The sequence below is a fragment of the Gopherus evgoodei genome, chromosome 11 (genome assembly GCF_007399415.2).
Source record: "Gopherus evgoodei ecotype Sinaloan lineage chromosome 11, rGopEvg1_v1.p, whole genome shotgun sequence".
Classification (NCBI taxonomy): domain Eukaryota; kingdom Metazoa; phylum Chordata; order Testudines; family Testudinidae; genus Gopherus; species Gopherus evgoodei.
In genome coordinates this window covers 6,619,092-6,687,990 of record NC_044332.1, presented here as the reverse complement: position 1 = coordinate 6,687,990, position 68,899 = coordinate 6,619,092, and the positions used below count along the sequence as shown (strand labels likewise).

Here is a 68,899-nt window from a genome sequence, read left to right as displayed (position 1 = left end):
TCAAGGTGTACTTGTACCATGGATTTATATAGAGGCAATATGATATTTTCTGTCTTATTATCTATCTCTTTCTTTAAAAAGCAAAGATTTCAGAGTAGCAGCCGTGTTAGTCTGTATCTGCAAAAAGAACATAAGCTTTTGTGGGCTATATCCGATGAAGTGGACTGTAGCCCACGAAAGCTTATGCTCAGATAAATTTGTTAGTCTCTAAGGTGCCACAAGTACTCCTGGTTTTTTTTTAAAAAAGCAAACAGAATGTTGGGAATCATTGACTGCCACTGCACATTGAGTGGATGTTTTCAGGGAACTATCCACAATGACTCCAAGATCTTTCCTTGAGTGTTAACAGCTAATTTAGACTCCTTCATTTTTTATGTGTAGTTAAGATTGTTTTCCAATGTGCATTACTTTGCATTTATCAACATTAAATTTCATCTGCCTTTTTTGTTGCCCAGTCACCCAGTTTTATGAGATCCCTTTGTAATTCTTCGCAGTCTGCCTGGGACTTAACTATCTTGAATAGTTTTGTATCATCTGCAAATTTTGCCACCTCACTGTTTACCCATTTTTCCAGATCATTTATGAATATGTTGAACAATAATAGTCCCAGTACCAACCCCTCAGGGATACCACTATTTATCTCTCTCCATTCTGACAACTGATAATTTATTCCTACCCTTTGTTTTCCATCTTTAAACCAGTTACTGATCCATGAGAGGACTTTCCTCTTACCCCATGATGGCTTACTTTTCAAAAGTCAATTTAAATTAAATACTTTTTTTTAAATGTATATTTTTTTAGAAATCTAGACCTGTTATGTGTTTTGGTGTAACTTGCATTATTCTTATGTTAAATTTGCATAATCCTAACAAAACATTTACTTTATTCATATCTTTTTTTTATTTATCTCATTGGTCCTGACACCCCACCCCTGTAAATTCGAACACCCCCCCTAATTTCAATTCCTGGGGAAACCACTGGGCCTGGGTTCCCGCCAAGTCCCCCAACTCCTGATCAGACACAGGAGAAGTTGACCCAGACTGTGAGGAAGATCACTGAGGTGAGCAAATCTGCCAATAAGTGCAGGACCCACCAAGGCAGAGGAGGAACTTTGTTACAATAGCTAGAAAGTTAAAAATCACATGAAATAATACTGACAGGTATAGTGCAGGAGGTGGGTGTATGTGCCCTGCCTTCCAGAGAGAACCAGTCAAAACAATAAAGAGAAGGGGAGCAAGAGAGAGAGCAGTTGCACATGTGTGTAGTTGTGATGTTTATGACACATGTACATTGTAACTGAACAACCTAGTCGGACAATTTAATAGTTTATTTTGTTAAGATAAATATTTTGGATTTCTTGAAATTCCACAGCTGAAATACAAATAACATTATTTAGAGAAGTTAAACTTCAATATAGATTTGAGAGAAGAATAAAAAAACATGTAAATAATTCAATTTCTAAAAATGTTTAGATGCTTGTATTTGAAATATTGTTAAAATGTAAATTAAAATATTCTTCTATTGACACCTTGTTACAATAATATTTTCTAAATTAGAATAATCTTTTTTCTTTCATATTTTACATTGAGATTTCAGAGGGGTAGAAAATTCTGACAGGAGTGAATGACCCCATCCACCGCAATCTGCTATTGGCCTAGAGAGTCTTTGAGGTGTCTTCTTTCTTCAGAGAACAGACACCTCTATTCCCCTCCCAAGAACCAGTTATGCCCAGAGACAATCCCGAGTGGTCAGTCCTCCCTTCACACGAATGCTGACTACTGCCAAGCCACCAATGACGCTGGTTTCATGGGAGGCTAACCAGAGCCAGCAGTTTGGAGACTCTTCAGGCGAGCCGTTTCTTCCCCGCATGCAGGCCTGGAACCCTGGGGCTCTGTCCCACCTATCCCACTTCACCTCCTGGGCCTCTGATATGTAGCTTACCCCACTGATGTTAGCCAGCTGACCCTGTATTGCCATATGGGGATTCACACTTGGGGTATGCCTCCCGCTTGACACTGCACTAGTGCACAAATGGCAAACTGCTGCCATTACCTCGGCAGTCCGCGAGATGGCACTAGAGTCTTCTCATGTTTGTTCCTATTAATGAAACCGCTTGGAGAAAGCTCTAGCACAGGGGTCAGCAACCTTTCAGAAGTGCTGTGCCAAATCTTCAGTTATTCACTCTAATTTAAGGTTTTACGTGCCAGTAATACATTTTAACCTTTTTAGAAGGTCTCTTTCTAGAAGTCTATAATATAGAACTAAACTATTGTTGTATGTAAAGTAAATAAGGTTTTTAAAATGTTTAAGAAGTTTCATTTAAAATTAAATAAAAAGCAGAGCCACCCGGACCAGTGACCAGGACCCAGGCAGTGTGAGTGCCACTGAAAATCAGCTCGCGTGCCGCCTTTGGCACCCATGCCATAGGTTGCCTACCCTGATTTAAAATTTGCTTTAAAAATATTTCATTAGTGAGTTGGTGACGATTATAAAATCACATCTCTAAAATATCCTTGCATAGATTTTTAGATACACAATCATCTTTAGCCTTAAATGCTTGGATCTTCAGACATATGGTTTTTTAAATAAATTCTTCAAAAGGCCACCCTTATCTAAAATACAGTTTTTAATTACTATAGTAAAAGAACTTACTTCCAAAATCTTTCTGTCAATCCATTTCTCCCTTCACCGCCCCACCTTTCCCCCCACTCACTCCCAAAGAGAGCCCTTAGATAGCTGGCCAAAGAGTTTCCCTTTCTTTCTTCTGACTATCTAATAAACTAGTTTTAAGCAAAATCAGTACCTTAGTAAGATATAAAATCATTTGTTAGGCCTAAAATCTTTGGAAACATTTTTTTTAAAGTTGGTAGAATTTCATAAATGTGTATTGTTATGGAGATCACACACAGTAAATTAGTGTTCCCTTTTTCTAAAAACAATGAACATTGTTATGAACACACTAAACCTCTGTGACTGATTAATTTAAAATAATGTCTGTTTCAGTGAGTTAAATATGTAGTAATCTGGAATGATTACTTTATGAAGGCTTAAGAGAACATTTAAAATATAAAATCAGTTGGAAATACTGGTTAAGAAAATGTAAAACAAAGAAGAGCTGCATCATGTATTCCATAATATTGAATGTTGTATTCAGCAAGACATCTGGCTCACCCTTACTACAAAGTTTTTGCAAATAAATGTCTGACAAACTTCAGGGCATATCAAAAAACTTGTAACGGACCTTTTTTATTCTCAAGTGTAGTGCTTTTAATTAGGTACCTTCTGCACGTCCATTCTGCGTGAGGGGGAGGGTACAGGGGTCTCTGCAGGGAACTGTGACTCTCTGCCAGCATGAGGCAGGCCAGGCGTCTTATTATTCTTTCTGCCTTGTCCCTCCACCCCCCAGCCTCCTGCCAAGCTGCAAACTTAGTCTGCTGTGGGGCATAGGAGCACCAGTTTAATAATATTGCATAGGGGCCCATAAATCCTAAGGATGGCCCTGGGGGCGCCAAAAAGCAGTGCCCCGGCTCGTCAGGGAGGAGCCGCCTTCCAGAGGCACTGGAGAGCGAGAGTGTCGGCTTGCGGGGGCGGTGAGCTCCAGCCATGGAGGAGCCGGCGCGGAGCAGGGGTGCAGGAGCCCTGCAAAGGTGGCGGCATCGTTAGCGGGGAACAACTTCACCCCCCCTTCCTCTCTTGCCCAGGCTGCAGCCTGGCGCCACCCCCTCTGGGGGCTCCTGCAGGCTGCAGCAGATGCATGTGGGCACCAGCCCCTATGCGCCTCCCAGCTCCCCACTTGCTGCACTCGGGCTCTGCGGCTCCCAGGCATGTGAGCCACCACCGGGGCACGGTTCCCTGAGCCTGCTCCAGGAGGGGCAGCGGTGGCGGCGGCTCACACTCCCAGGCACAGCAGAGCCTGAGCGTGGTGAGGCAGGAGCTGGGGGAGTGCACGGGGGCCTCTGCCTGCATGCATCTGCTGCAGGAGCCCCCAGGAGGGAGGACGCCAGGCCGCAGCCTGGGCAGGAGGGGCGGGGGTGCGGCTGCTCCCCGCTAGTGGTGCTGCCTCCGCCTTTGCAGGACTGCTGCCCCCTGCGCCACGCAGCCTCCTCCATGGCTGGGTCTCGCTGCCCCAGCAAGCAGGACGCTCTGGCTCTCCGGTGCTTCCAGAAGGCGGCTCCTCCCTGCTGAGCTGGTGCAGTGGCCCAAGCCTGGCAAAGCCAGTGAGTGGACTCGGGGTGGGGGTTGCCAGGGTGGGATGGGGAGGGCTCATGTGGGGGCTGTGCACCCTCCACGGGCGTTCAGGGGGTGTGGAGGGGGGAACCTGGTCTGGGGAGCAGCCCTTGGGCACGGCTGGCCCTGGGCAGGCTGGCCCTTGGGGTTTATAAAGGCTCGTTGGGATTTGCCCCTCAATGAACCGATGTTACGGGGGTGGGGGGTGCAAGGTGGAAGTTTTGCCTAGTGCACAAAATATCCTTGCACCAGCCCTGCTGTTTGGGCCACTCCATCCCCAGTGGCAGAGACCCAGCAATGAAGGTGCCAGAAGCTTTTGGTGAGGAGGGATCAGAAGAGGCAGGTACCAGCTTTAAACCCCAGAGGGAAGCTCCCTCCCCTAATGCAGCCTCAACTCCCATGCCAGGAAACAGAGACTTATTGGGACTGTTTGAAGACAGGATACTGGACTATATGGACCATTGATCTGATCACTCTGGCCATTCTGATGTTCTTATAACTAACCGAGCTGTATCTGGCCCCCACTGTAACCCACTAGACCCCAGTCCCCTCCTAGAGCTGGGATAGAACCCAGGAGTTCTGGCCGGGTCTCTCCCTACAGAGTTAGTAACAAAGTAAGAATATACATTCACATTTTAACCTGTGTCCCTAAAGTGATTTTCCACAAGATGTCAGACCACGGTAGTATTAGAGCTCTGTGGGTCTAATACTGATTGAATTTTCTTTCTTTTATAAAGGAATTAGATACAGGGCTCCTGCCAGCTAATTGCTAACTTACCTGCCAAAACACTAGAGTTCTCAGGTGATGAAGTAGCCCCTGGAATCAAGGTTAAATTACCCTCCCCACCACCACTACCATTTGAAATGGTGCCCCTAAGTGCACTGTACCCTACCGTGCTTCCCCATAAGAGCTGCATTAACAGGCAACTTTGCAAGTGACTCCCCAGGCCTCTCTGTGTCCTTCGCCACATGTATCCTGTCCCGATTCTGGCATTTGCTCGAGAAAAAGAGCTCACCCCTGCTCCCACCTGAGGGATGTGTTGGGTTGAGAGCAGGTGGTCGAAGCAGGCAGTAGGGACAGAATCTGAGACTTGACGCTCCTAGAGTGACCTCTTACCTTTATAGACCTGCCCTTCACCTGCCCTTAAAATAGACCCATTTTAAACCCTTCACCACACAAGACAAAGCCCGTAGGATTCCTCATTAACTATTTATTTCTCCTCCCCTGGCTCCCTACAGCCACCAGCCACCTTCGAGCTTTCCCTCTTCTCTCCCAGGCTCTGCTCACTTGATTGCAGCAGCTCAGCGGATGGTCCAGCTTTGCTCTTTCACGTCCATTCTGCACTTCTTTGGGTGGCTGCATTTGCAACTGAGCAGCCTGATGGAAATCCCTGAGTACTCTGTCTTGGCAGGCAGGCCAAGCAGCCAGGGGAGGTTACCCTGAACAGTCAGCAGTGGAGGCTTGGCCGATAGGGTAGGGTTACCATAATTTGTACTTTCAAAAAAGAGGACACTCCATGGGTGGGGGAGTGGTTTTAATCCTTCAGACGCCTCGCAGGTAGGAATGGGGGCGGTACTGTGGCAAGAGGTGGGGGGAGAAGACCACCCCATTTTGTACCCGAGCCACAAGCTGTTCCCCAGAGGGACCCGGTATTCCACCATAGAGCAGGAGGCCCTGGGAGTGAAATGGGCAGTTGAGGCGCTGAGGTACTATCTGTTAGGGAACCCCTTCTCCTTGGTAACAGACCACACACTCCTCAGGTGGATTAACAGCATGAAGGACTCAAACACACGGATCATGCGGTGGTACATGTCCCTCCACCTCTATTCCTTCCGAGTGTTACACCGGCCAGGAAAGGCTCATGCGAATGCAGATTTCTTTTCCCGAGTTGGGTGGGGGTGAAGAGGAGGAGACGACCAAGGGTCAGCCGGCCCAGGCGGCTGTTTTAAGGGGGAGGGTGTGTGACGGGGCAGAGTGGCCCCGCACTGGTATAGCAGGGGTTAACCCTTCCTTCCTGGCAGAGGAAGCCCCGCCCCAGAAGGTCTGCTGGCCATGCTCCAACTAGAGCTCAGATATAAAAGCCTGCAAATCAGCTCAGTCTGGGCTGACCACCGGAGGGGAAGGACGCATGCTGCTAGCTCCTGCAGAGAGAGGGCCTGTGAGCCAGGATCCAGGCGTCACCCCTGCCGAGGCACCACCGGAGACCCTAACAGAGGACAACCCAGGGGAGGAACAGACCGGAGGACCCCTCGCCGCAAATCACTGCCATTCCCAGGGGAAAAGTAGAGATAAACGGCATTAAAGCTGTATTACCACTAAACATGTTGTGGGCGGATCCCCGCCGAGCGAGCGACAAGTAGAGCTTGCCGCTACCAGGGTCCTAGCTTGGGGCTCAGAGGAGAGGGTGGGCTCGAGTCCCACTATCCCCTCACCCTGAGGTATGAAGGATTATGTAGACTCTGGCCATAAGGTCATGCTATTCCACCCGCAAGAGGGGATTATATGAATGTTGGCCACTAGGCTGTTCTACCCTGCTGCAAAGGGGGATTATATGGACTCTGGCTGCTAGGCCGTGCCACCCCACCAATAAGAGGGGTTATATAGACTCTGCCCACCAGGTCGTGCTACTGCGCCTACTGGGGGGAGAGAACAGCGTACGACCGAGTGACAGTAACAGATGGCCTGTAGAGACGCAAACACCAGACTACAGAGAGGCGAGGCCCCGGCCCCCTTCTGGCATCTACCACAAAGTGGCGCTGCGGTGCCAGGCCCGCTGCAGACTCCTAGACTTTAAGGTCAGAGGGGACCATTTATAATCATCTAGTCCAGGGGTCGGCAACCTTTCAGAAGCAGTGTACCGCGTCTTCATTTATTCATTCTCATTTAAGATTTCGCGTGTCGGTCATACGTTTTAACATACTTTACCAGGTCTCTCTCTAAGTGTCTATATATTATATAACTAAACTAGTGTTGTATTGTAAAATAAACAGGGTTTTCAAAACATTTAAGAAGCTTCATTTAAAATGAAATTAAAATGTTGATCTTACGCTGCTGGCCCGCTCAGCCCGCTGCTGGTCTGGGGTTCTGTTCACCTAGGCCGGCAGTGGGCTGAGCGGGGCCTGCGTCTGGGACCACGGCTGGCAAGGGTCCGTCAGCCAGAACCCCAGACCAGCGGTGGGCTGTGTGGGGCTGGCAGCCAGGACCCAGAGGGCTGGAGTCAGGGCTAGGGGCTGGGAATGTGAGGGGGTGTAGGTGTCAGGGCAGAGGGGGCGCTGGGTATGGGTGGGGGTACCAGAGTCAGGGCTAGGGTTGCAGGTGGGGGGGGATGAAGGTGTCAAGCAGAGGGCTGGGTATGTATGAGGAAAGTACAGGGCTCAGGGCAGGGGCCTGGGAGGGGGTGCGGGGCTTGGGGGGTGGGTTGGGGGTCAGGGGAGAGGGCTGAGTGACTGCCCCTCCTGAAAACTCTCAACATCGCTGCTCCTCATCCCCTGACTACCCCCTCCTGGGACCCCACCCCCTATCTAAGCCTCCCTGTTCCTTGTCCCCAGACTGGACTCTACCTCCTACCTGTCCCCTGACTGCCCTGACCCTTATCCAGACCCCCAACCCCAGCCAGACCCCCGGAACTCCCATGCCTATCCAAGCACTCCCTGTCCCGACAGGACCCCCAGAACTCCCGACCCATCCAACTCCCCCACTCCCTTCCTGCCCCCAACCCCTCTCCACACCCCTGCCTCCTGACAGGACCCGCAGAACTTCCCAACTCATACAAACTCCACAGCTCCTTGTCCCCTGACCACCGCCTTAAGAGACCCCCCACACTAACTGCCCCCCCAGGACCCTCCTTGTTCCTGGTCCCCTGGCTGCCCTGACCCCTATTCACCCCCTGCCCCCTCACAAACCCCAGGACTCCCATGTCCCATCCAACCCCCCCTGCCTCTAGGCCCTCCCCGGGATCCCACCCCCACATCCAACCCACCCTGCTCCCTGTCCCCTAACTGCCCCCACCCCTTATCCAACCCCCCTAGCCCTGGGCCCTTTACCTTGAGGCTCCATGCAGAGCCAGACATGCTGCCCTGCGACAGAGCACAGCCCCGGCCCTCAGAGCGCTGCATGCAGCAGCAGCATGGCTCCAGTTGAGCGGGGAGTGTGTCTGCCTCCCCGGGGAGCCAAACGCTGCCCCACAGGAGCGCGCAGCCCCAGCCCCCAGAGCGCTGCGTGCGGCAGCAGGGCTCCAGGGGAGGGGAGAAGGCACGGGCAGAGGCCGGCAGCTTGCTGCGCTCGGCCCGGGAGCGCGGACCCCACAGCTTACCGTGCCGGGAGAGTGGGGCCATTTGCCCACCCTGTACGCATGGCTATGCTTCTGCTCCCTGCCCCTGTGGGGGAAGTGGAGGGCAGACAACAGCGCGCTGGGCTGGGCAGGATTTTAATGGCATGCTGGAGTCCTGAGGTAGGTTGCCGACCCCTGATCTAGTCTGACCTCTTGCACAATACAGGCCACAGAAACTCACCAACCCACTCTTGTAATAAATCCCTGATCTATGTCTGAACTACTGAAGTCCTCAAATAATGGTTTCAAGACTTTAAGGTGCAGAGAATCCTCCAGCAAGTGAACCGTGCCCTATACTGCGGAGGAAGGTGAAAAGCCCAAATACGGCGATCAGCTAAACCCTGAGCATGTGGGCAAGACTCACCTCAACCCAGTAAGAGCAGGACCGGGCAGAGCAGGTCTGTAAGAGGGAAAGGAGAGTGCTTTGCCCTGCGCTGCAGAGCCTGAGGCTTAGCCAAACTGATTACAGAACAAGTCCTACCTCAGAGGGACCGTGTATTGGCCCCGAAAGAACCAGACTTCAGCGGTGATAAAGCCTAGCTGGGCTATGCACCAGAATGAGAACTAGGTAGGAAGTTGAAAGCAGCAAGGAAAGCCTAGAAGGGAAGTTGAGAAGAGAGGTAGGATGCGCCCAGGGAAACCTGCAGCAAAGAGAAAAGAGCAGACCTAGCTGTTGAGTACAGAGCCCTGAGCTGCTACTAGCTTCAGGGTGGGACCGGGTTCCTCTACTGGCCCAAAAGATGGGGGCATAAATGCACCCAGAGAGGTTACCAAGCCCAGCAAGGAGGCTGCAGGCTGAGCTAGAGCCCCAGCGAGAGCAGAAGAATTTTTTTCTCTGGGAAGAACTCTTTGGACTTTTAGTGTGTGACAAATTGAGCCCCAGAAGCGTGGACTAAAGGTAGTGAGCCGGCCAGAGGGCCAAATTACCAGGCAGAGAGACTGCCATGGTGCTGGAGTGACCATCGATGGAGGACCAGAGTAGATTCATTGATTATTGGCATAGTGAGCAGGACTGAATTCCCCCTGTCATCCATGAGGGCTCATGGAAGTCTTGGTAACTGAAGGAAGGTCCCACCCCACAAATGGGATTTCCCATTTGAGTTCCAGGGACTGGTTAAGCAGCCAAAGCAGGGCTCGGGGTTTCTCCAGCAGCTCCTAGAAACTCACCAGAAGCAGAAGGAAGTGCAGGCAGAGCTACAGATGCAGCTGATAATCTTGAGGGAGCAGCAGCAAGACCTGTCAGAGATCCTGCAAAGGGAAATCAACCTGCTACACCCATGGACAAAAAGAGCAGCCTCGGATCTAGTGGCCAGGATCTAGTAGTGAGTGAACTCTGGTACAAACCTGCTTCCATTATGGAAATAGCCTGGTATTGGAGAGTGGGTGGGGAGACCAGGGAGATGGGAGGGGTTACTGAGGCTGGGGTGGGGAAGAAGCTGTGGGGCTGGGAGGGGAAGGACATGGCCCAGCTTGTGGGAGGGATCTTGCTGGCTGTGTCTGGAGCACTATGTAGCCTCTTCTATGGGAAGTTCCCCTGAGTCAGTGGGGCCTGAATCTCTCCTGCTCCTTTGTTCTCTTTGGGCTTCACAGGAGATGTCTGGTGAACTGCCTTTGGACTATGTGCCCAGCACCACTCCGAAATTATTCGCTACCTTCAAAGAAACAGGGCACAGCTCAGCCTGTTAGGTAGGCTGGAGACTCACACTTCACTCACACACACAACACTGAGGTGCTTTGGGAAGCATAGTAACAAAGAAGAGATTTAAGTGATACTAAGCAAGAGAAAGAGACAAATTTCAAACAGACAAACAAAACACACTTTGTAGTGACTCAAACTGAATCTTAAGAGTCACAATAGTGGCCTTAGCAGTTTCCAGACTAACATCCTCACTTTCTTAACAGACCTTATTTGATGTCCCTGTATGGTACAAAACTTCTCTGTCGAATCTGCTGATTTGATTGCTTAGCCTTTCGGTTTCAGACCCTCTGTTCTTCTGGGGTGCCTGGACCCTGACTGTAACATCTCTCTTCCAGTCTCTGGCCCAGCCTCTTCCACAGATGTATGCTGCAGCCAGACCAGCTGAGAGAGCAGTGGGGAGAGATGATCTCATCCTGAAAAACCAAGCAACATGGGTCCCATTGAGGCTGAGATGGAAGATCCCATGTATCTCCTGGAGGTAAGAACCGTTCACTCTTCTGGGCACTTGGGGCTGTTGCAACAAAGAGGGGGCTCCTGTTCCAAAGCCTAGTTGCCATCATGACTTTGTTTTTTTCTTCTCAGAGGATGTGTCCGGGATCCTGGAGACTGTTTCCTGCAGGAGGTTTGAGTGGGGAGAGATCACTCAGAGTCATGACCCATGGGTCATTAACCCAGGTCTGCAGGGTTCATGGGAGCAGCCACACTCCAGCAGGCCACCTGGAAGCCTACGAAAAACTGCTTACCTAGGACTTTCGAAGTCCAGACCCAGTTTGAGGTTCCATCCCTGAGGTCTGTTGGCAGAGTCCCAGAGCAGCTAATCGGCCCCCAGGACCTCCTTAAACCAACAGCAGGAACAAGAAACTGTCTGAACACCCGAGCTCCCCTGTCTTCTAGAGCATGAGACTCGCTGTGATTAATCCGATTTGAGGGTCTGAACACAATTTGGTCTTTTGCTTCTGCTCTTCCAGTAGCCTGACCCAGCTGACTCTCGACTCTTGTCTTCTGAGTCGAGACTCTGCCTCTGAGCACTAGGCCTGACTGCCCATGACCCGGCCATGACACTGACTTTTCTACAATTCCTCCAATGCCCTTTTCTGCTCCCAGCAAGACACACCAATCCCCTGGCTCCCAAAGTTCTAGTTGCTGCTATTCAAGGGCTCAGGGGTAGTGCTTGTATTGCCCCCTCCCACACCACAGCTGCTTTTCCTATGGGAATTTCCCTAGCGCAGAGGAGAAATCCGCTCTTCTCTTAGAATCAGTCCTGGCAGCAATTCAGGAAGTCGTAGAAGGGACGGTTTGCTAAGCTTCCTCTGCAATGCCACTGTCAGAGCCATTACTGGTGGGTGCCAAGTGAGTGTGCAGGCAGCTCCTTGAGAGACTCGTGGGGCAGGGTAGTGGTGTTTCACGGTGACCTCTGAAAGCCATGCAAAGAGTGCAGCATTGAAAAGACTCTCCTGCTGTAAGAAAGGGTTTCTGTTCTCCTACATAGTCAGCCAGTGAGGCCAGTTTGCAGCATGTGGAAGAGCTGTTTGGTGCTGAGCTGGAGGATTCAACATATAGCTGGCAGCAGCTGCAGATCCTGGAGTCCCCATGGAAGGGTTACTGTGCATCCAGATTTTCCGGGACATGTCCAGCTTTTTGGTTTTTAAATAGCCATCTGGGAGGAATTTGTAAAAATCTAAAAAAAGTCCAGAATTTCCCTCCCAACACTCCGGGGGCTGCAGAAAACTGTCGCGGGTCCCGGGCCCCTGGAGCTTCTTCTGCTTCTGCTCTTCAGCGGCAGTTCAGTGGCAGGGGGTCCTTCTGCCCTGGGACTCACCGCCAAAGACCCCGGGCCCCCTGAATCCTCTGGCCAGCCCTGCCCAATGCAAAGCGTGACTCAGCTGACATGGCGGCCAGGCCGGATTGAGCCGCTGACATCCGGGCCTCCAGTAGCCACAACCCCTCCCCTGCTCTCCTCCTCCCCTCTCTCCCTCCCCTGCAGCCAAAGTCCATTTAATCCCCCTTTGCAGGTGGGGTAGCGCGGCCTACCGGCCAGAGTCTATATAATCCCCCTTTGCCAGCGGTGTAGCACGGTCTAATGGCCAGAGTCCATATAATCCTGCACGGTTCAGGGTGAGAGGGTAGGAGGACTCAGGCCCACCCTCTCCACCGAGCCCCAAGCCAGGGCCCTGGTAGCAGCAAGCTCTACTTGCTGCTGGCTCGGCGGGGATCCGCCCGCAACACGCCGAGTGGTAATACAGCTTTAACACCGTTTATCTCTACTTTCCCCTGGGAATGGCAGTGCTTCTGCAGCGAGGGGTCCTCCAGTCTGTTCCTCCCCTGGGTTGTCCTCCGTCAGGGTCTCCGGTGGTGCCTCGGCAGGGCTGACGCCCAGATCCTGGCTCACAGGCCCTCTCTGTGCAGGAGCTAGCAGCGTGCATCCTTCCCCTCCAGCGGTCAGACCAGACTGAGCTGATCTGCAGGCTTTTATATCTGAGCTCTAGTTGGAGCATGCCCAGCAGAACTTCCAGGGCGGGGATTCCTCTGCCAGGAAGGAACGGTTAACCCCTGCTATACCAGTGCGAGGCCGCTCTGCCCCATCACACATCCTCCCCCTTAAGGCAGCTGCCTGGGCCGGCTGACCCTGGGTCATCTCCTCCCCTTCCCCCCCACTCAACTCGGGAAAAGAAATCTGCATTCGCATGAGCCTTTCCTGGCTGGTGTAACACTCGGACGGAATAGGGTTGGAGGGACATGTTGCTCAGGTACAAAATGGGGTGGTGTTCTCCCCCCCTCCTCTTGCGACAGTACGGCCCCCAATCCTGCCTCCGTGGCATCCATCTGGAGGATAAAGGGCCTTGTGAAGTCAGGTTCGATCAGTACTGGATCCCACATCAGCCGTTCTCGCAGGGCGCACCATATAGCCCAGGTAGGTCACTTCTTCCTGGTCCAGGTGACATTTGGCTGGGTTTGCAGTGAGCCCTGCTTTGCCCAGCGCCTGCAGCACCTTCGTGAGATGCTGGAGGTATTCCTTCCAGTTGGCACTGTAGACGATGATGTCCATCAGTATCTCCCACAGCAAGTCGACCCGTGCGAAGATCTGCAAGAGTTCATTGGCGATAACTGGAGCCGTGGCGGACCGTAGTGGTACCGCCTCTGGATACTGTGTTGCATAATCAACCAGACCAGGATATTCTTGTGGCCAGAGCTACTCTTCTCCAAAGGCCCCACTAAGTCCAAGCCTATCCGTTCAAAGGGTGTCCCTCCTCCTCATCCCATGAGGGGGCCGTGCTCCCCCTGGCACCTCTGACCTATCCAGCCCCCTTCCCTGTCCCCTGACTGCCCCCTGCCACCCCATCTAACCCCTCCTCTCATTCCTGATGGCCCCCCAGGACCCCTGCCCCATCCTGCCATGCCTTCTCTCTGTCCCTGACTGCCCCCCACCGCCTCATCCAACCCCTGCTCCTTCCCGACAGCCCCCCCGGGACCCTTGCCACCATTCAATCCCCCTGTTCCCTGCCCTCTGACCACCTCGACCCCATCCAACCCCCCATAACCCACCGAACTCCCCTGCCCTCTTCCAGCACCCCCTCCCTTCTGCCTGCCCCCTTACCACACTGCCTGGGGCTGGGGCCGGGTCGGCTCAGCTGGGACTGGGACCGGCAAACTCCCTGGGCCAGGCCGGGCCGGGTCTGCTCGGCCGGGACCGGTGCCACGGGGCCAACTCTCCGGGCTGCGCTGGGCTGAGTCCGCTCGGCTGGGAATGGGACTGGCGCCGCGGGGCCTGAGCTGGGCTGGAGCCACAGCCAGGGGTGCTTGGCTAGGACCGGGCTGGGGCTAAGCCAGGGCTAGGGGGAGCCGCTCAGCTGGAGCCAGACAGGGCCATGTCGTGCCTCCCTGGAGCCCTCCTCACGGCCCCCAGCCCCAGTTTACCTACCTGCTGCTTGTTTCAGGATTCCCGCGAATCAGAAGTTCGCGGGAAGCATGGGAGAGGGAGGGGGAGGAAGGCGGAGCGTTCAGGGGAGGAGGGGGAGGTGAGATTCAGTGGGGCCGGGGTGGACAGCTGCCAGAGCGTTTGTTAAATGTAAAAGCTTTTTTAGAACCGGTTGTCTTGGAACAACCAGTTCTGAAAGGGTTTCTAAATTTAATAACTGGTTCCTGCGAATCAGCTCCAGCTCATCACTGCCATCTGCCCAAAGAAGACAATGGCTCTTACCTCAATGAGGGAGCGGGGTCTTCCCTCTCAGCCTCTTTGAGAACGAGCACTGCTTGGTTTCCTAGGACAAGGTGACCTGTCCCCACTGCTCCCTGAAGTGGTCCAGCTTCTGCCTGCCCCCATCTGGGAGGCTGTCACACACCCCAGGGCCTAGAAGACAGGTGGAGAGGAGGTTCCTATTCATGTCACCCTCTGAGAGCCCATAGAAGGGCCAAAGGACGAATAAAGGGCAAGAGGTGAAGCAGGCCCTGAGCCTCTGTCCCATCCTCCCCTCCTCAAATGTGGAGCTTCCTGAGCTTCACTTGGGCAGACAGTCTGTAGCTCCGGCACAAAGGTCCTTCTGCGCCATATGGGGCAGGGAGATCTCTGCCTGGGAGCACGGGGAATGGGATGGGGGTCAGAGCAAGGAAAGAGGGGAGGGGTATGGGAGTGAGAGGAAGAACTCATGCCCCAGATGAAGGAAGTTTGGGGTGAGAGGGAAGGACCCTGGTCCACAGAGAGGGGAGAGACTTCTGTCAGTGACAGGGGCCTCCATTTCCCCTTCCACTAGCCCCCCATTTACAGTGAGACAGAGCAGTACCTGCAGCAGGGAGCGGGAGTTGCTGAACGTGGGAGGGGAACCTTTAAGGGCATCAGAAGAGGCTCAGCCCTTGCAGCACCTCAGGCACCTGGTGCAATTGCCGGATGCTGCGGAGCTGACCCATCAGCTTGGCGGTGACATCCTCCCCCTGCAGGGGAAGGAGAACATGTCAGAGACTGAGACACTGCCCAGGAATCAGGGAGGATTAAGGGCCCCTGGAACCAGCACCATTTCCACCCAGCAGCTGCTCATGTCTGAGCGGTGGTTTCACCCTCCTGATCCCCAGGATGGAGGCTTCTTGTCCTCTCTAGTGACCTCCAGTGCCAGCCCCCCTCCTTGTAGGGTTAGCTCCTGCCACCTCCCCCTCAGTGCCCCTGACAGCTGTTCCACCTCCAACCCACCTGGGGACACCACTCAAGTTGGTAGAACCCTCTCCTCCACCCCCACCTGCATCCCCGCCCGGGTAGGGCAGGAGGGATTCTGACAGCAGTGAAGTGGCATGCGGGGAGGTTGAGACCTTTCCCCAATCACCCCAGTGACAAATGCTGAAGCCACAGGATGGCAGCCCTGTGAATGGGGCAGGTCAGCAGCCCCTGCTGACTGAATCCTCCCATTCTCTCTGGAGTGGGTCCAGCCCTGCCAGCAGCAGGACAAGCTTCCTCCACCCTCAGAACTGCCTGGCCAGTCGTCATCACCCATCAGTCCTTGGCCTCCCAGGCTGCCAGTCATGGGAGCAACTCTAGGCGGTGGCTCGGGTGACATGGACACTGGGTCATGGGGAAATGGGTTCAGCTCTGTGGGGCAGGAAAGGTTCACAGAGGGCACTTAGAGGACTCTCCTGCCCTTCCTAGGAGTGAGAGCAAAGCATCACATCCTAAGAACACAAGTCCATGAAATTCAGAAGTCCCCACTAAGCTCCTTGCTCCCAGGCCAGCAAATGGTGATTGGATGGGAATGAGGCCTGGGCCCTGCCCCAATCTCCTAGGTCGAATGCTGCTGCTTACCTTGTACCCCAGCAGTTGCTCGGCTTCCCCCAGGTTGGCGTATGTGAGGAGAAGCCCAGCCTGGCTAATACACAGCAGGGGGTGGTGGATTGCTGCCACTGCTGTCTCAAGGAAGTCTTTTCTCTGCCCCGCAGAGAAGAATTTTCCAAAGACCTAAGACCAACAGGACACGAGGCTGTAGCACACTGCCCAGAGCCAGCCTCCAAGTCCTGGAGAATGGCCTGAGCGTCTGGTGCCCCAAAGGGAGGGTAAGAGAGCTGCTGTAGCCAAGGCAGTTCATTCCTCAGGAGGCTCTCAGGGTCCCATGGCTCAGGGAAGCCCCTTTATTAAAAGGTGGCCGATGCTTAGGGAACATAGCCTGCAGTGGCTCTTTCTGGAGGGCAATTGATCGCAGGGGCCATGATGGGTTGGAAATAGATCTCTAATGTGGGTGAGCAGGGCCTACTCTGCTGTGCAGCACACAGAGATGATAGGGGACCCTGTATTGCTTCCAGCAGAGAGATCTCCTGCTCCTCAGTGGCTAGAGGAGTGTGTGGGTAGGGGAGAGGGTTGGAGCTGACAGACCAAAGGTCTATTCCCCCCAAATTAGTGATTTCTCTAGTAGCTGGGTATGGCCTCGGCAGCTCCTTGGTTTCTGCCAAAGGGAATCCAATCTGCAACCTGAACAGGATAAGGAGACTCATGTCCCAGTCCCCATCACAGACACTCCTAGGAAACTTTTCTTCTGCTGCAGCAATTCATCTTGTGGGAGGCAGGACAAGCTCACACAGTCTCTCTCACATGGCGTCTATAGAGCAGCATTGTGTAGATGCACTTGTAGATCCAGAAGCCATTCCAAGGCCTCCTCTGTGATGTTGTGGAAATCACTCATTTCACCTTTGACTCCAATCTGGGGGCACTGGGTTATGGTGTGTTCCAAGATTTGGACGTTCTCAGCACAGTTGTGAAACGGGGGCGGGGGGGGGTTTTGATTTTCTACTTGTGCAGCAAGTAGTCGCAAGTTGGGTCAGTGACAATGTGCTTCTTTACACAGTGGCTGAGATCCAGATACTCTGCCCTTCCCTGGCCAGGTCTGGAGACATGAGGAGGGTGCATGTGGTGCATATTGGCTCTGGAGCTCACTGGGTCCACTACCCAGTTCCCAGGTTGGGGCATTCTGCTTCCTGACTGGCAATGGAACTGGGCAAACCCCGTCTCCGTTCTCTGCTTCTACAGGGTGCAGGGAATTAAACAAGGGTCTGACCAAGCAATAATGACTGACTGACCCAGTGGTCTCCTCTCAGACACTTGGGGATCAGCCAGGGGGACAAGGAGCAGAGAGACACCCAGAGCCATAATCCTCTATTAACTCACCCACCCGGGGATTCTCCTTATGCCACGTAGCAATGGCTCCGTGTAAGACACTCAAATGACAGCAACTAGTGAGGTACCAATGTGGGGTCTTTAGCACCAGCCTGTCCCACTGGGTGCTGGATGAGGAACTCTGAGCTGGAAATAAGGAGTGGGCTCTTTTCCTGTCTCCAGGAGGCATCCACTGCAGGGACCCCAGCCAGCCCCATTCCCAGACCTGTGTCATATCCTGCCACAGTGTCCTTACCTCCCCCACCCTGGCTGTGTTTTTATAGCCCAGGAGCCTGCTGTCCTGGTGCCAGTCACAGCACCACAGATCTTCTGCCTCGTGTATTGTCAGCCCTGAAAGAGAGAGGGAGACACTCTGATCATTCTGGTTGCAGTTTCTGTGTCCTTCTAATCCCATTGGTGGCTGCCCAGCGGAGTGGAGAAGAAGAGAGGCAGAGAGAGACTTGTTCTCCAGCAGGGGTCAGGCTGAGAGAAATTGTCTGGGGTCCCATTAGCCACCTGTGGTCACTCTCAGTCCCCTCTTGGGTTCCGTGTCCCAGTGGGTTCCTTACCCCTCTGTTCGAGCAGCCGCTGGTACAGCCGGTAAGTCCCCTCCCTGGCCTGCCGGCTGATGTCCTGGTCTGGGTCACTCACAAAGAGAGCCAGCTGGGCCACGTGGTGACCCAGGCTAGGGAACTCTGCTGAGATCTAATGGAAGGGAGAGGAGAGGAGACTCCATCAGCATTTTCCTGTCAGCTCCCTGTCCCCTCTGGGCCAGAAGGCTCCTTCCCCTTAGCCCCTCTGCAGGAGATGTTGGGGGAGAGGAGCCTGAGACAGACCCTTCATTTGCTCTGCTGCCAAGGAGCCAGGAGCTGCTTTGGGATACCAAGCAGGGGCTGGAGCATGCTCCCTGTCAAGGTTCCTTCCCCACTCTGAACTCTAGGGTACAGATGTGGGGACCTGCATGAGAACCTCTAAGCTGAATTACCAGCTTAGATCTGGTTTTTCTGCCACCACCCAAATCATTTCAGAGTAATTTGGGAAACTCTGTCAACCTCCCTGCTAGAATATCTCCCTCCCAAATACTAGAACCCTTCCCTGAGAAGCCTTGAGAGACTTCTCCACCAATTTCCTGGTGAACACTGATCCAAACCCTTGGATCTTCAAACAAGGAGAAATTAACCATTCCCCCTCCTTTCCCCCCACCAATTCCTGGTGAATGCAGAGCCAACCTCTTTGGATCTTAAAACAAGGAAAAATCAATCAGGTTCTTCAAAAGAAGGCTTTTCAAGAAAGAAAGAAAGGGAAAAATCATTTCTGTAAAATCAGGATGGAAAATAACTTTACAGGTTAATCAGATTCAAGGAGCCCAGAGGAACCCCCTCTAGCCTTAGGTTCAAAGTTACAGCAAACAGAGGTAAATCCTCTTAGCAAAAAGGAACATTTACAAGTTGAGAAAACAAAGATAAACCTAACACGCCTTGCCTGGCTTGTATTTACAAGTTTGAAATGTGAGAGACTGGTTCAGAAAGATTTGGAGAGCCTGGGTTGATGTCTGGTCCTTCTTATTCCCAAGAGCGAACAACCCCCAAAACAAAGAGCTCAAACAAAAGACTTCCCCCTACCAAGATTTGAAAGTATCCTGTCCCCTTATTGGTCCTTTGGGTCAGGTGTCAGCCAGGTTACCAGAGCTTCTTAACCCTTTACAGGTAAAAGGATTTTGGTGTCTGTGGCCAGGAGGGATTTGATAGTATTGTACACAGGAGGGCTGTTCCCTTCCCTTTATAATTATGACAATCCCCTTCAAGGCCCAGGGACAACACTTGACCAGGAGAAGAAGAACTTGATTCAAGCCTATCTCATTCCCTGCTCTGACTCTGCCTTCCCAAGAGGAACACTCCGAACCCACAGCCCCTGCAGCAGCAGATCCTACAGCCCGTGGAGCCAGCCCGCCTATGCCTAGAGTCAGAAAGCTGGGGTCAGAGGTCACTTACGTCAAACTTGGGGAGGGTGACTGCGTATCTCAGCAGGGCCGTGCTGCTCTTAATGGCCCTGGCTCTCTCCTGGGGCACCCTGGACACAATCCAGAGGTTGACATGCTGTGGGGAAAGGAGGCAGGTCAGGATCAATGGGCAGGTGGTGCTTTGCAAATAAGCCCCAGCCCCCGCCCCAGCCCCAGGGGCCGGAGACATTATGCCCAGGGAGAACAGCTGAGTCATTGATCACAGAGCTTTAGAAGGGGATTCTTTCCCCCAGGACGCAGCTTGTATCCTGCAGGTCACAACTTGTCAGGGTCTCTCTAGATTGGGACATGGTTCGGTATCGGGGCTGGTCCCATCCTCCCAAAATTCCTGATTTCTGAATAGTTCACCAGAAAGGAGACTGAATCCTCCCACTTCCCTGCCACTAAAATCCTTGGTGGGATGTCAGGAGTCAGTGAGAGCACAATCCCCCCAGGAATTTCAGAGCATATCAGAGAGAAGGGCTGATTCCCTGGGGTCCTTCTGTTTCTCTAGGAAGGAGCGTGTGCCTCTTCTCTGAGAACCATCTCTGGAATCTCATGGGGTGTGTGTGTTGGGGGGGGGCGGGAGAAGGGGGGTTTTCATATTCTTACTCCCCAAAACAACCAGGGGCCCTGTGGTTAGTTCTCAACAGAACCAGGCAGAGCTCTGGCTTGAAGTCTCAGCTCCTTCCTCTGTCCCTCAAGAAAGCAGGACCTGACACTGCATTGCACTGACCTCCCCAGCCAAGGATGCCCCACTGGGATCCCAGTTAGGAGGAGAGAATAGAAAATGGATCTGCCAGTCTCTCCTTACCAGCCCCCAAAGAGTTAAGGTAAAATTGGTTCCCACCCCTCCTTATGGGACTCACCTCCAAGATGAAGTGGAGCCTGTCTGCATCTGGGGACTCTGCCAGCAGGTTCCCCAGCATGGCATCCAGGACCTCTGGTATGACTTTGTGCAGAGCCTGAAAAGCATGGGTCAGAGTTAGGGAAACTGGGCCTACACCTGCCACAGGATGGGAAGAGGGGTCTCTGGGAAGCACTGGTGAGACGCTAGGTCAGGCTGAAGGGCTGGTTTCATGGTGCTGGCAAGAGAGAGGAGCTGGTATTAGACTGCGCAGTACGGGGTGGGACTGTCACCAACACGGACACGAAACCACAGGGATATAGGCACAGGCTGACGAGAATGGAAAGTGAGGCACTGAGCTAGGGAATGACAAGGCCAAGGCGTCACAGACAGACAGTGGCAGAACAGGAATAACGTCTGTTCCCTGGAGCCTGCTGCCCCTCCTGTATCTGAGCTCGGGAGTGAGCCCCTCCCCAAGGCCCCTGGAATGTTAGTGGAGTGAAAAGACGAGCCCAGCCAGGAGAGAGTGAACCTTCCCGCCCCACCAGCTCTGCCAGAGGAGCCACTCCTGGGAGGTGACCGACCTGGGAGTGGGAGGGACAGTGACTCCCAGCCTTGGGCCTGAGCAGCACTGGGGTTAGGGGAACCAGCGGGAGCTGTGGGGGGGGGGGGAAGAGGGGGCTGTCTCGGTACCTGAGGTTGCCAACTGCAGCCAGGCAGCTGGCGAGGATGGCACTGGGTGGAGAGTCTTTCGGAAGCTCCTCAATGAGCTCCTGTGAGACATGAAGGAGATAAAGGAACATGAGATATTCGGGCCCTACTGACACCTCCCAGTGAGGAGATTACACAGCCAGTGCCCCACATGGCCAGCAGGATCCCCCACTACCTCCTGCTCTGCCCATTTCTTCCTGCCCATCAGACTTGTCCCCCTTCCAGGATTCCTGCCCAGCTCAGTCCCAATCCCCTTCTTTCCTCCTTCCTGTCAAACCTGCCCCCATTCAGCACCAACCCACTACCGAGCTGGGACCATGGGATTCCTTGTCTCCCAGTCACAGCTGCCCTCCAGCCCCACAATTCCCTCACTGCCCAATCTCACAACTTCTCCCTTCTCTTCTCCCCAGCCTTCAGCCCCAGCAATCCCTGCCCTCTGCTGCCAACCTCCAACACCAACCAGCCCCCACCCATTAGCCCGGCGATACCCCTGCCAATCCCATGTCTCTCTCCTCCCTCCAGCTGCCGGATGACATGTCCCACTCACCACAATCCTCTCCACCACAGCCGCCTTGCAGCAGTGCAGCTCCAGCGTGTCCTGCCCTCTGTCCTGTGCAGCAAGACACGCGGGGTAGATGGCCCGCAGGAACCTGAGCTGCTGTCTCTCATCCTGTACCCACCAGGAGTGGGGGATAGCGAGAGAGAACCTGTTAGCTAGGGACCTTCTTGCCCCACCCACACCAGCTCCAGGGCTCAGGCCTCAGTGGGGGATTGTGTGGAGCCGCCTAATCTCCAAATCCCCCACGACTCCTACACAAGCAGGATTGGGAACTGGAACAGTGCCTGTGGGGGGAGGAGATCTCGGCTGTTGTGGGACAAACATTCCCATCTTGGGGGTCTCACATCAGGGATGTAAATAAAAGGGCCCCCTTAGGGATGGTGGATCATCAGGGACAACCCCCTCTGGCAGGGGGTGGGGATGCTGAGAAGGGACAGGACAATCTTGGTACCAGCCCAGGTGGGGAACATTTGTACCTGTTCTCTGCACTGGAGCTGCTCTCTGATGACCTTGAGAGCAGCTTCCTCTGTGGTCATGGCCAGCCATTCCTCTTCCACTGAATCCGTGGGGGTCCCTGCACCAGGAACAGAAGGGAACAGGGTGATGTCTGCTGCCCCTTGGGGGAAGGACAGGGGCGCGGTGGGGAGAGCAGGATTAAAGACCTCCCTTCCCACTGCAGGCACCCAGGGCAGATCAGGCCCCACACCTCCCTCTCAGGGATGCCTTCAGCCCCCAACAGCTTCAGAAGCCCATAGCAGAGATCCCTCCACCCTCCAATGTCCAGGACTCCGTGGGAGGTGCCGACTCCCCCAGCCCCGGAGCATCAAGGGACAAAGTTGCAGCAGCTCTTGATGCCCCCACCCCCAGTTCCCCTTGCTGCAGGGGCAGCTGTGTGACTGCTGCTGGTGTCAGTGGGGTTCACGTGGCTCAGGCCAGACACCTGGGCTGAGGACCCGCCCACCCCCGCCATATCACTGGGAGAGTGTCTGGGCCCAGGGTGTTAATATCCCCGTCCACACCCCTCCCTGAGCCCAGCCTGGCTCCTCACCTGGAACAAAGCAGCAGCGTCCATCGGCCTCGCTGCTGCTAGAGCCCCAGGCACTGCTGCTGTCCTGTGCTGAACGGCTGGGGCTGGGGCTGGGATCTTCCAGCTCCTGATCTGAGGGGGCTGAAAGATCCTCAGTGCCCGGGCAGGGCGATGCCCCCTGCTGGGAATGAGGGCTGGGCTCCTGGGGCTGCGGATGCCCACATAACAGGCCCCAGAGCCTCCCTGCCCGGCACCCCTCCTGGGCTGGGTCTTGTCTGCCAAACCTCTTCCTGAGCCAGCTCCACCTGGTCTTGGTCGGGGCCTCTCCCAGCTCGGTGCCTGCGCCGGGAGCTGGCTTTCTTCTCCAGAAGGCTGGGAACTTCCGCCTTCTGGCCTGGATGGAAGCTGCTTCCCCGCCAGCAGGGATGGAGAGGTGGCTCTGCCCATTGGGAAGATGGCCGCTGTTTTCCGAAGGCTCTGGGGCCACCTGCAGAGCCTTCCTCCTGAACCTTCGCAGGAGCATGGCCATCCTGGAAACGAGTGGGGAGCAGGTGTGAGACTGGGGTCACTCATGGGCCTTTTTGGTCCCTCCTCAGCCCTGCTCCAACCAGAGCAGCCCCTTCTCCCCCCATAGGAGTGCAGGGAGTGCAAACTACACACACTGGCAGGAGTTCATTGCATGATCTGCTCCCCCTCAACGTTCTCCCTCAACATCCCTGCTGCTGCTGCAATATCCAGGAAGTCTCATCCTTTTAGAGCAATAGGGCCAGCCCCAATGCCCATCGGTTACCCTGGACAAGCAGCCCCCTCCTGTCATCCCAGGCCAAAGTTCCCCACCCAGGCTAGAGAAAGAACAGAACCCAGGAGTCGGGACTTCTCCTGGGAGCCATTCCTCACGTCAAAGTCACAAAGACCCTAGGCACAGGAAGCCCAGGGCCCTCCTCATTCCCCATTGATTTTCATGCTCTGCAGCTCACAGGGTCTGGCCCAGCTCAGAGACTTCCAGCCTGGGGAACAGTGTCCCACAAGGGAAGGGCTGGGAGCCCCATTGCTGGGACCTTTCCAAACACACTGGAGATGGCTCTGGAGAAGCCTCTGCCCAGTCGGAGAGTGAGGGGCTCTTGGGGGCTGTTTGCAAATGAAATCCCCCTTTGGAGATGTTCTCTCCTCTTCTTTCTGCCTCTCTCCAGACAGACAGGGGAAGCCACCGAGGAACTCTAATGTCACTCACTTGCTCTAGGTGATGGTATGATGGATGGTGGATGTTCAGGGTCAGCAGATGTCCCTCACCCTCCTCCTCACTCTCCACTGCACACTCCCTCCCACAACTGGCAATTGCAACCAGGCCCTAATCTCCAGTCTACCTGCCTTTGAGAGGCAGTGTCACTCCTGGCTCCATTGCTGCTTATTGGTCTGTGGGACTAGGCAAGTTGCTCCCCCTCTCTATGGCTCTCTGGGCCTCACATCCGCGAATGGGCTTTAAAAATGACAATAGTTAAAGTTTGGCCCCAACCCTTTCTTGTTTCTCTCCACCAGCCATTTTAGCAAAGTTTAGAATTCTTGACACCTGGAAACATCCTTTTCTCCTTCGCAGATAGCTTGAGCCTCCCTCCTCCCCCAGGCTCACTGCTGCCAGGAGTTAGAGAATCGACCCTATTCCCATCGGACCTACCCAAGGAGTCCCACAGCAAAGCGGGGACAGCGTCAGAAAGAAAAGCCAACAGTCCTGACTCCTGTTCTTACTAACAGACAACAACCCCCACAGAGGCAGGGACAGAGCTCAGGAAATAAGGGGTGAACATTCTCATGGAAACCGTTTTCTGTCAGAAAATCCATTCAAACTAAACCACTTTCATTCTTGAAATCATAACATGTAGGATGAAAATTCTTTGCAAACATTTGTCTGCAAAACAAGAGCATCTCCTGTTTGTCACAGAGCATTAAACTGTCTCGTCGTACACACAGAGGAGACACTGTGATCTAGAAAATTAGATAAAATGCTTCAGTCTGAGCTAAGTAGTTGCTGCTCTTAAGAATTTCAAAAGAATAAAATACAAATAAAATAGAATATTACAGTCACACCTGGTAATAACGTGCCCCGCCATAACATGAAATCGCATATAACACGATCACAGGTTGGTTCCCCTTTAAGGTATAATACAGTATGCTTCTGTCCCAATGGTCCCCAACACCATGGCAGGGGAGAGAAGCTGCAGCCCCACACCTGCCGGGGACGGAGAAATCCGGGGCTGCGGGCGCCGGTGCTCTCTGTCCCGGCAGGTGGGGGCCACGGCTTCTCTCCAGCTTGAAGAGGAGCTGCGGCTCCTCACCTGCCGGGGACAGAGAGCACCAGCGGCCGTAGCCCCCGAGTTCTCTGTTCCCGGCAGGCAGGGAGCTACAGCTCCTCTCCCCTGCTGGGCACTAGGGGCACTAGGCGGCGCACATCAATACACCGCGTTGGGGACCACTGACAAACCTCGCTATACCGTGACCCCGCATTGAGCGCAATGGACATTTTTGGACCCCAAACATCACGTTATAGCGGGGTTTCAATGTATGTCATAATCTGATATGACTCAATGTGATAGGACACCTCCTACTCTGCACTGCTACTAGTGACACTATTCAATGGATCCCCATCATCCACCCATCGCGAGGTAGGTGGGAGAGGATTGTTATTCATACTTGACAGAAGGAGAAACTAAGGCTGAGAAAGGAGCAGTGACTTGTCTTAGCTGATGCAGCCAGTCAGTAGCAGAGTTGATCTCAAATGAGCTACAGAGCAACAATTGTTCATAGGATTTATTCAGCAAGTATTTTAGAAGAATTGGAATGTTAGAGAGGATCATGAACTGCTCCGAGACAATGAATGGAGAGCAGCATCAACATTGGTGAAAGATATAACTGGTTGTGACTTATTTGCTTGGTCATAAAAGAGAACAACAAAGACCAGAGTTTCCTTCCTGTCAATAGCCCCCTCCTCAGCCATCAAGGTTGAGACTTTGAGGGGTGGGAGGCTAAGGGTTCTCATCAAATAGCCCAAAGAATGGTGCAGGTCACCACCGAGGGGATCACTCTCGGAGCACTATTCCAGTCTCACCTCTCTGTGAGGGCCTCCCACAATCCCCCCGGCCCCCATTGCACACACAGAGCTCCTGGGGGTGGGAGTAGAGCAGAGGAAAAGGAGAAAGGAAGCAAGAAGAGAAAGGTAGGAGGGACAGAGGCAAAGGGAAACCAAAAAGGAGAAATCCCAATGTCCCCAGTGATTCTAAGGGACAAAGTCCTAGCTCAGAAATAAAATGCTGCTCCCACAATCTAGTGTTTTCCTTTCCTAAAAATCAGCTGGCACCTGATGGATCAGACTGACAAGGTTCCAAACCTTTTAGAGGCTCTCACCTTCTATACAGGGACGTCTGTTTTCTGGCAAAATCAATAAACGAAAAGGAGACAACTCCGAAGAGGGTCTTCCTTGTGCTCGAGTAGGTGAAAGTGAATTCTCTCAGTCCTCAAGGAGAGACCTTGAGATGGAGACGTGCTGAAGCAAAGCCACAGGGATCTCCAAGGTTGCCCCTGTCCTGCACCCCTGTCCTGCCTGGCTGATGTCAAGATCTCTCTGTGAGATCATCGTCTCCCCACCACCTTTGTCCAATAGGCTGAGGTCCTGCCAAAGGCCCTTGTGATGTCACTGCCACACCCACCCCTCCCCTGCAGTGCTTATGTCCTGCCCTTGTCCAGCCACATGGGATGTTTGAGCTGCTTCCCCTGGATCACCCCACTCAATGACTTCATTGTGGGATGACACCGACTACACAGTGGAACAGGAGACACTCTTCCCCATGCTACGCTCAGTTGTTCCTAAATCAGTAGACTTTATGGACAGAAGAGACAATTAGAGCATGTAATCTGACACCTTGCATATCACATGCTTTCTGTAGAGCATAGTAGCTAGTTTTTGACTAAACACGTTCCAGAAAGGCATCTAGTCTTCATTAGAAGACATCAAGAAATGGGGAATGCCCACCACTTCCCTTTCTAGTTTGTTCCTTCGGTGGGTCATCCTCACTGTTGAATATTTGTGCCCTATTTCTAATATGAATTGGTCTCTTTTGAGTTTCCAGCCACTGGGACTTGTTGTGCTTTTCTCTGCCAGCTTAATGAGCCCTTTAATATCAGATAGTTTCTCTCCATGAAGTCACTTCAAGACTTCGATGACATCACCTCCTGATCTTTTAGATAATCTGAACAAGCGGAGCTCTTTCAGTAGTTCCCTAGCAGGCATTTTTCTCCTGCCCTCAAAACGTTTAATTGCTTTTTGCTGCCCCATCTATATTTCAAAATATTTTTCAAAGGCGGACGCCAAAACTGGATGCAGTATTCCAGGATAAGTCTTACCGATGGTGTGTAACCTCCCTATGCTACTAACTGCTCTTTTCATACATCCAATGATGGCATTAGCCCTGTTCACCACGGCATCACACTGGATGCTCATGTTGAGTGGCTCGCCCAGCATGGCCTCTCAGTCCTCTTCACAGTTAGTGCTTTCCTGGATACACTTCCCCATTCTGTAGGTGTGGCCTGCACGCTTTTGTGCTAGGTATAGGACCTTTCATTTGGCTATTTTCAAACTTGTTTTCTTTGAATGGGTCCAGTTTATCAAGGGATCCGATCGCTCTGTGTCACTGCCCTGTCCTCAGCATTAATTACCACTCTGCTAGTATTTTATCACCCACTGATGTTAGAGGCAGTGATTATATATTGCATTGCAGTTCAATGATATTTATTTTCAAGAATTAGTCCTTGAGGGTTGTTAAGGGGCTTATTCCTTCACCCTCTGACTTCCCTGGTCCTTCTCACGTGAACAGAGAGCAACAATACCCGAAGTCTGAAGGTGCAAACAATTTGATGTTTATTGGGGTGAACTTCCAGCAAGCATGAGTGCAGGTTCCTTCCATAGTGTCCCCCTTCCCAGCTCTGACACCACAGAGCCTTGCCTGTGTCCCTGTTCCTATTCCCTGTTCTCATTCCCCCCTTAGCAAAGCATGATCCCAATTCCCCCACCCCCAGTCCCTGGTCCCATCCCCCTCCTACTTCCTGATTGACTGCAGACTACACAGAAAAACTTGAGTTCTGCTTAGCTATATCTTAACCAGTCATTTTACTGAAATTTAACTAACCAATCCTAGCATACTGTAACATGGTTATTTAACCTATTATATCCCACCATCCTCTCGATGGCTCCCTCTACACCAGTGGTTTTCAACGTATGTACCATTGTGAGCTGCACACGCAGCTCTCTGTGTTATGTGGGCTGCATCCACACGATATATATACTGCCTGAATGGCTCTGAGGATGTCACATGGGCCACAGCTGTGTGCTGATTGGGCCGTGGATTAAGAACCACTGCTGTACCCTGAGAGATCTGGCTTGTTTCCAGGCCCCATTGCAAAACCTCAGTGTAAACAAGGTAATGCTGCTAATTGACACCAGTGCAGCTTATCCTGGTTTCATCCAGAAATAAGCTACACCAGTTCAAGACACCATTGACCTTGTCTTCAACAGGACTGTATTAGATCAGCTACACTGAAGACTGGAATCAGGACAAAACCTCAGTATATACTTTGCTCAGCTGGAAAAGCTGGATTCGAAAGGTCTTGGCTACAGTGGCAATAGACACAAATATTGGTAAACTAGTCATAGCGGGTGGGATATTCCCGCCAATGGAGCCTTGAGGTGCTAGAGGAATAAATCCATCATTTTTCTGGAGTTACCAAAATACTTGGAGAATTGAAAGCCACGTTCCTCCTTGTAGTCTCACTCATTTAATTAAAACATGGCTGTGTGGCTCATGGTCATGCTTTCCAAAGGGGCAGGGTGAAAACACAAGAGACCCACATGCATCTTACACAAAGCTTTAGGACAATACTAAGCATAGGAAGTGCCAAGCCAGAGGGAACTGGAGAGAGTTCTCAGTGAAGGATGACGTGCTTTGAAAGGACACGTTTGCCTTTTCAGCATACCAAAGTCACTACATGCAAAGTCTTTGGTGACAAGGGTTAGAACTAGGGAGAACAGCAGGGATAGCAGGACTATTTGCTTTGCAAAAAGCAGGAGACCTTCTTGGCCTTTCCCTCCCACCTTGGGGGAGCCAAGCTTCCTTTCCTTGTGTCCCTACCCCTGGCTGAGGAAGTGAAGACTCGCCAGACAGGGGGAAGAATTGCTCTTTGTACTTGGATGGAAAGTTGCAGGGGTTCTGAGCCAGAAGGTGGAGCAGCAGTGTCCCAGCCTGGAGTCTCCTACTGTCTCTCCTCCCCAGGGAAATGGGAAAGAAAACCCCACTCATGTCTGTGGTACCCACAGCTGCTGCACCATTAAGACTTCTATGATTCCTGAGGGCCTAAGAAATTCCCCCAAGCTTGAGTTTAGAGCCTAAGGCTTAGCAGATCTGGGCTGGCTCCAGGTGAACAACCGGGGTTGCTCAAGATGACCTTGGACAGATGGGAAATGGAAGAGAACGCTAACGAAGTAGACTGTGTGATCCAGTGGATCAAGGGTTGGCCTGGGAGTCAGGAGATCTAGGTTGTGTTGCTGGTTGGCTCTGGGCTGCTGCGTGACACAGAACCAGCCACTTCCCCTCCATTGCCCCAGCTGGGTAATAACACCTTTGTAAAGGGCTTTGAGGTCTGTGGAGTGAGTGCCATGTAAGAGCTAAGCATAGCTTTGTGCAAGGTGCTCAGATACCAGGGTGATGGGCACCCTTACAAAAACCTAAAGAGAGATGGGAGAGGAGGCATCTTAGATAGAGGAAGGAAGCAATAAATAAATCAGAGGGATAAACATGGAAAGAGTGAGGAGGTGGCCCTAGTTGGGTACAGGAGAAAATAAGAGTGTAGCCAATTAAGGGGAAAGGGATGAAAACAGAAACTGCTCTGTGGAAAGTCTGGTGCCAAGGAGACACGAGGAGGTGGGTCTTTAGAGGCGTGATTGGGTTAAAATAATTTAGATGGCGAAAAACTCATGGTTTAGTCCATCAACTGGATTAGATTTTGAAGAAACCTCCCCTATGGGAAAGTTAGGTCCTGGTCACTCCCTTTGGAGCAACTAGCCATGAGTACTGTCGGAGACAGGCTGCTATTCTAGAGGGACCAGCGATCCCATGCTGTGTGGGTATGTTCCTATGGAGATATGCACTGGTGTCCTGTATCAGGTATAGGGGAGGGGATAATGGAGTCTGGTTCTACATGGCATTTTACGTTGTTAATGCAGTGCTGCCGTCTGAGGCGGTTGTTTTTTACATTCATGGCTGATTGAAAGAGAAGCAAATTCATTGGATTTGATGCATGTTTATGGATTTCTTAAGACAACTTACCACTGGCAAGTTCTATTAAACAGCTGCAATTCACAACATTTTTGCAAAAAGTTTCTATTCAGAGTTGTCTTGCGATTATATGAGAATTCATCAGGCATTTCATAAAGACTCAGAGGAAGACGCTAACAGCTTTCCAATGTCCGGTCTCTTTTTCTGTCAAAGACTCTTCCGTCTGGCGTAGTCTGAATAATGATCGAGGGAGAGAGAAGGGGGAACCCCAGGAAATGTCCCTACGAAGTGGGGTGTCATGTTGGAGAGTTGCACATGGTCAGAAGATTCTAGCTGGCAAGACTTCTGGGGATGGTGTTTTGTTTCTTACATTTGCTCATCATAGTGAAGTTTTGCTTCTTTTTACTCCATGGTGCAGAGTTTGGCTGGCTTGAGATCGTTTTCAGATTCACTTTGCCTCATTTCCCTTCTCTGTGTCCAGTCTCCATCTCCACAGGATGATGCAAGGAAAGCCGTCTTGCCCGCCTGACAGAGGTCTGTCAGCGCAGCACTTCATTTGGTGAACTCCTTTTCTTTTGATCTGCTTTAATCACTCGGTCTAGGAAGACTAAATCTTCCATTTTGGGAGCCACACAGACTGCTTTGAAATGCATCTAAAACTTGATACTGGATTATACACCCCGGGTCTCGGTCACTGCGCCCCACAGTAACCTGTGGGAGGAGGGGTAAATGGGTGGAAGAGGAGGGCACACAATTCTGATGTTTGTGTGGGCAGGTTGTCAGCTCCAGGTGGAACCTAGCTCTGTGTCTAGGATCAGCCATCTTCAAAGTGAGCTCCTCCCTGGAACAATTACTCAGCTGTGATCAAGAGTCTTTTACCCAAGTATCTCAAATCACTCAACAAAGGCAGATATAGATGCAGGAGTGAAGATACAGAGATTTGACAGTCAAAGTTGACAAAAGGAGCCATTTCAAAAAAAGTATCATGGTCTCTGATAGGCGTTTGTTTTCATGGGTTGCTTGTCTTTAGGGGCTCATGGATCCGTCTTGACCATTATTACAGCTGGAGCTGGGGGCCCGTGAAACCGTGGACACAGGTCCCCTTATGTTTTTAAGCTATTACTAAAGCTGAATATAGCCTTGAAAATGTGGCCCATCTTCATAACACCGAGCACTAGAAACCGACTTCAAGAGAAGGTATTTGCTCGGGTTAAAAGTTCAGCCACTGATGGTTCCCCACTCCCCCCAGCCAGCCTCACCTGGCCTTTGAGGCTCCTGAGAACCACAGGTATAGGGCCAGTGAGGTTTCTTGGTAAGAAAAAAGTCCGACTGATTCGTGGATGCGCATCCAGATTGCCCCTTGTGAGCCTAGCCCTGGAAGCTTTGGGACCACCTGTATCAAGTTTGTTCCAAGAGCCCAAGCCAGTGTATTGACGGAAGAGCTCTCTCAGGAGGTCAGGTATTGGGGGTGAAAAACAGGTTGGAGCGCTCTGACCAGTATTTAGGATAGGGACTCTGGAGTTCACAGGGCAGCTATGAGAGGCCACCTGACATTGTGACTGTGGCCACAGCAGCTCAGGCTGTTGACGATTCTGTGAATTAGACTTGGTCTACACCTAAGTTAGGTCAGCACATTGTCCTGTGGTTGGCCACACTCCTGCGTGACATCGCCATGCCAACCTAACCTGCACGGTGGCTGCAGCTGTGTTGACAGAAGAATGCTTCTATCGCTGAAGCGCCTGATGGGGAAGTGGTGTCCTACAGTAAAGAAAACCCTCTTTCTGTTGGTGTTGGCTGTGTCTATACCACGGCGTTATACTGGCCTATACACCGACAGAGGTATGCCGGTACAGCCCCCCCGTACTGTACATGTACCCGTAGGGTTAGACTCCCATTAGGATTCTTTTAAGCATGTTGAGCTTGATTGATTGGAACAGGGGTGCAGGAAGGGTTAAACTGGAGCCACATCTCCTGCTGTGCTGAGTGGGAAATCGAGGCCTGGGGCCTAACTCTTTAGAGTGTACGCAGCTAATCATCCCAGGACCCTGGAGCACACTATCAATGCCTTTTTAACAGGGTTCTCTCTTCGTTGCAGAATATGGCCCCGAGAAGAACGCAGCAGGTGGGGGCAGGGAGGCCGTCCATGGAGCAAGCCTACATCTCCAAGGTGGTTCTGCTGGGGAGCACGGCCGTGGGAAAGTCAAGCACAGCCTTCCGCTATGTGAAATGATGTCAGGGAATCCGTGCTCACTGTGGGATGTGAGTGAGTGGCAGCAATGAACTAATCCTTTGGTGCAACATAAACGGCCTGATCTGCATCTTCCTTGTAGCAGGAGTGTCTCTGCTGAAGTCAGCGGAGCTACGCTAGCGTGAAGTTTAGTTTTGCTTAAGCTCTCAGGCCCAGCAGAGAAGCAGCAGGACGTCACTCAGGAGGCAGGGTTAGGGGCTCCATCTGGCAGCTCTGGCGGCTAATGGAAAGTGACCCAACAGACCCCCAAGGTTACAGCCCGTGAGCGCGGGGTTAGTTTGGTTTCTCAGCTCAGGCACAGGATTGACAACTGAGATACGGAAAAGTCTGGTTAATGTAGCACAAGCTGTGCAGGCTGATGTGCCCATTTTAAAAGCTGGGCCTTATCTGACACTGCTCTTCAGAGCTGGATCTTTAGGCATCAACCTAAGAAGCACCTCTGAAAAAAGTCAGGCCTCAGCATCTGCGACTCCACCGATGCCAGTGGCAAAGTGCCTCTGGAGTTCACTGGCTGGGAGGCTCAGGCCACATGCAGGACACATTTCTCTGCTGGGGTAGATTGGAGACAGGGACCAAGAAATCCTGAACAGGGGACCAGCACCACAGCTGTGTTCATTGTGGCGTTAGAGTGACATCTAGTGGTTCATTGCAGGTAGTGCAGCATTTACATAGGTCGTGTCAGCAGGGAGTTTTGGTCTACACCTGCCAGTTCCGAGTAACCAAAGAGAGCGTTCACCATTTACTATTAAATGTTATAGATCTTTCCCTCTCCGTGCTCTCCCCCCAGCCGTGGCTCTCCCAGCTGCCCCCACAGAAATACTACCAATCGCACTGCATTAGCTCTGGATGTGTGCCAGCCCCAGGCCCAGCACTCACTGCGAAATTGCACCACGTTCTTACTCTCGCTGCAGAAACTGACACAGGCGCATCCTGGAATCCTAGGAACTGCGCTTCAGAGTCCAATCTAGTGGGTTTGGGTTGGAACTGCCCCTTGTATAATTCCTGGGTGTCAGAAAAACAGACCTAACGCTCTGTTCTGCCCTGTTTGGAACAGAGGACAGAGGATGGATGACAACGGAGCCTCCAACAGATGACATTTAAAAGGCTATCTTCCCAGACTCCCAGCAGCTCTGCCCGTTATATTGCTCCAGTGTGTCTAGTCAAAGCACCCCATCCAGCCTCCCAAATGTGATCATCAAACCTGCCTTAGACATTTTCCTGGTGTTTCACCAGAAACCCACTCACACTAGAACTAGGTGAAATTTCAGCTGAAGATTTTTTCTGAAAAAGCTGCAGATCTGGGGACACCACCACATTTTATGAGTTCATGGTAACAGTGTTCATGTAGCCAGATTGGTCCCAGGATATTGAAGAGACAAAGGAGGTGTTTTATTGGACCAATTTCTGTTGGTCGAGAGGACTAAGATGACCAGATGTCCCGATTTTATAAGGATAGACCCAATATTTGGGGCTTCATCTTATATAGGAGCTTGTTACCCTCCACTCCCGTGCTGATTTTTCACACTTGCTGTCTGGTCACCCTAGAGGGAACAAGCTTTTGAGCTTTACAGATCTATTCAGGGTCTGGATAGGAAGCGAAGTATTTAGCTGTAACACTCCAGTTCCTTCCTCAGACCTGAAGAAGAGCTCTCTGTAGCATGAAAATGTGTCCCTTCCCCCAACAGAGGTTGGTCCGAGATAAGATCTTATCTCACCCACCTTGTGAGTTCATGGTAGTTTCACTAAATTGTTTAAAAAAAAAAAAACCTAAAAAAAATCACAATGTTTCATTTTTTTGGTTTGAAATTACTTTCAAAAATTCCTTTAGTCTTATTTTTTAAAAATTATTTAGAATGGTCATAGTTAAAATAAATGTTTCATTTGACCCAGAATAAGATTTCTCTCGACGTAGAGTCAAAATCTTTGAAATATTTCATGTGGTGTTGGACTTGAAATGAATTTTTTTTTGACTTTTCAAATTACCACCAACAAAACCAAACCACCGTTATTCACCCAGTTCTGCTACACGCTCCCATCATCAGATGCAAAAAGATTCATCTCAGTAGGCAACACTGGTGGAAAACATGGCTTTAGTTTTTATTGGAGATGTCAACACAGGGTCAGTTAAGTCTCTTGAGGAAGTTTTGCAGCTTACAGACCCTAGTATGAGCTAGGGAGGCCATTGATGGTCATGGGACTGATCCCCACCGGTTAGATGTTGCCTTCAATGGAGGCAAGACCAATTTACATAAGCAAGGATCTGGCTCTGTGTCTTTACGTCAGAAAGAGGCAAAAAGACCCTTTTCTTCCTGTTTTAAAGAAGTCCCCTGACCTTTGCCAGGAGAGTGGGGATGGAGGCCCAAGGGGTCTCCCACGCTGCCACACAAACCAGGCAGTCACAGTGCCTATACCAAAGAGTGTGGTGTCATTCGCCTACGTTACTTGGCACTCAGAGAAGGCTTCTGTCCCTCCCAGGGCTCTCTGGAGAGTTTTGGCTCTGTACTGCCCCCTCTACCTCAAGCCCATGTATTTCTTAGACAGTCTGGCCCTTAACAGATGGCTTCTGCCTGTCTCCTGTGCACAGCAACACATTTGAGCTGCTCTAGCATTTTCAGACCAAGGAGCTTCAAACAAGTTGCAGACATTTGCTGGCTTTTACAGCACCCCAGGAATGTGGATTTTAATTAGACCCATTTTCCATCTGGACAAGCTAAGATAGAAAGGTTAAGGGCTAAACACATTTGCCTGGCGGAGTATGGGAGAGCAAAGGCCTCTTCCCCCATCTTTACATCTCTGGGCCAGGTGTGCAGGAGTAAACGTGCATCTCTCACTTCCCTAGAGCAGGTAGAGAGGGCGAGCAGGCATGGCCTTGGTGTCACTCCCGCCCAATGGCCAGCAGAGCCCTGCCAGTTTGGGTGTGGGGCAGGTTTGCTGGCATGGACTTAGAGCAAGAAAAAGCAGTTGTAGCTCATCTGAGCACCTCCCCGGGGCTACTCCTGGGACAGCGCTGCTTATGTATAATCAGGGCTGTGCTTAGGGGCCCACGTGAGCCTTAAGTGACTTGCCCAAGGTCATACAAATCAGTGTCGGGGAGATTGCAGTATTTCTGTTACAGCAGCACCCAACAGGGGCTAGGCACTGTACAGCTGGATTAGAACTCAAGACTCCTAATTCCCGCCCTGCCATCACATTTCCTCCAGCTAGACAACTGCAAAACCAAAGCTTGCTAATGCCACCAATATTGATGGATTGAGCAAGAACTCTTGTTCTCATTTCTCTTCCCCTCCCCCTCTTCCTGCCACACCCTCCTGACGGGCATTGGTGTACTATCAGGCTGTTAGTGGGTAATACCAGTTAACCAGCCTGTTTGTTACATTGCTTTTGGTGGGGTAGGGGATGTTTTAATTCTCTCTCTCATCCTCCCTCCCCCCACAGCCCTTTCCAACCGAATCTCGACAGTCATCTTTCACACAGATCACCGAGATGAAGGTTAACATTAGTTGAGGTGCGTGCTATGGCTTTCTCAAGGAGCTGTCCCCTCTCTGTCGCTTCCAGGTTCTTTCTTCACCCAGCTGGTTTGTTTTCAGACTGCCACAATCAAGCTTGAGATCTGGGACACTGCAGGACAAGAGAAGTACAATAGTGTTTGCCATCTTTATTACAGGGGGGCGAATGCTGCCCTTCTTGTATATGACATAGCCAGAAAGGTAAGAGTGGTGATGGCTTGTTCTTCTGCCTCTCTCCTCCAGAAGGGTTTGCCTTTAACTTTCTAAAATACCCAGACTGAATCTTGATAATGCAGCCACACCGCTGGTAGGCTGCAATAGTTCTAGTGTAGCTTCCCAATATGCCTCCAGACATTTCATCCAAGACTGCTTTTTCCTGCACACATCACGTAAGGACTACACATCAGGGCAGGTTTATCCTTCCTCTACTGGTAAAGATGGTCGAAGACATGCAAGGAACTGGTACAGACGTTTCACTTACAGTGGACAATAAACGCTCACCTTTTCCCCCTCAAAGCCAAGATTTCTCTGTCTACCCCTGTCTCCCAGCCCAATCCAGCTCACCAGCCAAGTAGGTAAGGAGGGAGCATCACTAAGTGCTCTTTGTTCCCCTACCCTCATGTAACCCACACACCTGAGTGTGGCCGTCTGTCCCATCTAGTGGCACTGAGACCACTTAGAGATAAAATGAGTCTTCTGTACAGCCTTAGCAAAGCTATGGTTGAGGGAATCAGAGAAGGAATTCCTTCCCGATGAGCTCGTGATTGTTTTAGTCAGCAATAAGACAGATCTTGCTGCTCAGCAGGAAGTCACCTTCGAGGTAAAAGGCATCACTGCAGTAAGATCTCAGTACTTGGCAGATTCTCTCTTTCAAAAACACCACGGCAGCGTGTTCCCCGAGTGCTGCACTGCAGGCTTTCACCATGAACAGTTTATAAGTAAATGTTTAGGTGAACGTGATTCCCCTAGCAGCGAGCAATATAGCAAGGTCCCACTGGGTGCTAGGGATGTTAGAGGTCATAAATCCCATTTTGCCCTCTGTTTCAGCTGTCTCTAAGATCCAACTTTCTTGGATCTTAGAGACTTTTCTGAGCTATAGTGGGTTTGTTCAGAGGGTTCAGAGTGTGCATAGGTAGGCTTCCGGGTCAGAGAGGATGTTCCCAGGTGTTGCTTCAAAACTTGCCATCGATGAGTTGATGCAGAGAAAAATACATAGATGCTTTGAATTACATTAAAAAATTCAGAAGCCTCACTAGAATCTGATGCTGCGTCACTGACCACCAAGTTAAATGAATGAGAACTGCATGGGACAAAAGAAGCTCAAGGGTTTAAGGCTGAGATCTGTGTCTGCACTCCTCTGGTCTTTCCTCTCACGTTGGCACCATTATAGTAGCCCTGACCTCTCATGTTGCAGTTCCCGTATTTTCCAGCTTTTTAAGAAGCACATTTATCATACCCGCTCCTGTAGTATCATCAATGTCAATAAATTCTAGAAAATGCTGACAGCCACCATTGCAGGGACATTTTCACTAGGTTCTGCTCTTGTTACAAAATGCACCATTAAAGTCATTTGTTCCATATAGCTGATGTAAGGTGTGCAGCCCAGAAGTCAACTGCTGCAAATGGACCATTTTGATTACCACTACAATTCTTTTTTTCTCTCTCTTGCTGGTAATAGCTCACCTTAAGTGATCACTCTCGTTAGAGTGTGTATGCTAACACCCATTGTTTCATGTTCTCTGTGTATGTGTGTATATATATATATATATATATATATATCTTTCTATTGTATTTTCCACTGCATGAATTCGATGAAGTGGGCTGTAGCCTACGAAAGCTTACACTCAAATAAATGTGTTAGTCTCCAAGGTGCCACAAGTACTCCTGTTCTTTTTAGTAATATCCTGCTGACTTCAAATCTGCCACAATCTTCTGTTTGACTTTTGCTACCAGTAACTATATGATCTCATTTTGAATGGCTTTTCCAAGGTAGTGGTGTATGGACATTCCTTGGGTGGTGACTCTTCTTAGATGCTTCTGGAGCACAGCATCAAACTCAGCCATCAGCTCCACAATTTTAAGGAAGTTTCCATTATTTGGCCCATACAGCTGATCCAAAGTGCTAGGTTTTGGGTAGCAAGCATTGTCACAATGGCAACGAGCCTTTTCAGAACATTTTGTCAGTACAGAGACTCTGATGCAATCTTCTCTTGATGTTGATCATCTATGGTGGCCTTTAACCTTAGTCTCATCTCAAGCTCTTTCCACCTATGGAATGCTGTCTGGTGACTTACTGCCTTCTCATGGCATGCCAGATTTCTACAGTCCTTTGTTCTTGTAGAACCCAATGTGGCTGGAACGTTAGGCTGGAAGAGTTTGCAACAAAAACAGTATGCAGCATTCTGGGTTTTTGAGTACATAAGCCATGGCCTCTCCACTTTGCCACCATTGGGGATTTCACGCCAGTGATGTGTTGGATGGAAACTTCTATTTTCATTGTCTTTGGGGAACATGAAGTTTTTCATTTGCTGTGGCCCATGTAGTACAAGGAAGTCCCTCAGACTACTGCTCAAGTGGGTCCACAGTCCTGGATCATCTAGACTTAAGGAACTAAACTCAGCAGCAGCTGTTTCTTGTGCCTCCACCACACTCTTCTCTGATCTACACTTTTCTTCAGGAATGTGCAAGGTTACATCCATTTGAGATGGAGATATGGATGCTGCAGTAGCTGCCAGGTCACCTGCACTCTGACTGGAAGATCAGGCATCTCCTCACCACTCACATCCTCACTGGGGCTGGAAAGCTCACTGTGAACATTTGTGTCTATGTATCTCAGGAGAGCTCCTTCCTGTTAGACAGAAAAGCTTCCTTTGCTTTCTTTCTTTTTCTGAATGCTGCCCCAGAGGGGCGTTTTCTTCTTTCACTCATGACTGCTGTTCTGTGCCAGCTATAGTAGCTCTCAACACTCAGTTGAAGGGGACAAATAAACAGGCTGGTAGTAGGGCCGAGTGAGGGAAGATATCAGCATCTTAAGGGCCTAACTGGCTCCTACTACTTCAGCTGACTGCCTGTTCTCCTCAAGTGGGTTCAGGGAAGCAGCAGGATACAGGAAGATCCCTGAGAAGCTGGTGTGAATCAGTCCAGGCTCCAAGGGAGGCTAGAGAGGTACATAAAAGGTGCCTCCTCCTCTCTCTCCCTGCAGCTCCTGCTGCTTTCTGTTATTCCCTCTCACCTTTTCTCCTTCCTGCCTGCCATGTCTCTTGTGCCCTCCCTCCTCCAGCACAGCACTCCACCAGTTCTGTGCATCTCGAGCACGGAGAATACATATGCACCAGCAGCAGACACAATTTTCTACACTCTGGGTCCTAGTGTTGCCCCCCCACAGTCTGGCATCTGAGGCGGCCACCTCAGTTTGCCTCATGGTAAGGCCAGCCCTGGGAATGAATCTCTGTGATTTCAGCTACAGAGTTGTTACAAACATTTCACAGTGACAGTGCAATGTGGTGTTAGATTTCCAATGACATATTCCACATCACTTTTTAAATAAGTATCACTCACCACACTGGTGAGTATGTCATGCCCGACAAGAGTCGCTGACACAGAGTGACGAACCACTAGTGGGCCTCTGTGTCAAACATGGGTAGGTTTCAGTGCAGTTATCCCCCCACCCATCCACACAAAACCCCACCCACTTTGCAGTGAGAGTGCAGAACAAACTATTCCAATGCTGATAGGCCTCCAGTGTCTTCCCACAATTTCCCTGGTGTACCCAGAAGGAGAGTGCATGGAGTTCTCCCACAATCTCCTGGGAAAGAATTAGAATGGTTCAGCGTACTGCAGCAGACAGAACCACGGGCTGTGCCTCCAGAAGCCAGAGCAACACGAATGGGAGTGAGCAGCACCAGTGGGGACACAATTTGGGAGGGAGTTGCCATGTGGCTGCTGCCAGCCAGGCTAGGTCAACCTGGGTGCCAGTCACCTGAGTTAGCTGCTTTGAAGACATACCAAGTGTGAAATACAGCGATAACCGCAGGCTGTGCGTCAGCTGGACACTTGACCAATAGCACATGCCATTGCCTAGCATCATTTGATCATGCAGACAAAGGTTGTTGTGATGCGCCTCTTTTCCAGGGCTCTGGTGGGGGTTAGGACTGGCTGGAAAACAAGACTTCCATTGTGTGAGAAACAGAGGCACCACGCAGAGTAGGGATTCAAACCTAGGCCTCCCACACCCCAAGCGATCACTCTACACACAGAGCTGGTGGCTAGTCTGGGCTGGAGGTTTGGGGTAGGGGAGAAGTGGGTTCTCACCAGAATGCCAGCCTGGACTTGAAGAACATGCTTGAGGAAAGTTGTGGAAACGTGTGTGTTTGGCTTAAAAATACATTTCTGTTTTGACACACCAGCATTTTCCAGTAGAAATATGTTGGCAAAGAATCCCTGACCAGCTCCAGCAGAGATAGGAGTAGGGTGAGAAGGGGACAGAGAGGCTGAGCGCAGTTGCCTTATCTGCCAACTTCCTGGCTTGTGGGCTTTAAATCTCAGCCCAGGAGAGCCTGTTAGTACATCTATGGTTGCAGTTATGCTCCTGCTTTGACACTGTTGTATTAATGTGTTGACTCCTTTCTCCTCACCTGCCCCTCCCCCCCGCCCACTTTGGACAAGATCTCGCTCTGAATATGTCCAGTCCAAACCAAGCCATCTGCAAGGCTAGTGCATCCAAACCCGGTGAGCCAGGGAGTTTTAACGCGGTCCAGTCAGAGAGCGGCTGCAATGCCTTGAGCTGTGCAACAGAGAAAACAAGCGTGGCCTAAACAGTTCGGCTGCAACCGTGTGACTGGAACAGAAGGAGCGTGAGCTGGGGAAATAGGAAGCATCAGGCTTTGCAGCAGAATCTGCTGGAATGCAACGGTGGCTCTATCACCGGACACGCTGCTCTTCAGAAAGGTGGGGAACTAAAGTCAGTGTAAACTAAGAGCTTGTCTGCACGAGCGGGGGGCAAGGTCTAGGGTGCACTTGTGTGTTGTGCACTAACTGGCCCCTAAGGACCTGCTGACACGCACGGAGAGTTCCCTAGTGTGCGTCACTGCAGCACCACAGGCCTGTTAGTGCACAACATCCTGGAATGTGTCCCACTCCAATGCAGACTAATGCACCATGCAGATGAGTTCTGAGTCTTAAGGCTCCCTTGTACATCGTTAGTCTGACAGTGCAAGTGCTGGAGCTAACGACGGGGGTACGAGGCCCTAAGGCAGTTTGCAGCATCCAGCTTGGAGATTTCTCCCAGAGCCACCCTTGCAAATAGCTAGAGATTTCTGCATGCTCCTCTTCCTGCTTCTCAGCCACTAGTCAGACAGGGCGAGTTGCAGTACTCCTGCGGTACTCCTGCTACACTCCTCTTGTGTCCATTCCGAGCTGGCTTCTCCGGGTTGGCACCATGCAGCCCTGTCCACACTGGGCAGGGCTCTGTCACACCTGAGGGGTCTAATCATACAGGGAGGAGCTGTCTCTCCCAATCAGACCTAAGGACAAGATCCAATACCTTGTAAATGGAGCCCTTATTTCCACCACTTTCCAGGACATTTACCAAGCTGGATGTGATTACCGGCCAGAACACACCTAAGTATACTTAGAAATAACCCTGTTTTCGTACCTTCCCCACCCAACTAGGAGGCAGAGGAGTTTGCAAAGAGCAAAAGCTTAATTTACATGGAAACGTTCGCAAAATCCAACCACCAAGTGACTGAGGAGTTTATGGCCACAGGTAAGTTCCAAGTGCGAAGCCGCTGGACAGGTAACAGCACTAGAGAGATGCTGAGGTCTGTGCCAGCTCTTTGCCTTGTGAGCTATAGCACTGCACCGCTAGTCTCATCCCACTTGCTCAGGGGCATTTAGGGTTGAGTCACTTGACATGAAGAGGTCCAGGAACTGGAAAGTCTTTACTGTGACTGCAGCAGTGCATTGCCTCTAGGCCTAGACAAGAGGTGACAGGTACACTCTGGCCTGTCAAGCCTCACAGCTGCCAAGAGCGAGCGAGACAGATCCAGAGCAGTGGCTTCCCCATTCCAAACATGGACAGGCTGCCCCCCTACTGCCCCCCACCCCAACTTCTGAGACAAGTAAACTTCTGGAGTGGTTCTGCCTTTGCCGCTGGGGTGAGGGTGGAACCTGCTGAGCGCTGAATGGGAAAGAAGTTCACCCACCCTTTGGAACACCAGTCACTGGCTCTAGCAATGGGAAAGTGGGAATTTCTCCCCACTCCCAAGATTCCTCACTGTCACTCCAAGAGGATCTCTTCTCTCTGAGACCCGTTCCCCTTGGCCCCCGTTACAATCCCCAGACAAAACAAGCCATGTTTTTTTCATCCCTCAGGCCAGAGATCAGAGGCCTCACTCAGGCTGGAAAACAAGATCCCTGCATCCTTCTTCTTTAAGGGGTAGAATAAAGCCCTCGAATCAGCTAGGACAGTGGCTCTCAACCTTTCCAGATTACTGTCCCCCTTTCAGGAGCCTGATTTGTCTTGTGTACCCCAAGTTTCACCTCGCTTAAAAACTACTTGCTTGCAAAATCAAATCTACAGATGTGTCGCACACACCATTACTAAAAAATTGCTCACTTTCTCATTTACCATCATTAAATTAGAATATAAATATTGTACTAACATTTCAGTGTATAGTGCACAGAGCAGCATAAACAAGTCATTGTCTGTATAGAATTTGAGTTTGTATTGACTTAGCTACTGCTTTTTAATGTAGCCTGTTGTAAACCTAGGCAAATCTCTAGATGAGCTGATGTACCCCCTGGAAGAGCTCTGAATATCCCTGGTTGAGAACCATGGGGCTAGGCAACAGAGCCAGAGTCAAAGGCTTAGCTAGACTCAGCTAGACTGAGTCAGCCTCACTCGATTGGACTGGCCCAGAGAGTCTTTGAGGTTTCTTCTTTCTTCAGAGGACAGACACATCCAGTCCCCTCCCAAGAACCAGTTATGCCCAGAGACAATCCCGAGTTCTCAGTGCTCCCTTCACACAAATGCCGATGACTGCCAAGCCACCAATGACGCTGGTTTCATGGGAGGCTAACCAGAGCCAGCAGTTTGGAGATTCTTCTGGCGAGCCGTTTCTTCCCCACGTGCAGGCTTGGAACCCTGGCACTCCGTTCCACCTATCCCACTTCGCCTCCTGGGCCTCTGATACGTAGCTTACCCCACAGATGTTAGCCAGCTGACCCTGTATTGCCATATGGGGATTCAAACTTGGGGTATGCCTCCCGCTTGACCCTGCACTAGTGCACAAATGGCAAACTGCTGCCATTACCTTGGCAGTCCGGGAGATGGCACTAGAGTCTTCTCATGTTTCTTCCTATTAATGAAACCGCTTGGAGAAAGCTCTAGAACAGGGGTCGGCAACCTTTCAGAAGTGCTGTGCCAAGTCTTCAGTTATTCACTAATTTAAGGTTTTATGTGCCAGTAATACATTTTAACGTTTTTTAGAAGGTCTCTTTCTATAAGTCTATAATATAGAACTAAACTAATGTTTTATGTAAAGTAAATGAGGTTTTAAAATGTTTAAGAAGCTTCATTTAAAATTAAATTAAAATGCAGAGCCCCCCGGACCGTCCAGGACCCGGGCAGTGTGAGTGCCACTGAAATCAGCTCGTGTGCCGCCTTTGGCATGCATGCCATAGGTTGCCTACCCCTGCTCTAGAATAATAGGATACAACTGCAGCAACAGATTTCACCTAGCTCATATCATGAACCAATAATAAGCATTTACTACCCAATAGATATTCTTCGTCCTTAAGAATGCTAGCAGTTTGAGAGCGGCAGTTCATGGGACACCTAGCACCCACCTTATGCCAGTTTCAAGTTAGGGTCTCCTACCTCTAGCTCTTTTAAAAAAGAATTTCACTAAAGCTTATAGAGATCTAATTTGCACATCATCACCACCATTCTATCTGATAATGGGATTTCCTACAGACAACTTGGTGCAATACAACATTTGCTGTCCTGAGATGCTTTTAGGGGGATGTCCATGATGCAGGTGCAGTGGAATCTGTAAATGTTCTAGGACGGGGAATGAAGAAGTGTATGGGAGAGTTTGTTAAATAGTAAGTGCAGGAGTCCTAGGCCAAGAAACATATGGGTCTGAAGGTTAAAAAAAATAGGAAGTTAATAAAGTTAAAATGTAAACTTAACTTAAATCAACATTATAAATAAGAACGTACCGGGTCAGACCAAAGGTCCATCTAGCCCAGTATCCTGTCTTCTGACAGTGGCCACTGCCAGGTGCCCCAGAGGGTATGAACAGAACAGGTAATCATCAAGTGATCCATCCCCTGTTGCTCATATTTAGATATTTTAAATCTTAATCAATTTAGAGGGACAGATCCCCAGGCCTAGCCAAATAGCACGAGGGAAGGAGAAAGTGGCCCCTAAGGCTCCTTTTCCTCTCTCTCTTGCTTGTTGTGGGTCAGTCCTTGGCATAAATTGAAACAGCCCTGGGGCTGCTCTAAGTTTCACCACCAGGAACCATTGTGCTGGTTGGGGATCGGAGCGCTCTGGCCACACCCCAGCCCACTGCTGATGGGAGGGGGACACAGCAGGGGAACCCCTAGCTGCTCCATTAGTTGCCCTAACAAAGTCAGAGCAGGGTCCGAGTATGTAGCACAAAATGTGACAATAGCTCAGCAGAGAAGGACCGAGAATTTCTTATTCTGAGTTTCTTCACAGCTCCTGAGTTACTGAAACAGGAACAACAGAAGGAACCAGCCCTTCAGCCTCAGCCCTGGAAGAAGTCACGCGTGGATCTGGAAGAGCCAACCAATCAGACTAAGAAGTGTTGCATGAACTAAAGGAAATGGCAGACTGACTTAATGTTACCATCAAGTGCGTTTTTATTTTGGGGAGGGCAAGGGCGGCGGAAAGGGATGCTGGCCCTATGTATTGTATGCAGGCAGCATGGCTCTAGGGGGCAGCTGGTGTGTCAAACTGATTATGGCTTTTATTATTCATTATTGTCAGTGTTCGATTGAAGAACTGTACGAGTTGAGATATTGCTGAATGCCAGGAACCTGAAAAGCACTGCAAGTCTCCTCTTGCTTGTTTGTTCAGTGTTATCATTATACAAGAATACAGTGCAAAGTAGCTTCACAAATAAAAACAGCAAAAAGGAGGAGTAGTCTCTCTCTCCCCCCCCTTTCACCTTTGCAAATTCTATAAAACTTTTACAGAGGCTGTTAACATTAAGGTCACCCAATCATTAAATGCAAGGCATGGAATAGCCAGAACATGCAGCTCAAGCTTAATATTGCCATAAGAACTCACGATTTTGTCACAAGTCTTGTGATTTTTGGGGTGTTTCTTAAAGCCCCAGCTGCTGGAGTCAAATGATCACTTGGAAGCTTTAAACAACCAACAACAACTCCAAAAAGAACACTTTCTGCTCTCATGGTTGTGGAGAAAACCGAGAACATGAAACAAGCACACCCTGAAGGTCCAGAAACCAGATTGTAAATAAGGAGACCCTGAACATTATTTAAAGTCTCGTGAATTTTTGGGGGCAGATGGGGGCAGATTTCTCATTGGAGTACCTGGGATTGGCAATACTACAGTAGTAGAGATTTAATCAAGAAATAAACCATGGCCTGATTCTCGTCAACCTTCCACAGTTGCAACACTAAAGCGAGTAGAGTTACATTGGTGTAAAGAAGAGAATCAGACCATCTGACTTAGGCCAGGTCCAGATTAGAAACTCCAGCTGGCACAGTGGTGCTGCATCTACACACAAAGGGTTTGCCAGGATGCTACCCCAGCAAACTTTCTGTTGTAGACTATGCAAAAATCAAAATTTGTCTTGTGCTTGTCAGGTAAACAGTTTACTAACATATCTAACCTTGTTAATTTCAGCACACTTAGTTGTGAACTGATCACAGATGCCTCAATGCTAAGGGCATGTCAAGATTCAAAGATCATTTACTTGTGAATTCAGCAGAGAGTCCTGTGGCACCTTATAGACTAACAGAGGTATTGGAGCATGAGCTTTCTTGGGTGAATATCCACTTCGTCAGATGCATGGGTATTCACCCACAAAACTCATGCTCCAATACGTCTGTTAGCCTATAAGGTGCTATAGGACTCTTTGCTGCTGTTACAGATCCAGACTAACACGGCTACCCTCTGATACTTGTGAATTGTCCCTCTGAAAGAGGCAGTAGTTTTAATGTCTGAGGAGCACAAAAGAGCTGAAGAGACTTCGTTAGAATGTAGGTAAAAAATTCAGTAAACCTGAGCAGAGACCAAGCATGGAAAGCTTGATCTGAAAAGGCACAGGATCATGAGCTTGTGAAAACGGACTTTAACTGAAGCCATTTTACCACCTGAGCTACAGTATTTACACTGTAGCCAACATTGCAAGATAAAGCCAGTGTGAGCTGTACTGTTGATAGGAGAACTGCACATGCAGTGAGAAAACACCCCTGGAATGGGTCACAGCTGAGGGTCTACAGGGCATTTGCTATAACCAGTGCTACTCAGTGAATTGGTTCAGTAACACCACATTTGGGAAGTGCAGGGGCTCATTTCACTGCAGCTGTAGCAGCCACCAGCCAGTCTCCGCTATTTCAGGAGGGTGAAGTCATCCTCTTGTGCACATGTGCTTACAGCACGTCACATGATCTCACTGCTAAACTCGTGCTGTTGCTTATATACATCATCCCACCCCAGACAGACTCAGCCCGGGGGAACCGTTACAGAGTTCCATGGCTGAAGTCTGCCACATTGACTCAGCTGGGGCTGAACCTAGTAACTTTGCTTGCATGGTGGTGGGTGCACTGCAATTAGCTACTGACAAATGGCCACACTCCTACACTGAGGTGCTGCATCTTGCTGCTGGTTTTGAGCTTCATTGCTTTGCAAAGGTGTTAATTGTATATGAGCTTCTCCTCTAGACAGAGAGTCCAGAAACCGTCCCAGCTTGCTTCCCTACCTCAGGGTGTAGGGAATTCAGAGGCCATCACTGGCCTCGGTTGAGATACAGCAGGGGGGGCCACCTTGCTATTAGCATCAGACATGAACTCAAGTACTACAGACAAGTGCACTTCGCACCACATGGAGAAAGAGGAACCTCCCATCACCTGTGTTGAGGCCAGGACAGCTCCTAGCAGTGTGCAGGCTTGGTCCTGGATGTGTCACAACCAGGCATGTCAGGCACCCCAATCCCTCTGGTGTATTTTCCCAAGGAGCCAGGGTGCATCTGTTTCGATGGTGTGCTAAGCATGCTTCTCTCTTCCCCTCCTACTTGTGTGGCAATATTAGCCCCCCTTGCAGTAGGTTTTGTTGGGAAGACACATTTAGAGACATGGGGCAATTCACACCTTCAGGGTGGTTGTTTCTGGCCAGCTGCCGGCTCAAACCAGGTCTACACTATAGCCTTCTGCCAGCATGGCTGGATCGGGGGTGTGACCCCTGTGTAAGACACCTGTGCCTGCACCAAGCCTGGAGTGCCAGTACACAGCAGAACTGCACTTTTACTGGACAGCTTGTGTCCCCTGCGGTGGTGGGGAGAGTCTGGAATAATCCATGGTGACAAAGCCTTTCAAGGGCAGGCCAGACCCCAGGCAGACATCACCACGTTGGTTAGTCTCAGTTCACATTTTCCATCCACTCCCCTGCAGCCAGGAGGGTCAGAAGTGGGACCCCAGGAGCTGAAGCCTTAGGCCTGGGTCTATAGTTTGTCTATGCACTGATCTGGCTCTGGGAAGTGAATCAGCCCTGCCTCCAGCATAGACCTGTCAGGCAGAATCCATCACCCACAACCCAGGCAGCTCAAAACCAAAAGGGAATGTAGAGGCTTATCTGAAAGGGTCCTCAGGAGACAGGCCACCCTCTAGCAGGAGCAGATCCCTGGCTGGGCTCTAGGACACTCAGAGAATCCAGGGGTTTGTCTAAGAGGAAAGCCTCTTAGGAACTCCTAGGCTGCTGCCTCTTCCTGCTTAAATACCTGCCCTGCTAAGCCCAGCTGGAAGCTGGCTGTCTCTAATTGGCAGGCTGAATGGGGCCTCTGGGACCTGGCTCCCTTTGCAGAAAATTAGCCCTTTTCCTATCGGATTGAGTGTGGGACACATTCACCCCAGCACTGACACACTCCAGAAGCCTTCTCAGACCCTGTGTTGTTGTTCCATTTGCTTCCTGCCCAACAGCCTCACTGTGTGCAAGGCTGTGTGTCAGTTCTGGAGGTGGAGAATTTCCCCAACCCATTTCAGTGGAGTGACTCCTGAGTTACCCTGGGTTGAGAAAGGAGAATCAGGGTCCCTGATTATGTAGCAATTGCTGTTTCCCCAGCAGCGGCTGTTCATGCTGCAGGAGCTCAGGGCTGTGCTTTCTCCCTGGGTTTCTGTTTCCCCGCAGGCTGCGCGGTGGGGCTCTCCATGGTCATTAGAAGCAGAGGCCTGTGCACAGCTGTCAGCACCCAAGTTGCTCCCCCAGAGGACAGAGCAGCCTCCTGCCTCCTGTGCTGCCTGCCCAGCAGCCCCCTTCCTCACCCGCTCCAGCCCTCTCTGCCCCAGAGCTGCCTGAGAGTGCAGCCAGGGGAAGCGCCAGCTGGCGGGGCAGCTCGTGTTCCTTCCCGCCCGGGGAACGTTCTGTGCCTCCTGAGAGCCCCTTACCCCACTTGCCAGGGGTCCCACATTCTGTCTCCTGCCACAGCCCCGCAAGCCAGGCTCTGCAAAAGGGCTGCCTGAAGCCCAAGCTGGTGCATGCTGCCACGGGACCCGCCACTTCAGGGCTGGGTAACAGGCTGCCACTATCCCCCGCCCGCAGTAACCAGGCTTTTAGTATCCAGTCAGTACATCTGACTGAACACGCCAGGTTCCCTTCTCAACTGGACTTTCCGGTCAAAAACCGGACACCTGGCAACCCTAATTTCTGATTCTGTGCTAGTGGCTGCGTATTGCTCCCACTGCCAAATGTGGTGCGCTACTTGTATCCCCCTTTTCCAGAGGCGCTTGTAGCCCCACTGAAGCCAATGGCACTATGCCGATTTTCACCAGCGGCGGATCTGGTCTACTTCGCAGTGTTTCTCAAGTAACATAGCACAGCCTGGCAGCTGGCTGCTGGTGGGCCGCTGTCATAAACAGACAGTTAAGAGTTAATGCCTCTTTTACCTGTAAAGGGTTAAGAAGCTCAGTAAATCTGGCTGATGCCTGACCAGAGGACCAATAAGGGGACAAGATACTTTCAAATCATGGTGGAGGGAAGTTTTTGTGTGTGCTCTTTGTTTTGGGTGTTGTTCGCTCTTGGGACTAAGAGGGAGCAGACATCCATCCAGGCTCTCCAAATCTTTCTAAACCAGTCTCTCGTGTTTCAAAATTGTAAGTAACAGCCAGGCAAGGCGGATTAGTTTTATTTCTGTTTTCTCAACTTGAGAGGATTTTATCTCTGTTTGCTGTAACTTTGAACCTAAGACTAGAGGGGGTTCCTCTGGGCTATACGAATTTGATTACCTTGTAAAGTATTTTCCATCCTGATTTTACAGAGATAATTTTGACCTTTCTTCTTTAATTAAAAGCTTTTTTTTTAAGAAGCTGATTGATTTTTCCTTGTTTTAAGATCCAAGGGGATTGGATCCGGACTCACCAGGGATTGGTGGGGGAAAGGAGGGGGGATGGTTAATTTCTCCTTCTTTTAAGATCCAAGGGGTTTGGATCTGTGTTCACCAGGGAATTGGTGAAGCCTCTCTAGGCTGCCAAGGGAGAGGAAGGTTTTGGGGGGGACAAGAAGTGCTTCAGACACTGACATTTCTGGATGGTGGCAGAGTTACCAGATCAGAGCTAATAATTAAGCTTAGAAGAGTCCATGCAGGTCCCCACATTTGTACCTAAAGTTCAGAGTGGGGAAGGAATCTTGACAGCCGCAGAAGGCAGAATAGCAGCGGGGAGCTCAGCCCAGCCGGCTCAATGTGGGGCAGCAGACATGCATTGTTTAAAAGGAGAGCAGGAACATTCTGCATGGCACCTTGGTGGAAGTGGGAAGTAAGGCCTACATGGATTCAGCACAGGGTGACCAGATGTCCTGATTTTATAAGGACAGTCCCAATATTTGGGGCTTTTTCTTATATAGGCTTCTATTACCCCCCACTCCCATCCCGATTGTTCACACTTGCTGTCTGGTCACCCTAGTTCAGCATCTTCTAACTTGAAACCAGAAGGGACCATTAGATCATCTGGTCTGACCTGACTAATGGGCAAATCTCATGCAGAGTGGCATGGGTGGCCCGCAACGAGTGACTAACAGAGCTGGGAATTAGAGACGCCAGCTCAGGCCTCAGCAGAGCAGGAAGTGTTTGTTGTCCTAGGAGGTGGGTGCAACTGCACAGATGTGCAATGGCAAGATGTCTGCCATCTGGACTGCACAATCGCCAGCTGTGTGGGGCCTGCTGAAATGTTCATCTTGATTCGCCAGCGTATTACTCCTGCTGCCATGACATATTGGTCAGGGGAGTCGGACCAGTTATATTCCACCTGCTTTCAGATGGATTCAGAATCCAGACTAAAAAGCTGGCTCCTGTGCCCGGTGATCACATCAAAAGACTTTATTGTGTGGAAGAGAAATTGTTCAGGAAAAGAGACGCAATCTCAGGGGAAAGTGACGCCACTCGGTTCTTAAGATCCTACTGCCCAGGAGAGTTGAGACAAGTCGGATTCGTTTCAAGTCACAGCAGACCCATGCGGGGCTCCGTTTCTCAATTTTTTTAATTATTATTTTGGTTTGTATAAAAAAGCCCATGTTCTAGGAAGATAATTAACATGGGAATTTGTATTTCTTCCCCCCAGCAATTTTCTGGCATAAACCATCTTAGCTTGAGAGCAAAAGCCAGAGATGGAGGACAAATGGGGAACAGAGGAGAGAAAAAGAAAAAACAGGCAAGAGGGAAATTGTCTGCAAAAATACTGGAGTTATCAACTGCTCTTTGGTTTCTATCATTTATAACCACAAAGATATTGTACATTGAAATGAGACCAAACATTTTCATTTGCCTAGAAGAGAAGCTGGGATGTGGAAGGAAGAGAGGAGAAGGGTCTTTTCTTATCATCATTCAAATTCATTCTTTGTCTTAGCCATTTCATTCATCTTGAATGGATTCACTGCTTTCTTCTAGAGGGAAGCAAGCTTGCCTATGTCCATAGCCCGACTTCCGGGAGTTCTCCACAACAGTTCTCCTCCGGCCAAACCGTCCCACGGGTCTGATCCCACGCCCTGTGTACCAGGAAGGGTCGATATCAGGGTCTAGAAGGCAAAGGCCAGGAAGTATTTAGAACGTGAGGGTGAGGACTAATTCTCCTGAGCACGTGTCACAGCCACCTGGTGGTGTGGCCTTCGCTTATTCTAAAATGACAATGTCTTTTGCACAATAATGAAGGAGGGAAGGGGGTAGCCATACAGAGGAGGGACTGGGTGACTGAGGGCACTGGGAATGGGGTGCAACTTTCTTCCCCTGTCTGGTTCCCGTTGTGCCGGGCCTATGGAGAAGCACAGGACTCGATTCTCCAGGGACTGCTGTCCAGCCCCTTTCACAACCACAGCTAAAAACCAATAGCAGGCACCCTGAGCCCTGCAGAGCAAACAGGGCGCCTCTGGGGTGACGGGAACGAAGGAGCAGATTCTTTGAAATCAGTGGGGCTCCGCTAATTCACAGCTGCTGAGGATCTGGCCCATGTGCTTAGTTCTCTTGCTCTGCAATGACTCACTTGCTGACATGTGACCTGTGTGTCCTCGCGGCTGTTAGAACATGGGCTTTTGTGCTACTACAGACTATGAGCACATGGGGCTCTGTCATCCTGAGGATGCCAACAGCATGGTGTGTTTATAGGCTACCCCTCCACCAGAGCACCAGGCAATTGCATTGGCCCAAGCTAATTCAGGTGAGCTGGGGAGTCAGGAGAGCTGGGTTCTAACCCTGCCTGTGACCTCGAGAAAGTCACCGCTCCTGTGTCTTGTGTGTTTATATTGCAAACTCTTAACTTGTTCTTAGAAGATAAAATAAAAAAAAGAATAGGTTAAAAATCACTTAGAAAAGTTAGATGCCTGCAAGTCACCAGGGCCTGATGACATGCATCCTAGAACACTCAAGGAGCTAATAGAGGAGGTATCTGAGCCTCTAGCTATTATCTTTGGAAAATCATGGGAAACAGGAGAGATTCCGGAAGACTGGAAAAGGGCAAATATAGTGCCCATCTATAAAAAGGGAAATAAAAACAACCCAGGAAACTACAGACCAGTTAGTTTTAACTTCTGTGCCAGTGAAGATAATGGAGCAAGTAATTAAGGAAATCATCTGCAAGCACTTGGAAGGTGGTAATGTGAGAGGGAATAGCCAGCATGAATTTGTAAAGAACAAATCGTGTCAAACCAATTTGATAGCTTTCTTTGATAGGATAACAAGTCTTGTGGAAAAGGGAGAAGTGGTGGATGTGGTATACCTAGACTTTAGTAAGTCATTTGATATGGTCTCGCATTATATTCTTATTGATAAACTAGGCAAATACAATTTAGATGTGGCTACTATAAGGTGGGTGCACAACTGGCTGGATAACCATACTCAGAGAGTAGTTATTAATGGTTCCCAGTCCTGCTGGGAAGGTATAACAAGTGGGGTTCCACAGGGGTCTGTTTTGGGACCGGCTCTGTTCAATATCTTCATCAACAACTTAGATGTTGGCATAGAAAGTACGCTTATTAAGTTTGCAGATGATACCAAACTGGGAAGGACTGCAACTGCTTTGGAGGACAGGGTCATAATTCAAAATGATCTGGACAAATTGTAGAAATGGTCTGAGGTAAACAGGATGAAGTTTAATTAAGACAAATGCAAAGTGCTCCACTTAGGAAGGAACAATCAATTTCACATATACAGAATGGGAAGAGACTGTCTAGGAAGGAGTACGGCAGAAAGGGATCTAGGGGTTATAGTGGACCACAAGCTAAATATGAGTCAACAGTGTGATGCTGTTGCAAAAAAGGCAAACGTGATTCTGGGATGCATTAAGAGATGCGTTGTGAGCAAGACACGAGAAGTCATTCTTCCGCTCTACTCTGCATTGGTTAGGTCTCAACTGGAGTATTGTGTCCAGATCTGGGCAGCACATTTCAAGAAAGATGTGGAGAAATTGGAAAGGGTCCAGAGAAGAGCAACAAGAATGATTAAAGGTCTTGAGAACATGACCTATGAAAGAAGGCTGAAAGAATTGGGTTTGTTTAGTCTGGAAAAGAGAAGACAGAGGGGACATGATAGCAGTTTTCAGATATCTAAAAGGGTGTCATCAGGAGGAGGAAGAAAACTTGTGCACCTTCCCTTCTAATGATAGAACAAGAAGCAACGGGCTTAAACTGCAGCAAGGGAGATTTAGGTTGGACACTACAAAAAAGTTCCTAACTGTCAGGGTGGTTAAACACTGGAATAAATTGCCTAGGGAGGTTGTGGAATCTCCATCTCTGGAGATATTTAAGAGTAGGTTAGATAAATGTCTATCAGGGATGGTCTAGACAGTATTTGGCCCTGCCATGAGGGCAGGGGACTGGACTCAATGACCTCTCGAGGTCCCTTCCAGTCCTAGAGTCTATGAATCTATGACTCTATAAGGAAGGGCTGTTACTGCAAGGGGTGTGCCTGGTGCTTAGCACAGAGCTGGCCTGATCGCGTCGGGTGCCACTGGGTGCTGCCGTGACACACGTTGGAGGAAGAGATTTGCTGGACAGGCTGATTAAAAACTGCAAGTTTTGAAGTTCTGCTGTCTGGAAAATTCCTCTAGCCTTTTCCTAGCTCATTGAACCTGCAACACGGCTGGGCCAGGAAATGCCATCTGCAGGCCCTTTGTAGGCTTTGCTGGGGAGAACGGCCCTCGGGGTGGTCGGGAGGAAGGGGGTTAAAAGATGTAAGGAATTGTTTTAGAGTGTCTAAAGTCCCTCTAAAGGACCGTTTTGAAGTCCAGCTCCTGGACTGAGCCAGAGCGGAGTGGCTGGGTGGGGGGGATGGATTGGGTTGCAGAAGATGAGAGGGAAAATGCAGAGGCAGGAGGGGGCAGCTATGGGGAGCAAGAGGGGGATTTTGGAGGGACAAGAACAAAACCTAGATAATACAAGGACAGAAAGCTCAGCCATCTCACACTGCAGCCTTCTAGCCTTGTAGTAACCCGTAATGTTGCACGTTTACCGGCAGAGGGCGTGACTACACAGGCCCGAGCGCACACTGGCCAGCAGTGACAGCCTTAACCGAGAGGCCTTTTCAAAAACTTTTGCTGCATTTGAACAACTCCACGTGTTTGGGGTCAGGCTGGGACGGGTCCTTACACACGTGCGTACGTGTGTGCAAGGGGACCCCACTTCTGCCATGCCAGGCCCATGCCCAGCTGTGGTCAGTGTGCACGGAGAGGTACAGGGGGGAGGCAGAGCGGCTTGAGCTGCTCTGTGTGCGGGCAGGCTTCATACGCACACAGTGCTGCTCCTGCACCTCGGCATTACACCCTGTTCAACGCCTGGACGCTTTGGAGACTCTCCACCCTGTGACTAAACCAGGCTCTGAACATAGGCTACCACGGGTGAGAGACAGGAGAAGCCTCTCTATTAAACACTGACTCTGCCATGTCACCCATTGATACCGTCACCGATCTCCTAGGTTCTTCTGTGCTGGAGCCAATTATCTGGGGGAGGGCAGAGATAACGGGGGGGGCAGCATAGCCATTTGGGGTGGCTCTGCACCAGTCTGCACCAGCTGAGGAGCTGGCCTGGCTGCTGCAGTTCCAGGGACTTACTCCTGATTTCCATGGATCGCTCGTGGAGTCGGCATTCGGCTTTGGGCAGGGCCAGACCGATGAGCAGCAGGTACATGAAGCAGGCAGCCAGCAGTTTCATTCCCTTCAGCTCGCCCAAGGCCTGTGGCTGATGCCGGAATTTAGCAAGGTGTGAGTCCAGCCTGCAGAAACAGAGGCCAGGAGAGTTAATCAGATGGTCATCTTGGGTGGGGGTGGGGTGGGCAAATGAATCCACTCTCCGGAGAGACACCCACTGAATAACAGGAATTACACCTGTTCCTGGGAAACTGGGGGAAACGGAAATTTTTTTTTTTAAATTTGGAGCCATTAAAATGTTTTGGTTAGTTAATGTCAAAACAATACACACTATTAAATCATCAATCTTAAACACATTAAAATGAATAGTTTACCATCAAAGTCAAAACTAAACAAATCAAAATGAGGAGATTCAAAACGTTGTGTTTTGACTCTATGAAAATGAAATACTTCAACACTATTGAAACAAAACCAGAAAGTCAAAACAGTTCATTATGGTTTTTATGCATCCAATATGTTGTCAGAATTGACACATTCCTGCAAAACAGCTGGACTTTGACAAAACTGCATTTTCCAATGGAAAAAAGGTTCCCCTGAAAGTGTTTTGACCAGCACCAGTGGGAACGGGATGCATGATCAGCACTGTCAACCACACCTTAGTCATTCCAAAATCATGAGTCAGGTCTCCCCAAATCATGAGATCATGATCTATCTATCTATCTATAAAAAAACGTTTCTTTTTATTTGCCAGTCTGGTTTCTGAGCTGTTACAGTGCACTTGGGTTCTATTTTCAAGCTTTTCTCCTTAGCCAGAAGAGCGAAAAATCCATTTTTGATGAAAGCCAAGACTCTCGTGCGATTTCTGGATTCCAAAACTGGATAAACAATCTCGAGAGTTGGCATCACTCTAAGCAGTGAGTGAATAGTTGCCTTTTTGGAGCTGCAACTAAACCTGAGACCTAAACTTACCTGTGAAACCACACACAGGTGCACACGTGAGTCCGCCTCCTCTATGGGCATGTAACAGGGCGGCTTGCCTGGGTTCTGGAGTCTAGGCTAAGCCAGGCCAGAGTACAAGAGGAGCCTCACCTGAGCGGATGCAGGTGATTTAATATAAGAGGCAGCAGGATGTGACAGGCGTGTGGCTGGTTGAGAGGGAGGAAGGAGCAGGAGGGCAAGCAAAGTTGCCAGCGGGCTGAGACCTGGCAGCTTTGGGTACAAGACTCTCTGGAGTGCTTAAGGGGCTGCTAGAGGCAAGACACTGCAGAGGCATCCCCGGCCACAAGGGGGCGCTTGCGCAGCAGCAACACTATAGGGCAGAAAAGGGCAGTGAAAGGGCTGCAAGCCCGACCACCACAGTGACACATGCACCGATGCCTTGAGCTGGTAACTGCATCTGTGACATGGGTCCAAGGAGCTGGCTGGGGTAGAGGCAGGCAGTGGGGGAGGAGGGGGTGCAGTGGGCAGGCCAGCATTGTCCCATCTATTTGCATTGCTCATGGCAGAGATGGAACACAGCCAGGGCTAATACGTTTCTGCTGCCCATCCATCCGTAAAGCCGCTGATAGCTGTTGGCTTTGGAAGTCCTGGCAGTGGGGCCTCTGGGGAGATCCATGGCATTTGCTCCCTCCAGCAGGGGTTTTGATAGGAGTAAATGCTCTGGGCCCAGAGTTTTGAGATTACTCTACCCTGGAGATGACTGAGCCCTGCACCAAAAGCTACATATTTTGAAGGCACCAAGGACCATAAAAACTCTCTGAGCCCTCGTCATCTCTGGCCTCGATCCTGCAACCTGAGTACAGCTAGAGGCATCTCAAGATCTTAAGGATCATAGCACAACTCTCCCCCTCTGTCCATCTCCTAATGTGCTACCTGGAAAAGCTTGAAGTCAGGGAACAACCGCAGCCACTATACTGTCCTAAGCTGACTGTCAATTCCCAATGTGTGTAGGCTCATAGACTTTAAGGCCAAAAGGAACCATCAGGATCATCTAATCGGACCTCCTGCACACAGCAGGCCCCACAACCTCACCCACCAAACTCCTGTAATATTTATGAAGCACCAACAAAGTGCTTTGCCTATAAATAAAATACTACAGTCATCTTCCCCCTCCCCCCTCTGCTGTTTATTTTTCTACCTTCCTCTCTAGGAGCAAGGGGTGAACTCCTGACCCTCGCTCTGGTCACGGTTATTGGAAGTGAGAACAAAATGTTTTCCCCATTCCATAAAAGTATTTCAATATTTACATTTTTTCCCCATCATGACTCAGGATAAGAAGTCAAAATCTCAAAAATTTCCTGAACTGAAAATTAAAAAAAATAAAAATCAGTTTAGGTCAATCAAAATGTTTCATTTTGATCATTTCAAAATGTTTTATTTCAGTTTTGACCCTTAATTTTTTAACTATCGCTGGCTGAAATTTTGAAATGAAAAGTTGTTTAGGAATCAGAACTTTGGCATTTCAAGAAATGCCAAAATGAAACATTGTGAACATTTTCAAAAAAAGTCAAGTCAAGAAATGAATCAAAACTGACCCTTTTGAATGATAAATTTTGGTTTTTGAGAAATCAGATTGTTCTGATGACAAACACTGAGGCCACGTCCAGACTAGGGATTAAAATCGATTTTAGATACGCAACTTCAGCTACGAGAATAATGTAGCTGAAGTCGAATTTCTAAAATCGAGGTACTCACCAGTCTGGACGGCGCTGCATCGATGTCCGCGGCTCTCCGTGTCGATTCCGGAACTCCGTTCGGATTGATGGAGTTCCGGAATCGATGTAAGCGCGCTCGGGGATCGATACACCGCATCCAGACTAGACGCGATATATCGATCCCCGAGCAATCGATTTTAACCCGCCGATGCCGCGAGTTAGTCTGGACGAGGGCTGAGTAAAAACCATTCCTGACCAGCTCTGATTGCTCTTCCTTTTTGTATAGTCCTTGGTGAATGACAATAAGACATTGCAAGAAAAGAATTGCTTTGAAAAGCTTCCTGGTCTGTTACTTCTGTTCATTGTTATTTTCTATCCAAGTTATTGACCTGCTTAAAACACTGAAGTGGTTCAGAAATAGATAGATGTCTTCATCCTAGGAAATAAATGACCAAGTCATCTGTCTGCGTGAGGAGTCAACACAAGTATAAGTGTTCATTGTAACCTACAGTCTCAGTGGCAAGTCCTACTACCTTGTGAATTCTTTCCCTAGCACATCAGAGAGGGCGTTTTGGAAGCCATTTCTTATTGATGTGAATAAAAAGGAAACTCGGGCTGGGGAGTGGTGGGGAAAGGCAGGCTGTCATTTAATGAAGCAATGGGTAGAAAAATATAGGGGAAGCTGTAGGGGATCCAAACTCTGGCCCAGTGAGCCTATGTGCATGACTAAGGGGAGCAGAACCTGAAGCTGGGTGGGCTAGTGGTGAGACCATTGGGCTGGGGCCCAGAACTGGTAGATTTCTGGTTCTGGTTCTATCACTGACCCTTGCCAGGCTTTGACTCTCTTTAGTCGTCACTTTCCTGTCTGTCAAACAGGCATAACAACACTTCCCGAGAGCATGTTCTGAGGCCTAATGAATGTTTGTTAAGCAGGCTGAGATCCTTGGAGGATGGGAGGGGCTGCACACCCGCAAACTATTGTTCTGAATTATGCTATGAAATCCATGTAATTGGATTATGCCATTAAGGTGTTCGGTGGGGATGGCTACCTGTTAATAGCTGTGCATGGGGAAGGAGCCACACAGTTAAAAATAATAATAATAATAAAAGAATAAAATAAAAGTTCCCAGTGACACCGAAGGCAACTGTCAGACTGACTCCTCCTGCACCCCTAGGTCTGACACTGCAGACACTGGAGCTCTGGGGCCCAGCCCAAAGCCCACTGGGAGTCTTTCCATGGATGTCAGCAGGCAGGGCCGGTGCAAGGCTGTTTTGCGCCTTAGGCGAAACTTCCATCTTGCGCCCTCCCTGCCCCGTACCCCAGCCCTGAGGCACCCCCCCTCAGCAGCTCCCCACCTCTGCCCTGAGGAGTTCCCCCGAGGCAGCTCCCCACCACCCTGAGGCACCCCACTTGTGGCAGCTCCCCCCCCGCCCTGAGGCCCCCCCCTTGTGGCAGCTCCCCATCCTCCGCCCTGAGGTGCCTCCCTTGTGGCAGCTCCCCCCCTGCGCCCTGAGGCACCCCCCACCCAGCTCACCCCTGCTCCGAGCACGAGTACCCCGAGCACGCCATGCCTACTTCACTTCTCTGGCCCTGCAATCCTGGGAGGCGGGAGAAGTGAAGCAGCCACAGAGTGCTCGGGGAGGAGGCAGGGCAGGGGTGAGCTGGGGCGGGGAGTTCCCCTCCAGGGCCGCCTGCAGCTTCCCACATACACTTGCTGCGGGCGGCCCTCCCCGCACTCCCCTGCCCCAGCTCCCTCCGCCTAAATGCCAGCGGCGACCAGGGCGGCTAAAGATCTGGCTGCCACGGTCGCTGCCGAAGAAAATGGCGCCCCTCAAATGTCAGTGCCCACCTAGGTTGTCTAAATGGTTGCACCGGCCCTGTCAGCAGGCCCTTAGCGGGCATCCTAAGAAGGGTTTCAGGTGCCTTAGTGAAGGGCTGGAAGTCAGGTGCTTTAGGACTTGTCTGCATCTGAAATGCTACAGCAGCACAGTTGTTGCACCGCTGTAGCGCTTTGGTGTAGACACTCCCTATGCTGACAGGAGTTAATCCACCTCCCTGAGAGGTGGTAGCTAGGTTGATGGTTCCAGCAACCTAGCACTGGCTACACAGGAACTTAGGTCAGCTTAACTACCCACGGAAGGGTCTGCACTTTTCACACCCCTGAGCAAGGTGAGCTGGGTTGAGCTAATTTTCTAGTTTAGACTAGCCCTTAGTTGCCACCTCCTTGTTTCTCTGAATCGCGAACCATTAATTCCTATGAACTGCAGGAGCACCCCTTTGGGAGAGCAGGATGAGTCCCGTGACAGAGCCGCATACGCCCTGAGTTTCATACCTGTAACTGGCAGAGCCATCAGTGGATGGCGGCCCTAGGCTGGATTTGCATTTACTCCGATGCCTCCCACCACCAAGCTAGTGTGTGGTTTCAATTTGTCAGCGTGATTTACACTGACAGTCACATAGCCCTTCCCCTTGCCGGGAATCACTCTGGGACTCCAGGTAGAAACAAAGTGACTCTGTTGGACAATCTCTTACCAGAAAGGCCAGCTGATTGCAGTTATAGTGCTGCCAGCAGGCTGCTGAGTTTGAACCTTAGAGTAGCAAATATCCAATGGAAGGAAATGTGCTAATCTTTATAGAACCTTCTGTCCATCCACACCTGCTCTTTTCCCCTGGGCTGTATCACCACTGATCGCCTCCTTTTTAGTCCTCAGGGTTTCTCTCCTGCATGCAGCGATAATTGTACAGGAAGTTATGCATCCGCCGCTGTGTGCACTCCATTTTAAAATGTGAAATTCTGGGCTACAGATAACAGATACATTCTGGCACCTTGAGAGAGACGGACTCTGAGCACTGAGGCTTCTTCACACCCCTTATGGCACAAGTTACACCGTGCTTCTTACGTTGTCGTTTAAATTGATGGCAACCATGCAACCGAACATACCGGGCATGGGAGTTAAAACTCCTCAACAATGCTTCCCCGTGCAACTGGCACACTCTCACTGCATCGCCCTCAGCATTCCAGTGGAGTCTGGACATTTAAAAGACGGCCCCTGGAGCCGATGCACTAGGAATGAGAGTGGGATCTGGCTGCAGGTTCTGCTGCATTTGTCCATTGCCCCATTCAGTACAAAGACAGACTTTTGGGCAGTCCAACACCCCACTGCTGCAGGACATGGCCCGGGGACACCAGTCAACGTGCAGATGTTTAGCTGGTAACTCTGAGTATCAGTGGAAGAACAGCATTGCCACCCAGCCCATTTCTAGTTCCTATGGCTCCTGGGATGTTCAAGTGTCATATAATCGACCTCTCAATGACAGTGATGCCACCTGTGGCTGTTACAGCTTGAGCAGAGTGCTCAGTTCAATCAAAAGGCCATTTCCCCCTGCAAAGTGCGAGACCTGAAAATCCCAGCCAGGCTCTGAAAATCAAACGTTTTTTTACATTAGCAATAAAGATTCTGCCATCAGGACGTCCAGAATTTGGCAATTCTGCCGCCGATGCAACAGACAGAAGAGACTCCACTTTGCTTTTCCAGAGCTGGCTCAATCTGCAGTGGGAACTTCATGCAAAAACCAGGTCAGGGAAGGAAGCAGGTGTGACCTAAGACATACAGGGCATAGTTTTTAAAACCGAGTGCACCCAGCCGCGGATGCATAACTTCAGGCACAATCACCACCCTTGCGGGTGATGGTACGATCCCAACTGAACACATCATTTTACTCTTTTCTGCCTTCCCCACTTTTTTTTTCCAATTGGGCTTTACAAGAGGTTAAATGGGTCTTAAACAATGAGGTTACTATTTGAGGATCAATGAATAGGCTAGACGCCTAACATGTCCAGTGTTGTTTTCTTCCACCACCTGGAATCCAGGAGCTAACTGAGCATGTACAACCTACAAGGGATGAGAGGGATTGTTTAAGAAGTTCTTAGCATCAGCTGCAGACTCAGACAAAGTCAGTTTTACTTTGCAGGCCTTTTGAAAATTCTAAAGCTCTGAACTGAATTGACAGAAAATACCTGTTTTGTCATGCAAACAACATTGTAGTAGCGGTTATAGTTCAGTCATGGGAAAACAGAATTAGAAGCCATTTGGATATAAGCTCAAAGGCTCTGACTGTGTATGGACACTTGCCTTTCATTGCACACTTCATGTACTTTCAGCAAAGAGCAGTTTATGAGAAATACTGTTTGCTGAACGTGTAACACTGCTCACATGGATGGATAGCACACAGACATTCATTTGCAGAAAAACCCACACCAAAAACTTCAAACAAGGTAACAAGCACATGGCCACAGCACACAAGGGTCACTGCATGAAAACACCTAGCTGCGTCCCCAAGATAACACATCACACAAGCAAACAAAGAGTGGAGGGAAAAAACAGTGGATTCAAATAAGGTGCAGTTCAAACCCCTTCCAGTTTACCTCTGGCTTATTTTGCTCTCCCTCTGCTTTCAGCACGATGCCTTCGCCTCAGCTGCGAGTGTGTGGCTGGCACACAGACATGCTAAAGTACTTACTGTGTGTCAAGCAGGAGTTCTGGAGTGCGATGATGCTTCCTTCCTCCGATGATTGGACTCTGTGAGCCAACGAGCCCGTTTGCCTGTTTTATGCCTTGCCTTAATGCTGATGTCACAGACAAAGCCAGCCCTGGACAAAACCAGGGCATGTTCACGTCAGCTCCCCTCCCCATAACCCATTATGTTAATTTTTATCAAATCAAGAAAGGGATTTTCATGACTCATGAGGGTGTTTAATTTATCTTGGGATTCTAATATTTGGACAAATCAGATAGCTTGGAAATACGCTAATCTTTCCCCCATGTCGGCCATTATTTCCTACGTACGGAGCTGGACCTCATCAGGGAATGTATGTTGTGCAGACGCATTCCAGAAGGCGCACACTGGTAAGTATCTGCATGTGGTTGCTGACTTAAGCTATAGTGGTGGAAATCCCACTTGGTGCTTCTATGTTAGGATTTTGTAGCACTGTCAATTTCTTTACTGCTGACAAGCCTGTACAGTTCATACGTCCCAAACCTAGGCCCAGGCCCTTCCAGTCCATTGGGGGTCAGCACAGTGCCCTGAGGGTCTCTCAAAATGTTCAGTTACTGACCAGCCCCAAATTTTGTCACCTCCTATCCATCTGGAGCTCCTCAGTTTGGGGCACCGTAGCTGGCGTAGCAGAATTCCCTCTGTTGGTGTCACTAAGCATAACCCTACGTAACTCGGGAGGGTGGAAGGCCACAAGAGTATGGAGCCTTCCTGGTTTTAGGCCTCAGCAGACAAGAGTCCCTCCATGTTTGAACTTTAATCGACCTAAAAGGCCAGGTGTAACAGCTGTTATCAGTTGCAACAGTTCTAACTGGTCTAAAGCAGAAATAAATGAAGCCTGTGCACCTTTAGCAGAAGGACAAGATAACTTGCAGAAGGAAAACTTACTAACGAGCTGCCGCGGCCAAGATTACTTAATGCATCTGCGCTTACGTAATTGCTACAGGGGGAGGAAGGAGGAGGAGGGAGGGGAAACGGGGGATTGCTAGTCAGTGAGAAAAGTTCTCATGGATATAAAGGAACAGACTGCTTGTTTTAGGTGTGCTTGATCTGAGTCAATCTCCCTGCACCGCTTTGAGATCTCAAATAAACTTGGTTTGCTTCTCCACCCTGGTGTGTTTATTGGCGCGGCACACCAGGCGACGGACCCCCCCGCTGTTGCTTGGCCTCAGGCAGTTATCTGCCAGCAACAGTTCTTGGCGCCCAACCTGGGGCATTGAGGCTAAAATTAGCCTTGCCTGGATCCCTTCTGGTGGTCGACGGATTGCGGTGACGACCGACGCCCAGCGCGCACCGGTGACTTCACCGGGGGCCTCGGCGGAGACGCAGTTCGACTGACCCCAGAGGGCACAATGGTGCAATGTGCTCGAGTAGTGGAGAAGCAGTTGAGGGCGACGGTGAGGAACCGGTCCCTTGGATAAGGTAGGAACAGTCCAGTGGTCTGGATTTTGCCTGTTATGACCTGGGGATGCCCAGTGTCACCCTAGGATATGGGGCAGGGACAGAGTACAGGCAGGGCATGGTGTACACCCTTAGAATGCATTCTAGCGAATTGGGAAGTGCTTGGATCAGATCCACTAACTAAAAGCAAACTAAAAAGTTCTATATAGTAGACTGGCCTCAATATCAACTAGAGGACCAGAAAGGTGGCCACCGGAAGGATCACTTAATTATAACATGATCCTCCAATTACTCCTGTTTTGTCAGTAAATGGGTAGCTTCTGAAGCTGTTTGTATGGAGAGCTCTTGTAAAAATACCCCACTGTAGTTCCAGTTCCTCCCTCCGTCTGGCGGAGTGCAAGGATCCAAAAGCAGGTTAGGGATAGTGCAGGGACAAAGGAGGGACCTGTCTAGAAAGGGGAGACCCTATGTCCTAGTGCACTCTCTCCCTGTTGTAGCTAAAAAGCAAGATCAGATGCAGAATGGTACTGGGGGCCAGTGTGAGTGACTGTTACCGGAAGACGCCCAGAGTACCCTGTGAAGCAAAAGCTCGTGACCAGGACTACTCTAACGCAAGCCCAGTAACTAGTGGATCTTTAGGAGGTCCGACCCATGGTGGGCTGACTTGGCCTGGCATCGTCCGGTGAGGAAGCTACCTGGGTCTAGGAGTGTGTGTACCCATCTTCCCTTCCCCTTTCCTTTCCGTGTGGGCTACTGACAGTCTGATCATCTCACTGGATGCAATCAGAGTAAGCGGCGCCATCTCCGAGAGACTAGCCGACGCTCTTTGCTGAAGGGAGGTGTAGGAGGGTCGTGGCCATCCTCGTTAGCCTCTCCTGTGTGAGTACCCTGTAGGGAAAAATCCTTAGTTTATGAACCGCTAGCACGGACAGGGCACTCTCCCTGTGTGTGTAAGTGGAAAATGGGTGGGGGGCAGTCTAAACATTCCATCTCACCCCCTAAGGGTTCCCCAGCATATTACATGTACGTACATTATAGTTCAACAACCTGCAGGTATTTAGAGAATTGGAATATTTACACGTGTGAAAATCCATCTAAACAATGCCCACTAGAAGGTACTTCAATCTAGATAAGATCATACATCTAAGAGGAGCGTTTAATCACCAAAAAGCCCTGATACAGGGTGAGCAAATTTGTCTATTGAGGAAAGGAACGGGTTAATTTAAAAATCATCTTGGCCCAGGGATGGAGGGGGGGGGGGTTGCTCTGCGTTCAAGGTCCAGAATCAAAGCAGACTATGCTAAGTACAAAGAAAAACTGCTTTCAGCCCCAGCTGGCTGTGAAGGAAAAAATATAGACAGAGGCGAACCAAAGGCAATACAAGTTACAGAACTAAGATTACATTTGCAAAGCTTAACTGTCCAGTAAGATCCAACAGTGTGCCTTTGTGACCCCGGAGCCGGTGTGGCTTGGTAACACTGAAGAAGCCGCAGGCAGCTGACCTGGACTGGAATCTCTGAAAGAGACGCTGCAGAAGATTCCAGGGTGCAAGAGAACAGCCCTCCAAAGAGTGGAAGCATGTTAGAAATTCTGGACAAGCTGTATACAGGATAATCTCCTGTCCACCTCTCCCCCCTTCTCTGAACATTATACACAGAAGTGGCCAGTCTGGACGTACGTGTGTGGGTATGAAAGGGGCTTGGGGCATTAATGTTTTACTGAGTGATGAGGGAGCATTCCCAACACTCTCCGTTGTTGTTTTATTATTTTATTAATGGAGCTTTAAAATACAGTTATATGGTGTGTTTTCTTTATCTTCCCCCAACGATCCTGTAGTGTCAGCCTGATCACCTGACACGAGGGATAGATTGGTAACAGAAATTTGTCACAGTTTGGTGAGCAATTAAGAAGGGGGGAGCCCTGCAGAATTTACACCATCTATTTGTTTTACCCTTGTTATTTTGTGTTTGCTTTGCTTGGTACTGTTGGTGTTATATGTTGAGAACTGCATGAGTAAAAGTGAATCCTAATAGGATAAGAAAACGCTATCTGGTTCTGGTTCTGTTCTGTTTAACCGGTTACTGTTGTTTTCCTGCTCTGTTCATTTGGGCGTTAGGAGTGTGGGCAGAACTGAACCTCTTGTTCGTAATTCCTCGGAGTGGAAGCCATGTGTGCGAGAAAGTTCTGAGGTTGAATTGAGATCCTTCTGTCCCGTCCCCTGTAGCGGTCAGTGGGAAAGTGGGAAAGTGGGAAAGTGGGAAAGTCTGGCTTAGACTGTAATTCCCTCTGCTCTCTGTGTAATTCTCTTTTCTGTTTAAGTGTCAAACAGATGAATGAGTCTCTGGGTAAACCCTCTAAGAATAGTCCTTTAAATTATATGTTAAATAAATGGCCTTTGCCCAATGGGCCATGTGTTTTTGTCCAGGTGGCAAGCCTCATGAAGGAGGACTCAGGTAGTCTTGTGAGTAAGAATGTTTAAGGGAAGAGACCAGGAGGGGTGGGGGCTAGTTGAGAAGCCCACCCTCCTAACTAAACTGGTAGTGGAACAAGTTGGTGCCCATGGAAGGGACGGTTCAGCAAGAAAAGCAGGATCGGGCCCAGGCGGGCAGGCAACAGACAGAGAGATTGGAAAACAGGTTGGAAAACTTTAAGGGTGTAGTGGAAGGAAGGAGTCAGTAAGTGTAAGCATGGAGATTTCAAATACCTAGGACTTACTTGGAATGGTGATTTAAGTTGATAAAAGTGGCTGTTGGGAGACAAGCAAGTGATTTAAGGGAGAGTGAGAAGTTAACTCTGTAGTTGCTGGAGAAAACGGCAGTTAAACTTTGTAAAAATGCTAAAGAAAAAAAAGTTTTTGGTGTCTGTGAAATGTTTGTAAATAAATTCAGGCAAAGAAGTTATTGGATTGCAATCATTTGGTGTGGCTATGAACAATTTAGTTGAATTAGCTGAAGAATGTATACAGTGTTATGTAATTGAAAACCTGGGCTGCCTATGAAACAAATACAAGAAACTATGGGGTAATTCCTCTGTTTTGCCTGAAGCCAACAAGAGTATTTGTATATTTCAAGCGCTGATTGTCTGCCCAGAAGGGGTGGGTAGACCTCTCTTTTTTTGTCTTTCAGATAATCAGAGAAAACTGATGCCAGCTGAACAGCATTCAACGTACCATGCATTTACTGGTACAATAGGAATCATGTTTTGTGTTCTATGTTCTGTCCTGTGGTGTTTGTCTTGTGGCCAGAATTTTTGTGTTTAATATTTTTATAAAATAGTCTAGTTTAAAATCAAACAAAAAGGTTAAATTAAAATGCAGATACTTGTTTTGTTCAACTTGAAATACAAAGTGTTTAGATAAATCAGGAGAATGTAATATACTAAAGTCTAAGGCATTTCCTTAAGTAAGGAAAAGAAACTTTATTGGTCAAACTGTTAATTGCAAAATTGTTGTTAAAATTTGCATACCAACAGTCTTTGAAAGCAAAGACATGAAAAGTTAACCCACTCCCCATATTGTACATGGGATCTTTCTGGCTACCTCAGATTTCTAGCCAGAGGGCTGGGGATGGTGGAAGGCTATTGGACTAGAGGTTGTACTGAGTGAACTCCTCAAAGTGGGTGTGCTTGTCCTGGCTTGTTGCTCCAAAGCTCTGTAATAAGGTTATTTTAGTAAAAGGGTGTATGTGGCATATATTAAATAATAAGACTAATGCACTGTATAATGACAATGTTTATGTCTTCATTGTTGGGAAGAAGGTATATAAGTAAAAAGTGGAAGTTTCCTTTGCAGGTTAAAAGAAGCCAAGAAGGGAAGAAGGACAAAGAACAGAATGAATTAACTGAAAAAAATAAAATAAAATAGCAAGCTCAGGCTGTAGATAAGACACTGATTCCATTCAAGGACACTGCTCACAGTTGACTTGGCTAACAACAAGGAAAAGGAGGGCTTGAATTTGCCCACGCAGCTATGAGATTTGCAAAACATTGCCAGGCACTAATAAAATGTGTTAAGTTTCTTTTCTCACAGGTAAAGAAGGGCTACCCAAAGACCCTAGCAGCCCTGCCACCCCTTGGAACCAGGAGACGGGATTGATGTAAAGGTCCACCGACAAAAGACTGCCTTGGCTCCATGCTGGAAAAGCCCTTATTAAGTCCTGCTACCTACCAACACCGCTGTGAAGTGCCAAAGACTGACTGCTTGGACCCAAGATTCTCACTGCAAAAAGACCCCTCCACCTCGGGAGAATTCTCCTACTGATGATTAGCCTATTTCACCTTCTAGCTCCACTGTGCCTTCTGGACAGTAGGGAAAAAGTACAAGGATGCTGCACCATGACTGTTTTGGGAAAGAAGAAGGAACACTCGCTCCACTGAAATTGCCAAAGTCCAGGAATTCCTGACTAGAAAGGACATTAAGAACTGACCCTGGTGAAGAAACAAAGAATTATACACTGGTGGGAGGACATTTGTGGGACCCATGTTTGGGAATGTGGTATTAATTGGATTTTGGGGTTTATTCTACAGGCTGCGCCCCGTGTTTTGGATAAATCCTTCAGCATATATATCTCTCTCTAATTGGATTTTAAATAACAAGTACCCAAAGAGTTTGTTCTGCTACTAGAAATTTTACCCGTATTGAAACCATTCCAGTGACTAATAATGTATGCTATTAATGGAAATGCCTTTTGACAGTACCTGAGAATAGTTAAATAACAGGTGTATTATAGTACTACACCAAGAAAAGATGGTATTAAATATAACTGAGGCTGGGAAGGCATTGCAGTGGGATCTAGTATGTTTAGGAATTCGCGATTTCCTAAATGACCAGCTGATGGCCATTCGGAGTGATCTTGAGTACCAGACTTGGCCCACTGCCCTTACAGACGCATCAGGAATACCATCTGATCAGTGATCATGGAGACATATTTGGACACTTCCTGGGTGGAAGTGTGGCTTCCCAGGGCTGGGTGTGCGCCCTTATAGGGGATGAATGCTGTACTTATGTCCCAGAAAGCGCACAGGATATTAACAGGCACATCCTGTCAGCCAAACAGGCTTTTGAACAGTGGAAGGCCCAGGAAAGGAAACCCACTATTTCTAATTCCCTCTGGGGCTGGTTACTCAACCTGGGAGAAATAGGGGAAGGCATTGTTCACCTCCTGCTCACTGGTGTGGTGTTGTGTATTGTTACTCTTCTCTTGCTTGCTTGCTGTAAAGCACTCCAGCTCCCTAGAGCTTAATCACGTTATCCTTTAAATGTGAGAACACTCAGCCAAAAGTTTGTTGAGTATTCTCAAAGGAGGGAGTTGTTGGTGTCACTAAGCATAACCCTACGTAACTCGGGAGGGTGGAAGGCCACAAGAGTATGGAGCCTTCCTGGTTTTAGGCCTCAACAGACAAGAGTCCCTCCATGTTTGAACTTTAATCGACCTAAAAGGCCAGGTGTAACAGCCGTTATCAGTTGCAACAGTTCTAACTGGTCTAAAGCAGAAATAAATGAAGCCTGTGCACCTTTAGCAGAAGGACAAGATAACTTGCAGAAGGAAAATTTACTAACGAGCTGCCGCGGCCAAGATTACTTAATGCACCTGCGCTTACGTAATTGCTACAGGGGGAGGAAGGAGGAGGAGGGAGGGGAAACGGGGGATTGCTAGTCAGTGAGAAAAGTTCTCATGGATATAAAGGAACAGACTGCTTGTTTTAGGTGTGCTTGATCTGAGTCAATCTCCCTGCACCGCTTTGAGATCTCAAATAAACTTGGTTTGCTTCTCCACCCTGGTGTGTTTATTGGCGCGGCACACCAGGCGACGGACCCCCCCGCTGTTGCTTGGCCTCAGGCAGTTATCTGCCGGCAACACC

General features: G+C 49.9%; 2 protein-coding genes across 3 annotated transcripts; one reads left to right on the top strand and one right to left on the bottom strand.

Moving 5' to 3' along the window:
• Window positions 1-31,179: 31,179 nt before the first annotated feature.
• RAB17 (RAB17, member RAS oncogene family) lies at window positions 31,180-44,443 on the top strand. The gene is given in 7 exon segments (XM_030580506.1): window positions 31,180-31,293; window positions 31,935-32,062; window positions 32,064-32,098; window positions 35,643-35,795; window positions 36,283-36,413; window positions 41,264-41,357; window positions 44,322-44,443. Coding segments are annotated over 7 exon segments (777 nt in total).
• A 5,886-nt stretch (window positions 44,444-50,329) lies between these two features.
• Window positions 50,330-61,647, bottom strand: PRLH (prolactin releasing hormone). 2 transcript variants are annotated; one of them, XM_030580767.1, is made up of 3 exons: window positions 61,607-61,647; window positions 54,395-54,555; window positions 50,330-50,873 (listed from the first exon to the last, which is right to left on the bottom strand). In XM_030580767.1, the coding sequence occupies exons 2-3, from the start codon at window positions 54,492-54,494 to the stop codon at window positions 50,710-50,712; spliced, it is 264 nt and encodes an 87-aa protein (XP_030436627.1). In that variant the 5' UTR covers window positions 54,495-54,555; window positions 61,607-61,647; the 3' UTR covers window positions 50,330-50,709. The 2 variants fall into 2 exon arrangements, with proteins under 2 accessions (XP_030436627.1, XP_030436628.1); XM_030580768.1 differs by lacking the exon at window positions 61,607-61,647 and adding an exon at window positions 61,512-61,595.
• Between the last annotated feature and the right edge of the window lie 7,252 nt (window positions 61,648-68,899).

Coding starts and splice junctions, on each gene's coding strand:
- PRLH (XM_030580767.1), bottom strand. CDS start 54,494: ATGAAACTGCTGGCTGCCTGCTTCATGTACCTGCTGCTCATCGGTCTG. Junction 50,874..54,394: donor GCGATCCATGGAAATCAGGA/GTAAGTCCCTGG, acceptor TTTGCCTTCTAG/ACCCTGATATCGACCCTTCC.